The 72,089-nt window shown below is 40.6% G+C and overlaps 1 long non-coding RNA gene across 9 annotated transcripts; it reads left to right on the top strand.

Annotated features, from left to right (window-relative positions):
- Positions 1-33,919: 33,919 nt before the first annotated feature.
- On the top strand, positions 33,920-60,204 carry LOC120100783 (uncharacterized). Of its 9 annotated transcripts, XR_010064197.1 has the most exons (6): positions 33,920-34,268; positions 50,969-51,008; positions 52,073-52,189; positions 52,296-56,016; positions 56,862-56,896; positions 60,021-60,204. It is a non-coding gene; the product is annotated as an uncharacterized LOC120100783 (long non-coding RNA). The 9 variants fall into 9 exon arrangements; XR_010064193.1 differs by having other exon boundaries at positions 56,862-60,204; XR_010064194.1 differs by having other exon boundaries at positions 52,296-56,896.
- The last annotated feature ends 11,885 nt before the right edge of the window (positions 60,205-72,089 follow it).

Genomic DNA, 72,089 nt, shown 5'->3' with positions numbered 1-72,089 from the left:
ATCATAGAGAACAGACAGAAAGAAAAAGAAAAGAAGGAAAAAGAAGAAAACCAGAATCCTGCCACCCTCTACATGATAAAAAGCAAAAATAATGTACTATTGATTGTCTGTCCTTTGTGGGTGGGAGTAGATAAACAACCTCCTAAGGACACTCAAATGTTTTCCAGGTGGTTTTTACTCTGTTGGAACCTATTATTTTGAAAGGACATAGAAATTTACAGACTGCAAATATCTAACTGATAAGAAGCCATCCTTGAATTATCTCTAAGTATTCTGAGTCACTAAATAGCTAAAAGCATGTCTGTTTAGGTGTCATTTTCAATCAACAGTAGCTGTTGATTGAGTTGTCATTTACCCCTAATGCCAAAAAGGTCTGGAATTTGTATCAAACGTCTCGAAACTTCAGCAGTAGAACGAGAGACTAAAGAAAACAGTCAGGATTGGCTCCACGATGGTTTGCCTTTTCATGTCACAAGGCTATACGGTAATAATGATTTATGGACTGATGATTCAAGAGTCAAAATTAACTTTCCTTTTGGCTCATTGGGTAAATTTGAGTATTCCTTTGACAAAACTTTTATTCTTGTCACTGTTGCTAAGATGCTACTTTGTATATTGCATTTGTAAGTAAATGCATAAGTATCTTTCAATATTAACCATTACCCATTTTTACTATGAGAGCTCCTTCCAAAAGTAGTACTATTGTGGTTACAAGTTATTGGATGAGGGTAAGCCACATAACTATACTGTCAGTCTCCCAGTCTAAACTATAAAATAGGTCAAACGGAACGATCTTTAAGGCTTAGCTTAATAGTATTTAGGAACCCATCTGTCAGTGAGCCCTATGTATCCAAACTTGAAAGATGGTGATGTGCTTGCTATGGTTCAAATCCACTGAGGTGTGCGTGCTTTAACACAAAAGGGCCTATATGCAGTTACACCCAGTGACTTCTCTTCCACAACCGTTTGTCTTCCTTGGTTCCAATTGTAAGTCCTGAGTGTAACACTATGTAGTTCTTGGGGACTTGTTGGGCGTGCTGATACCAGGATTAGTCCCAGAATCAGGAAGACAGAAACTCTCGGTGGGAGTAAGACCTGGTTCTGAGTTATAACAAACCCTCATGGTTTATGTAGTAGTGTGCTCACTCACTCATAATTCCAGCACCTGGAAGCTTGAGGCAGGAGGATGGTAATTACAAGGTAGACATGCTAATGTATTGAGACCTTGCCTAAAACCAAAAATGAAAACAAAACAAAACAAAAAAAAAAAACCCAAAAACTAAACAGAAAACGGAATGCCCAAGAGGTGAAAGTGACAAATTTAACTCCTGAAGTCGATACAGATTCAGTTGTGTGCCCTGACCTTAGCAGGATGTATTATTACATACACGATGCACAGTTTATCAAGGAGGTTGGGAGATACCATGAGGCCAGATTAGCTCTATTGAAACTTGCAATTTCTCAGCTATTCACTTGGAGTTAAAAGCTTTCAGGAAGTCTTCAGAGTACCCCTCCATTTTATCCCACGTAAATGAAACCTTTTCCCTCATCCAGCCTTTCGTTAGCTGTTTTCCCCATACTCTCTGTTCTTGTTTCTCTCATCTCCCTGTTTGGTTTCAGACCCCAGGACAAGGGACTGGGGTGCATATTTTACACACTAAAGCAGACCTGGCCTGCATACTCTTTCCTGAACCCTGGACTTTCCAGTCCACAGGCTGGGCTGCCCTTCCCCCAGAGGTGCCTCCCTCTATAATTTAGACACTTTGGTCTGTCTTCTTCTTCTCTTTTCTCTGAACGTGCACACCCCTTTTTCTCTTTCTCTGCCTCCAACCTCGCTCTCCCCGCCCCCACTGTCCCTCATGCTTTCCTCATGGTGACTTCCCTGGGGCCAATTGGGGCTGCTCATTCAAGAGCAGCTTCCCAATAAATTTGCGTTTAATATAGTCTAATCTGGTTTAAATTGACTCATTTATTGGTGGCAGAGAAATAACCTATCAGATGGTACCAAATCCAGGAGCAGTTGATGGCCCCATCTTTTCTGGCCACATGGGGACCATTTTCGTCACTCTATCCCTCTCCAGAGGATACATCATTTCTTCAGACTCCGTGAATGCCCATCCCCAGCTACTTACTATTGAGGGCCCAGGACCCTCCCAGCTCTCTCTGCCTAGGCAATTAGCCCTTTCTGAACAAAGACAAGGTCTTTGTCTTAGGGGAAACTCTGATACAGAGACATCTTATCTGAGGTTATCACCCCACATAAACTATTCCATCTCATACTATGAACTAGGATGCCAATTCAGTAGTGTTAAGATCTCTGGAGAATGCTGGGAAGATGGGTGCCACAGGACCTAAGACAAAAACTTATTCAAATTGGTCTGAATTCCCTGTGTCCCGTCTTGTGGAAGCTGTGCTCTCTTGCTCATCCTTCACTGCATGAGCATAAGGCTTCAGGTACCACTTAGCCCCACCCTCTCCACCTCACACCCCATTCCTTTCCTGTGTGGTCTCAGCACCAGCAAAATCAGGACCAGTTGCAGCACTGACTGCAACACTAAAGTCGTGTTGAGAACTGAAGCACTTACTTATTTACACTTTATTCAGCCTCCTGTTCTATTTTTTGCTAGATGTACAGTTTAGAACATATAACTAGAAACAGGCAGATTGTCTAACCCAGATATGCTTAGTAGGTACTGGCCTCAAACCTGACTGAATATGACACTTAAAATCATAAACTTAAGATGCTTAAAATGACAGAGATTCCCAAATCCCAGAAGTGACAACCCCAAGGTCTCCAAGAAGATACAGACATGACAAGAAAGGACTCAACCTGGATTGTGGTATGGTAGCCAATGAGAAAGACAGCCATTGCCTTGCCTAACTGTGGACTAATAGGGACATCAGACATGCCTCATGTTGCTTAAGTCAAAGCAATGTCACTCTCCCATGTTCCTCCTCCACAGGAAGGCCTCTCCAATTTTCCCGGCCTGGCAGTCCAAAATTGATCCTGCTGTAGGACCTGTGTCCCTAACAAAGCCTGCGACATAACAGGAACCTAGTGGAGTGACTGGGTGGTAATGGGTGAGTCTATCATTTTAATTGACACATAGGGCATTTAGATACATCCTTCTCAGGTCTCTGGGGTTTCAATTCAGTGATCAACCATCTCTGTCTCATGGTAAATAGTGAAATAGGGAAAGTTTATGTCAGGTCTGAGAATACAAAAGCTTCTAAGATACAGTTTGAAGGCCTAGGAAGGTGTTTTGAGGTGTGTACATGAAATTATGGTGCATCTGTCTTTTTTTGTAAACCTAAAAAGATTGTACACTTCAGAGAATCCAGTCAGATCTGCTTCCCACAGTCAAATGGACTCAAGATAAATATTGTTGATTAATCGTTTGTTCCCCCAAACACACCTGCCCATTCTTGAGGGTGGGATCTATTTTCCTTTCTTTGGTCCTGGGACCCCCAACTCCTTCTCCAACTACCAAGACCATGGGCCCAAGAGTTTCCCACAAAAATATTTTTCTCCCTACACTCTATCTTCTATCCCCAAACATCCAAGGGGTTCTCTCAGAATCTGAATCTAAGAAAACTCCAAAAGAGTTACTCACAGGCCCAGTCTCATATACCAGTTCAACAGCTACACATTCCTACCCCAAGATGTTCCCCAACCTGGACAGCAGTGAAACAACCAGCTCTTCCCAGACTTAGGACATTCCTGCTTTTTTGCTCACATTTCAAAACTGCACCTCAATGTCAGCAGGAAGTAGTCAATGAATGAGTCACTACCCTCATTCATTTATATTGAACAACAGGCTGATTTCTGACTCCGGAATAAAGGGGACTGAGGTGCATATTTTCCATATCAAAGCAGACCTGGCCTCCAGGTTCTTCCAGCATCTCTCAGTTCCTACCTGACATACTCTGCCCTGAACCCTGAACTTTCCAGCCCAGGGACTGAGCTGCCTTTCCTCCAGAGGCTCTTCTCTATAGAATCCAGACATTTTGCTGTCTCTTCTCCTCCTCCTCCCCCTTCCCTTCCCCTTCTCCCTCTTCCTTCTTCTCTTCTCTTTCTGCATGCACACTCCTTTCTCTTTCCCTCCTTATCCTTCCTTTCTGCATGGTGACTTCCCTGGCCTTGGCCCTTGGGGCCAGTGAACTGGTTCACCCAAGAGCAGCTTCTCAATAAACCTGCCTTTAATCTAATCTCATCGGGTTTAAATTGACTCATTCAGTGGTGGTACAGTAATAACTTATCACTCCCCACCTCATTTTTTCTATTACCTGGAATGAAGCCTATAGGTGTCACTCAGGCCAAACCTTCTGAGCCTTAGTGATAGTTACCAACTCCAAACGTTTTCCCTAACATCCCCCCAAGGGCATGGCCCCCGGAATGCTCTTCACACTCAGGACTGCACCAGCCTTTGCCCACTGCACTTATACAACTTGCTTACTTGGAAAAGGCTTTTCAAACTCCATGTTCTCATTGTCTCTTCCAACTCACAACTGAAACAGAGTTTTCAGGAGCAAGGCTATGCCTTCCCCCAAGTTTGTGGGGAACTCCCAGGCTACCAGATAAAGTGTGCTAACCCCGAGCCAGAGCAAAGATTGACCAACTCATTTCACAAAAACACACCAAGTAAATATTTCAGGCTGATGTTCTTGTTCACAACTATCCTGCAGTTTCCACTTCAGCTTTGCTATTAACTTCAAAAGCACCCAATAGATCACGGACAAAATATATACACATGTATGCAAATGAGTGTGGCTGTGTCCAATAAAGCTTTACTCATAATGGATGATGGTGGCCATAGTTCACTGACCTATAAGGCAGGTAATTATTTAGCTTGGGAAAAGTGAACAGTGTCCAAAAGGTTACCCTGTACTTGGTGTGTGCTTGTGAAATAAACTACTCAATAAAAGAACCCACTAAAGTGTTCTTGTTGCATCACGCTTTAAAAGAGAAGGTCACACTGTATGGTATTACAGGAGGCTCTTGAATAAAGTCACATGGACAGATGGAAATTCTTTTTAAATTATTTTCTAAAATTAATTAATTAATTAACTCACTTTTTGTCCCAATATTAGTTCCGCCTATCCTCCTACTACTCACTCACACATTCACACAGATCCTCTCCTCATTTCTTCTTCCCCTTATCCTTTGAGAAGGGGGAGCCTACTAACCTGGGTCTTCAAGCTCGCAACCCCCCAAATCAAGTTACTGCTGGACAAAGTGCATCTTCGCCTACTGAGGCCAGATGAAGAGGCCCAGCTAGGGGAACAGGATAGTGGAAATTCTTGGTGGTCTGAGTAAATGGATAATGGAAACATGGGACTGCACTCTGAATTCAAATAGAGCCTGCACATTTTTTGGTTTTTCTGTCTACAAATTATACTTAATTGGCTCCAGAACAAAGGGTTGGGAGAAGAATAATTTGTGAATGTTTGAAAACTTGCTGAATAAATGCTGTTTCTGCAAGAGGAGAAGAACCAGGAGACAGCCACACTGATGTTGCACTGAGTCCCAAGCTGAAACTTAGGTTACACACCTCTTAGAAAGTGGCACCTTGCTTCCTAAATGAAATGTCTCTTTGCTTTCACAGTTTTCTGGGCTGGGTGGGTGAGGATCAAATAACATGTAAAGTCCCTGAAGTGCTAAAGACCTTCAGAATTTCCAAGGAAATATAAACTTTCTGAAGGTCCCATGGGATCTCCCCTTGAAAATGCCAAGATTTTGCTTATGCCTCTAATAAGCACAGTTATGGTGAGGACGGGTGGTTCTAAGAGAGACAGAAGCATGCTAATAGGCTAGGGACAATATAAACTTTGCCAAAAAGAATTGAAATGGATGGTATATGGTTGGGGGAGGAGGGTGCTGAGATTAGCCTAGTCATTTCCCTCGATTCTGTGACTTAAGCCTTCAAATATTCAACTCTGCATAAACCTATTGGCCAGATTACCAATCAATTGCTTTTTCTTTAAGACCTGTGCTCATATTTTTCCAAGGTTTTTCTTAATCGTTCTATTAAGTTGTAATATTTCCATGTGACTACTAATTTAAAAATAATCATTTTAAAAAGGACAAAAATGCTTTCTGTTTGTTTTTTCCTTCTGAAATCAAATTAGGAAATAAGTGTTTTGAACAGTGACCTGAATGATTGTAATTATATTTTCAGCCAGAGAAACTATGTCCAGAGTCTTGTGTTGTTCTGAATACAGTGACCCTGAGTTCTTGGACCTATGGAAAAATATTAAACAGATGTCTTACTTTATGCATATAATTTTCTTGAAAGTTAAGAAGAATGTATGTCCATGGTAGCAAGGGTTCATGCTTAAGATAAACATCTTCCATGACTTTTTAGTTAGCAGGAGAGAAATCTCAAGTGCAGCAGACAGAATCTGCAGTTGAAGAAAGACATTTCTGTTTATTTGGAGGTGAAGAACTCACACATAGGAGACACACAGAAAAAAAGACCTTCTGCAAAGTAGATGAGTTGGTGTGTGACATGGAAAGCCAGAAACACTAGTTTTTTTTCTCAAGAGCTAAAAGGGGATTAAACCCTCTGAAGTGTTTTCCTCCCTAACTTAGGGTTGGTGAGTTTTCAGGTATCAAGGATGGTTAATTGGCCCACAACTGCCGAGTGGCATGTTCTGAACAGGCCTTGAACTTGCTGGGTCACTCCATCAATGGAACCTGCTGTTGGAAGACAAAAGCAAAGTCTGCAAAACCCTTGATTTAAGATGCCAACTTTTGTCTCAAGTTAGGAGGATAAGGGTGAAGCTGACTATCCTGGAAATTCACCGCCTTTATTCCCTAGCCGAGAACAGTCTCATTTTTTCCCTACCAGGGAGTCTGTCTAATTCTTAGTCCCTTTACTGACTTCCCTGTGGACACCACAAAGTCCAATAACTAAGGCAAGCTTGTTTCTTCTGGTTACTCATTCTAGATTGATCAATGAGGGATTGATGAACTGGTCAAACAAGAAACACAGCTACAGTGGCATGGTGACTTGAACAGACAATCAATGAATTTAGTTTCTAAAGTATTTTTAAATTGATTTATTAATTTAGGAAAACATCTCAGTATCACCATCAATTGTTAAGGTAAATGTCAATAGGTTCAGTAAGAGGGCAGACCTGGAAAGTCGTATAGCATTCATCTGAAAGTGTGGAAATGTTGTTAACTGGCTTGTAATTTGCAGAAGAGGAAAGTTTACCTAAGATGATCAATGCATTGTTTTAACTCAGGAATTCTAGAGTGTCTTAGATAGTACACAATTAGTCTTAAGAATCAGTGTCCAATCATTTGTAGACAGAAAGATAAGTCACCATTGTTTTTAAAAAGCTTGTCACACTACCTGTCATATTTGAGGGCACAGGGCAGAATGAATGGCTGAGTTTTAAAATAGTAGTGGCTAGTTTCTGGGTTATTTTTCTAGACATTTGAAGGACTTACATGAAATATTTTAATTTGTCAAAGACACATGGCATAGTCAGAGAACATCAGAACTAGAAAGAACACGTACACTTTCATAGACCAAAAGGAGATATATAAAGAATTCTTTCAGAATTGGAGAAATAATTCTGTGGGGAAAAAGCAGTTTCTGAGCAAGTAGAATCTGTGCTTGAATCCCCAGAACCATATAAAAGTCAAATGTCACTCAAGTACTGATAACCCCATAATTCCCATTAGGACTTGGGAAGTGGAGACAAAAAAATTCCAGGAAGGTAAAGGGCAAGCTAGTCTGGCCTATGTAAAGGAACACTAAGGAGATCCTATGTCAAGGAAGGTAGAAGGTGAGAACTGACATCAGAAGTTGAAACCTGCCATGGCCTGCTTGTGCTTACATTAGCATGCAGTGGGTTGTCCTGATGCTGCCTGTTTCCTAATGGTAATTTGTGCTCCCCAAACTGTTTGCCCCAGAGAAGAGAAAGTTCACATGTAGACACTAGCTAAATGATCCTGCCCCCCAGTTAATTGTGTTTGGTAAAGATGCTAAAACCTAATAGCTGGGTAGAAGGTACATAGGTACGTAGGCTTCCCAGGCTTGGGCTTGGGGTCAGAGAAGAAGAGGAAGAAGTAGAATGTGAGGAGAGGAGAAAGGAGAGCTTCCGTACGTTAAGGGTCAAGAGAATGTAGGTAGCCCTGAGGGCTGCCCAATTCAGTTAAGAGCAGCCCTACTATTTTGCAGTTCACACTGACATGAAAATGAGGCACTGCAGAGATGCCGCGTGCACTCAGTGTGTGACTTGACTTCTTGGACTATAATGAAGCAACTATTAATTTAGATCTGGAGATGGACACCTATGTAAAATGCTACTGCCCACCAGCCTTGTTCAAGGTTCAGTGAGAGACACTGTGTCAGAGGAATAAGGAAGAAATTGATATAGCAGGACACTGATGTTCATTTCTAGTCTGTGTATGTGTGTAGATAAACACTTACAATTCATGTTTGTATACATTGAATACATATATTATATATGCAAGACATAAACACAAGCCTTATTTATTACATTTTAAGTTGCGAAGCATACCTGAATAAACAGTGGAAAACAACTTTTCCTGCTCTATGGAAGCACAATTTTTAATCAGAGACTGTTGTATACATGTGAAGATTTCATTCTATTCATTATTTGAGGTGTGAAAAAAAGGACAATTTTTTATTTTTTGTTAGCTTCCACCATCTGTCAATATTAACATGGATGCTGCCTTTGAGCAGTGCTTACCCAGGTCTAGTTTCTGCTGGGTATATTAATGGTGTGCGAATACAATTCTCCTTTAATCTTTTCAGGAGAGAATTTTATCAATTTCTTAATTGACTTACAATATGCTCCAAAATGACGAGTAATAAACACATGCAAATTAATGTCTTTTATAACAAACAGAAGTTCCATTGTTCAGGAAAAAAATTGGCTTAAACTTTGGCAATTTATTTTGTTCTATCTTGCTTTTATTACTACTATTTTTTGCATTGAATCTTGTTATTTTGGCCATAGGTAAAAACATTATCTTCAAATCCCCACTAAGAAGTAATTTTGTCTTGCTGAATGCATTAGTCAGGGTTCTCGGGAGTCACAGAACTTATGGAATGTCTCTCTATATTCAGAGAATTTATTGTGATGATTTACAGTCTATAGTCCAACTAACCCAACAATGGGCAGCTGTGAATGGGAAGTCCAAGGATCTAGTAGTTGCTCAGTCCCATGAGGCTGGTTGTTTCAGCTGGGCTTCTGTATAAGTAGGTTTCAACAGATGTGCTGGCAAGTAAGTGCAAGCAAAAGAGTGAATCTTCCTTCTTCCAATGTCCTTAGATGGGCATCCAGCAGAAAGTGTGGCCCACATTAAAGGTATGAACTACCACACCTGCATCTAGGACTTGCTTTGTCCCAGGCTGACCTTGAACTCAAAGATCATCTTGCCTCAGTCTCCTGGGATTAAAGACATGTACTACTTTGCCTGTGTGTAAGCTTTTCATGGCCACTATGCCTCAAGATCTCCATGCCAAGATCCAGGTTAAAAACTTGTGTCTTCCAGACTCAAGTTCTGGATAACAGGTGAGCTCTCCAATTCAGGGTTGTAGTTCATTCTAGATATAATCAACCAGGAAAAGTCATTACAGTGAGCTTATAGATTTTCCTTTCAATTATGTTGTATGCTTGTGTATGCAAGCAGGGATGTGGCTACCTGTAGTGTTAGATCTTCTGGAACATTACAGGTAGTTGTGAGCCACCAGATAAGAGTGCTGAAAACTGAGTTTGGATTTAATGGAAGCAAAGTACATGCTATTAATCATTTAATTACCTCTCCAGCCTTGAGCTAATAGCTCTGATTTTACTTTTTCAATCATTTGGTTTTTATTTTATTCTATCAGAAAATCTTTAATTTTCATCTCCAAAGTTTTGGGCAGCTATGTTAGTGTTGAATGGCTATCTTTTGATACTGCTGTCAGACTGGAACCCTTTAAGGATGAGTTATTGTTCAGGACTGACCACATGAGTTTAATGGGCACACTGTTACACCTGAACATCAGCCTGGGCTCTCTCAATTTCTTAGTGACACTGTTGTCAGTTAGGACAATTACAGAAAATACAGATATCAAAAACTGTACATTAAAGATCAGAGAAAGACCAGGTATTCTCTTCAGACATTCTCTTGAGAAAATACAGATATCAAAAACTGAACATTAAAGATCAGAGAAAGACCAGGTATTCTCTTCAGACATTCTCTTGAGAAAGTCTTTCACTGTACCAGGAGCTAGGCTGGTAAAGAGTAAGTCTCAGAGATATTTCTGTCCCTCCACCCCTACACAGCACCAGAGATTCAGTGAATCTGGAAACATGCCTGGAACTCACAACTGATGTAGACAGAGTGTTTTATGATGATGCCAATATCATTGGAATATGCAGTGTGATTTGGTTGTGGATTAGTAGCTGCCCTGAGCTATGCCTATTTCTCATCTTGTGTTATCAGGTCATAATCTAACTCTCTTGAGAGCAAAGTGGTGTTTCACTAGCATTAGCCTCTCTGCCACTGCCTCAGCTCATATTGTATGTTCATAGGCTTAGCTATAACACTCAGCATTCTTCTACCTGCCGTGCAACCTATAATCTGCTCCCACTTGTAATGGGCTCAGTGGCTATATGAGCTACATGTCCACATCAATTGGTAACCAAGGAAATGCCCGATAGTCTTGATAATCTGATAAGGGCATTTTCTCAATTGAGATCCTCTCTTTCCAGATGTCCCAGATTGTGTCAAGTTGACCAAACCCCTATCCAGCACAAAAATAAAACATAGTAACAAAATTTCAAGATATTTGGAGTTTAGACAAATGAGCATTTCCATAAATTTGGTGAAAGAGAAACCAGAGAATAGCAGGGACTAGAGAGATTGACCCCACTGTAGCTCTGTGAGGGGGATGTGGAATCAACCGTGTGAAGAAAAAAGTTGGGTGGAGATCAAGGTGCTATAGGTTCCTGAGACTCCTCAGAAAGTTGTTATCTATTGTGCACAGTATTAGATCGAAGATGGCTCCTGGAACACTGGTGAGACAGCAAAAAGGAACTAACTAAGGTCATGGAGGTGGTTGCTGTTTTGGTAAATATTAAAACAACAGCAGCAGCAACAACAACAACAACACCCTGAAACCTTTTATCCCACACTATCTGTGGGACTGCATGGCACTTGGTTCCCTTTTAACTCTAGTGCCAGCATCTGTAGGGCTGCATGGCAGTGAGGGCTATCCTTATCTCAGCGGCTCCACGCTTCCCCCAAGTACTCTCTGACTCAGGTGGTCTGCAGGCTGTTCCAGTGTGGCACCTTGCCTCGCTGGTTTCTAGTTTTAGTTCTGGCACCTGTGGGGCTAAATTGAACTAGTCATAATTTATCTCTGATTAGTATCTCTCCAGGCAGCTCTCTACTAGCCTTGAACTCTGGCTCCAGCTACTCAATAAAATCAAGACTCAACAAACTGTAACCCAACAATCAGATTTATATGTTAAGTTTTCAATCCGCAATACATCTACACAATAAACTCACAACCAATTGATAAGGATATAAATAAACCATCTAGATAAGATAAATTTGCCTACAGAAATCCACCCATTAAGAAATATCCATAACTACCTTGGTAATTCGAGACCACCTGGATCTGAGTCATCCTTCTTTACCTTGAATCTCCTCCTCCTTCCCCTTCTCTTCTGCCTTACAAAAACTTTGTCCCCACCCTGTTTTTTTACTGTCCAATCAGGGCCTTGACCTAACTTCTGCCAGCCCTCACCTGCATATAGAAATCAACCTACAGATTGCTTCCCCACCTTCACGAATGTCCTAACAGGTGAGGACTATGCTAGACGATGCTGAACTGACTGTTAAGCCAGCCCCAGGATCCTCTTTCCTTTACTTCCCACGCAGTGGAATTGGCTACCACACTAAGGTTGAACTCTGATCCTTAGGCTGACATGGCAAGCACTTTACTGAGTTCCAACCTCCTGTTCTGAATTACCTCATCTGGCAGGGATTTCATTGGGCGAACAGCTTAAGCACTGGGCAAGAAACTCAAATCTGCACCGATGTTAGTCTTCTGCGTCTAATTTCCTGGAATTCATCATGTGACTCCATTGTCTCTTATTCCCATTTTTGATCCTGTACCCATAGAACTGGGAATTTCTGGGGAGACAAAGCATCCAAAGGTAGAGGAGCCCAGTATACAATAGTGCCCTGTCTCTAGTGGTTTCATTTCTTGCTTTGCTCTGAACATCATCATCAACTTCTTTCTGAATCTTGACTAATGGAATAGGATACTCAGACCAGTCAACATCTCCTGGTTCAGCTATTCTCCTTAGAATGAGAAGCCAGTGACAATGTGTTTAGGTGTGACAAAATAAATCAACTTGAATTAACTCTTTGTCTTCAGGAATTAGAAGAAAGTCAACCCCTAAATTCTTCTGATAGGAGGGCATAGAAAGGTGGAGGGGGTGGGTAGATGGTAGAAGGCACACTCCAGCACCCTGAGTTGCCAAGGAAACTAAGAAAGCCTTCAGATGACGCAGAAAATAAAAGGTACTTACATTTTGGCAGCCTGTTGCTTAGTGTTATAATAGATAATTCTCAAAGCACCTTGCTCACAGGATTATTTGAACATAGCACAGAACTGCTTGTACCTGAACTTTTTGTGTGTAAACTTCCTCAAACTCATATTCATCCAGTGGGAAGACGATAGAGCTATGGAGCTGTTATCCTGGGCCCTGCCTAGACTGTGGATGTATCCGTGTCTGAAAGAACCAAAGCCTCCTGTGCTGAGAACTGGTCATCTAATATGCCAGGTTTTTAGCAACTAGTAACGGTTTATATTCATTAAAATTAAACAATATAGTAAAATTAAATTTGTTAGCAATACAAACTTCTTGTCAAATGCCTGGCAGAAACCCTTCAGGTGCTCATAGAGGCCATGTTGAGCAGTGCAGATGAGTGAAAAACTCTACTGCAAAGCACCGTGGAGAGGAGATGGCTGTCACTGGGTTCAAGATCAAATACAAATTTCACATCCTGAAAGATACTCTTAAACATAAGATCTGGAACGAGGGTGGAATGAAATGTAGTCTCACAAGGGATCTTGGGTATGAGAAAAATAAAAATCTACTGAGGATTACGAGTTTGAATGGTTGAGTCTGTAAGATGTAAGGCTTTCCTTTCAGTTGTTGAGATTAGCAGTCCAAATAAACTCCACACTCTGCTAAATCTCTCTGGGAATCTGTCTCCTTAGTCAGAAGTGGCTAGGGTTGACCTTTGGGCCAACCAGGGTATGTCCTCATTAATGCAGGGGAGACTTGCTCCATAAGGTTGATCTAGTGAGGAGTTGGGTTTTCATATTTGTGTTAGAAATGTTAAATCCCTCTAGAAGTCCACGGAATGTGACTGCATCCAAACAAGACAGAGAGAGCCAGGTGCTTATTTCATTCAAAGAATCTGAACACAGAAGCCAACTGCTGATGCTCGGAGTCTGGCTGAGTGAGCCAAACCCCCCAACTGAGGGGAATAAAGAATCCCACAGCAGCAGGGATCGGCCAAGATTCTCACAGTGATGGTGTATGCAAAAGGCAGTGGAAGAAATACAAGCCAGCCAGTCACATTTTTTTTTTCTTAGAGAAAACAGCTCTCTTTGTGTTCAGAGTCTCCTTTCTCCCAGGGCCTCTGATATGATAATATCTGAATGAGGCAGGATGCGGGTAGAGCCCCACAGAATCAAAGCCAGCCTTCCCCACAGATAATGTGGTCCTTTTCTTCCTGGGCCAAGCTTTTCTTACAGTCTCATTCTGATTTCTTTCCCAGGAGGCTCCTCAGTTCCTGAAGCAGTCTTCTGGCAGTCCCACCATCCCAGGCAGCCAGATACATCTGAATACCAGTAGCAAGCAATACAGCTGGATTCTTGCTAGAACAGGAGTCATTGCAGCTTACCATGTGTCAGGATCTTTCAGGGCTTTGCTTAGTAGATTCCTCAAAATAAAGCAACAAGAGAGTACCTGCTGCCTCTACTAGACCAAGAATTGAACTGGGATTCTGAGAAATTAAACGTTGATTAAAGTCTGGGAAGACATCTTAGCTGATAAAGTGCTTGGCTCTTGAGCACAGGGTTCTGAATTTCACCCCCAAAACCCATATAAAAAGCTAGGTATGGTGATGCATACTTATAATCCTAATGTTGACGAAGCAGAGATTGGTACATACTTGATTCATTGACCAGCCAGCCTAGCCAAGTTGGATAGCTGTGGGCCGGTAATAGGACTGTGTCTACAAAACAAAGGGGACTGTTCTTGTAGAAAGACATCACATGTAACTTCTGATATCTCACAAATGTGCACATGTAGTCACTCATTTTCACATAAACATGAACATACCTGTTAAACTCACAGGCATAAACACAAACATATTTGCTTCAATTCTTGAGGCATAGTTGAGCTTGAAGGAACCCAGTCCAGATAGCCATAATGTTGGTTCTGACATTACTGTGACTATACTGGGTTCCTGATGCAGTTTAATAGTCTCTGAAAAATCAAGATCTGTTTCCTTCTGTTGCAGTATTTTGTGCTTGAAAGAATCATGAGTGGTAAGGAATGAGAGAAAGGAGAGTATAGCTTGTTGAGGCTGACTCTCAAGAAACCTTTCTACCTTTTGGTCTTAGTAACAAACCACTCTTGGCACATTGCTTAGAATTACAAATTTAGGGATCAGAGAAACCAAGCTCAGTTCCCATTACACACATTAAAAAGCTCACAATGACCTGCAAATCATTTCATGGGATCTGAAACCTCTTTTGTCTTCTGTGGGCACTTGTGCACATATCTCAGTACATATACAAAATTTAAAAATTTAGAGAGTTATACACTAATAGAAATGAGCAGAGATAATTCACATGGGAACTAACTTTATGTTTTGCCCTTGGGTGTGTATTTTTTGACAAGATGGGATATATAGAATTTCCTGGGGCTGACTTAAATTTATACAGATAAAGTCCACAATGATCAATGAAGTCCAAGATCTTGCTAGGGTGGGGTCATATAAAAATCTAGTAAAATTCAAGAGATGAGAGCCAAATATGAATACAATGTCTACTTGAAATAGCTTTAATAAAACCACTTATTTCACATAAAATTTGACATAGTACTAAATAAAAACCAGGACTGGTTGAGAATGGAAGGAATTTTACTTTTTTCCTTTTAGATTTTAAAATATATACATTGGTTGTATGTATAGGTGCCTGTGTGGGCTAGAAGAGAGTATCTGAGGCCTCAGATCTAAAGTTACAGGCATTTCTGTGCTGCCTGGCATGAGGGATAGAAAAAAAAAAACTCCAGTCTTCTAGAAAAAAGATCAGCAAGCACTTTTTGCCATCTCCTCGGCATGGAAAGTTCTTTTCAAGCATTTTTTCCTGAAGTTGGGTTATTGTCTATGCCTATCGGAACATTTTTGCCTCCTGTGGCTGTTCTGTATGCTTCTACTGGTGGAGGTGGGGTTATCTAGACAATTGATATCAACCTACAAAACTGCAGCAGAGGAGAAAGTTTGAGCCAAATGATCAGAAGAAATTCATAGGCTTATAAGAGCCTTTGTGGACTGTATTTTTTGGACACCCAAAATTTCAAGCATTGTTCAATGGGGACTGGCAACTCCATGAACTTACAATATCTCAAAACAAGATGCAAAATAAGTTAACAACTCAAAGTTTCTGATTTTCTTCAGGTATTCTTTTCTCACTCTGCATATTTTAGTTAGATCAGCAGTATAGTGATCAGTCCATGTATTCTATTCTCATTGCTATTTGCTGCCTTTCGGAAATAATTCTTCTAGATTCCTACTACCTAACTGCTTTTGAGTTTATTGACGTCATAGTTTGGACTTGGGAACAATGCTTAAGTGCCTCAGGCTATACATTGACCTAGCTTCGCAGACCCCATTTCATGATTATTCAAGTCAATTTTATAAAACAGAATGAAGAAAGCTACAAAAGATTATGAAGAGAAATAAAGAAACAAAAGTCATTCTAAGTCTGCCATGAAAGAAAGGGTTAAATTTAAAGGCATTAGCAGCAGTGTTTGATTAGAAAGGAAGCTAATAAGACTTGTTTTTTATGAGATTTATTAGAGTAAAAAGAACAGAATGTTCTTATGGGTTTATGATGGGAATAGAGTATTATATAAAAGCAGTACCATATATGGAGGATAAACATAATGGGAAGGAGCAGCCACTTTTAAAACCTGGAAAGAAACTTCACCATGAATGAGAATAAGAGAAAATAAGAGAGAGGAAAGAGGTAGTAAGAGAGGAAGGGTACACCACTTAATAAAACTACCCTACCCTAAAGAAAGAGATGGCTATAAAAGTACGAGAAGCTTACAGAACACCAAATAGATTGGACCAGAAAAGAAAATCCTCCTGACACATAATATTCAAAACACTAGATGTACAGAACAAAAAGAGAATCTTAAAAACTGAAAGGGGAAAAAATCAAGTAACATACAAAGGCAGACCTATCAGAAGTATGCCTGACTTCTCAACAGAAACTCTAAAATCCAAAAGGTCCCAGACAGATGTCTTCCAGACCCTAAGAGACCACACATGTCAGCCCAGATTACTATACCTAGCAAACCTTTTAATCACCACATAGAAAACACAAAATATTCCATGACAAAACCAAATTTAAACAATATATTTACTCTAATCTAGCCCTAGAGAGGATAGAAGACAGAACCTTCCAACACTAGGAAGGAACTACACCTGAGAAAATACAAGAAATTAATCATTTCACAGTAAAACCAAAGGAAGATAATCACCTACATACAGTACTACCACCAACATCAAAATAACAGGAACTAGCAAGCATTAGTCATTAATATCTCTCAGTATTGAAGGACTCAGTTAACAAATAAAAAGACACAGGTTAAACAGACTGAACACATGAACAGGAGCTATCATTCTGCTGCATTCAAGAAACACAACTCAGCCACAGAGATAGATATTCCCTCAGTGTTAAAGGGTTCAAAAGGGGTTTTTAAACAAACAGACCAAAAGACAAGTGAAGGTAGCTGTTCTAATGCATAATAAAATAGACTTTCAACCAAAAGTAATCAAAAGAGATGGGGAAGGACACTTCATACTAATAAAAAAAAAATCCACCAAGAGAGCATGTCAATTCTGAACATCATGCCCCAAATGCAAGGACACCCACATTTGTAAAAGAAATATTACTGAAGCTCAAGTCACACATCAAATCCCATCCAATAGCATTGGGGAACTTCAAAACCCCATTGTTACCAATGGGCAGGCCATTGAAACAGTAACTAAACAGATTAACAATGCTGACAGATACTATGAACCAAATGAATCTAACAGACATCTATAGAAACTTTCATCCCAAACAAAAATCTATACCTTCAACATCTCACAGATCCTTCTCCAAAATTGACCATCTAATTAGGTACAAGTCAAGGATCAACAGATACAAGATTGAAATCATCCCATGATTCAGATCACCCTCGATTAAGGCTGGACTTAAACAACAAAAGAAACAACAGAAAGCCCCAATATTCATGGAAACTTAACAACTCTCTACTCAATGATCACTTGGTCAGGGAAGAAAGAAAGAAATTAAAACTTTCTAGAATTCAATGAAAAGGAAGGCACAACATACCCAAACTTATGGGACTCAATGAAAGCAGTGCTAAGAGGAAACTTCACTACGTTAAGTGTCCTCATAAAAAAACTGGAAAGTTACTCAGCTATCAAAAACAACGGCTTTATGAAATTCGTAGGCAAATGGTTGGAACTGGAAAATATCATCCTGAGTGAGCTAACCCAATCACAGAAAGACATACATGGTATGCACTCACTGATAAGTGGCTATTAGCCCAAATGCTTGAATTACCCTAGATGCCTAGAACAAATGAAACTCAAGACGGATGATCAAAATGTGAATGCTTCACTCCTTCTCTAAAAGGGGAACAAGAATACCCTTGGCAGGGATTAGAGAGGCAAAGATTAAAACAGAGACTGAAGGAACACCCATTCAGAGCCTGCCCCACATGTGGCCCATACATATACAGCCACCCAATTAAACAAGATGGATGAAGCAAAGAAGTGCAGACTGACAGGAGCCGGATGTAGATCGCTCCTGAGAGACACAGCCAGAATACAGCAAATACAGAGGCGAATGCCAGCAGCAAACCACTGAACTGAGAATAGGACCCCCGTTGAAGGAATCAGAGAAAGAACTGGAAGAGCTTGAAGGGGTTTGAGACCCCATATGAACAACAATGCCAAGCAACCAGAGCTTCCAGGGACTAAGCCACTACCTAAAGACTATACATGGACTGACCCTGGACTCTGACCTCATAGATAGCAATGAATATCCTAGTAAGAGCACCAGTGGAAGGGGAAGCCCTGGGTCCTGCTAAGACTGAACCCCCAGTGAACTAGACTGTTGGGGGGAGGGCGGCAATGGGGGGAGGGTTGGGAGGGGAACACCCATAAGGAAGGGGAGGGGGGAGGGGGATGTTTGCCCGGAAACCAAAGAATTATTATTAAGTATTAAATAAATTAAAAAAAAAGAAACTGGAAAGATATCATACAAGCCAGTTAGCAGCACACCAAAAGCTCTAGAACAAAAGAGCATGAAACACATACAAGAGGAGTAGATGGCAGGAAAGAGTTAAACTTAGGGCTGAAATCAGTTAATTAGAAACACTACAAAGAATCAACAACAGCAAGAGATAGTTCTTTGAGAAAATCAACAAGATAGATAAACCCTTAGTCAAACTAACTAAAACGCACAGGGACAGTATCCATATTAACAAAATAAGAAATGAAAATGAAGACATGGTAACAGAAAAGGAGGAAATTTAGAAAACCCTTAGGTCTTACTTCAACAGCCTGTACTTCACAAAATTGGAAAATCTGAATGAAATGGATGATTTTCCAGGCACACACCACTTACTGAAGTTAAGTCAAGATATAAACAGTGCTATAATCCTTAGAGTCTACAAAGGCCAGGGTTTGGGGGTGGGGAGTCCAGGGTGTAGGCTTAGATTCTTCAAAATCTACTTTACTAAGGGTTCTTTTTTTTTTTTTTTTTTTTTTGTATTAACTTGAGTATTTCTTATATACATTTCGAGTTTTATTCCCTTTCCCGGTTTCCGGGCAAACATCCCCCTCCCCCCTCCCCTTCGTTATGGGTGTTCCCCTCCCCATCCTCCCCCCATTGCCGCCCTCCCCCCAACAATCTAGTTCACTGGGGGTTAAGGGTTCTTAAACACTTCAACCTCTCTTCTAGCCCACCACCCACTAGAGGAGAAGAAAAGTTATTAGTACACCCGGGAAATTATTGTCAGGATATCAGCAGTTTAGTCTACCAGCAAACCACCTACCTAACAGGAATCATCAACCTCAGTCCAGTCCACTCAGCAGGCAACGTACATGAATCAGCATCTGTAGTCCAGGCTACTAGGCAGATACCACACACAAATCATACCTTCAGTCTAGTTCTCCCAGCTGACACTACACACAAATCAGCAGCAGCACCTCGGTCCATAATAATCCTTGAAGCCTCACCAGATCTTGACACAAGCCCATGGAAGGGGCAAGAAGCTGCCAGAATATCATAGGAATTTCTTTAGTGAGTTATTCTCTACAAAGTCATGACAAGCAATGTTCAGCAATATGGTCCAGGGCCAAGCAGTGCCAGAATATTGTCAGTGTAGACTAGCAAGGTAGTGTAAGGCAAACCAAATATGAACTTTGTCTACCTGTCTGTGGTCATATTTGTATTCTTTCTAAACATTACGCATCCTTTCATGTGTTTCGCTCCGTGAAACATCCTCTTATTTGTGCCTGCTTAAGCAAAGCATTCTTTCATATGTCTGCTTTAGCAAAACATCCTTTCACTTATTTGCCATAGCAAAACATCATTATGGCCTAACTGAGTCTCTAAAGAAATCAGAAATGTCCACTTCTCCAGGGCCAGATGGTTTTAGTGCAGAATTTACCAGTCTTTCAAAGAAGAGCTAATATTAGTGATCCTTAGATTATTCTACAAAACAGAAACATAGGGAACACTACCAAATTCATTCTATAAGGCCACAGTCACCCTGATACTTAAACTATACAAAGACTCAGCAAAGAAAATTTCTTACCAATGCAAAAATACTCAATAAAATTCTTGCAACACATATCCAAGAACACATCATTTACCATGATCAAGTAGACTTCAGCATACTGATGCAGGGATGATCCAATATATGAAAATTCATTAATGTAATTCTGCATATAAGCAAACTACAAGAAAAAAATGACATGATCTGTGGGGCAGTGCTACCAGACAGAAGATGGGGCAAGGTTTAAGTAGGTTCAGAAACCTTGACCCTGGGAAGTTTCATAATGTAGAAAGGCAGTTGTTAGAACCAACTCTCATCCGGGGTCTCCCTGTTTTGGAACATGGGACACCACACCACACACCACTAGGAGGACTATGGCAATCACATAGGGATAATGCATAAGGTCCTTCCCCATGCAAATAAAGCATCCCTAATATATCAGACTGAGCCAATGGGAAGAGTCTACCCCTAGATCTCACCCAAATAAAAAATATGTATAACGTCTGTGTCCACAAGGAATAAAGTGCACACAATATTTTACCAAGAATCATCCAAGAGAATGAGCTGTAACGCTCCAGGGACAAGTTTTCCTTCCTCAGGCTTTCATTGCTGGACTTTGGCCCCACCCAGCAGGCTGGGTTTGTTTTCATCAATACAGCCACTAGGCTTGCCACTACAGCTATCAGAAGCCATTCTCTGTTTATTGATTAATTGAAGCCACATGCTTCCACTCGGTTAGTGGTTCCTGCTTAGACTTCTAGCTGCCCACCACAACTTATGTCTAGTCACCAAGGTTGTGATGACAGCAGAAGAGGTGCAGCAGCGTGTCCTGCTCTAGCTTCCCCACTGGAGAGCTGTAACATCTTGGCTTTTCTAGTCAGGCTAGAGCCCCAAGGGACCTTTCTTCCTAGCTGGGCAGGGGTCCTCCTCGGATTGCTCTCTGCCTTCCCTGAATGGCCAGCTGGCTGTGTTTTGATACAAAAACCAACAATGATAATCTCAATAGATGCTTAAAAAGCCTTTGACATAATCTAATACCCTCTTATGTTAAAAGTCTCTTGGAGAGATTAGAAATACAAGGCATGTACCTAAACATAATAAAAGCAATATACAACAAGCCAATTTCCAACCAACAACAACTTAAATGGAGAGAGGCTTACTCAGCAAATTCAGGGATAAGAAGAGCCTGCTCATTCTCTCCAAACTTTTTCAATACAGTACTTGAAGTACTAGCTAGGGAAATAAGATACCAAAAGGAAATCATGGGAATACAAACATAGGGAAAGGAACAAGTCAAGTTATCACAAGAAGATGTGATAATATACAACTCCCCCCACCCCTAAGTTGACCAGAGAACTCCTACAGCTGATAAACAACTGCAGCAAAGTATCTGGATACAAAATTAACTCAAAGCACACAGTAGCCCTCCTTTATACAAATGATAATCGGGTTGAGAAAAAAATTAGAGAAAAGTACCCTTCACAATAGCCACAAGTAATATAAAATATCTTGATTTAACTCTAACCAATCAAGTGAAAGTTCAGTATGACAAGAATTTCAAGTCCCTGAAGAAAGAAGTTGAGGAAGATACTACACTTGATCTTAGTCAAAAGGCTGAGAAGCAGTGAAATTGAAGAAGATACCAATAGATGGAAAGATTTCCATGCTCATGGATTCCTAGGATTAACATAGTGAAAATGGCCATCTTACTAAAATCAATCTACAGATTCAATGCAATTCCCATCAAAATTTGAACACAATTTTTATAGACCTTGAAAAAGCAGTTCTTGACTTCATATGGAAAAATAAAAACCCAGGATAGCTAAAGCAATCCTGAACAGTAAAAGAACTGCTGGAGGAATTATGACCCTGGTCTCAAGCTATACTGAAAAGCAGAAGTGATAAAATCTGCATGGGATTGGTATAGAAACAAACAGTTTAATCAAGGGAATCAAATTAAAGACCCAGAAATAAACCTACACACCTGTGGACACTTGATTTTTTCACAAAGAAAGCAAAACTATATAATGGAAAAAAGAACTTATCTTCTACAATTGGTCTAACTGTATGTCTTCATGTAGAATGCAAATGGATCCAAAATCATCACTCTGTACAAAACTGAAGTCCAAGTGGAGCAAAGACCTCAACATAAAATTGGATACACAAAATCTAGTGGAAGAGAAAGTGAGAAATAGACTTGAATGCACTGATATGAGAGACATTTTTTTTTTCTGAACAGAACACCCATGGCTCAGTCTCTAACACCAACAATTGATAAAGGCGACCTCCTGAAACTGAAAAGCTTCCGTAAGGCCAAGGACACTGTTAATAGGACAACACAGCATCCTCCTTATTGGGAAAGGAACTTCACCAACCCTATATCCGACAGAGGGCTATTCCCACACTGAAAAAATGTACAAAATTTATGAAGAACTCAGGAACTTAGCCTCCAATGGCCCAAATAACGTAACCAAAAAATGAAGCTAAACAGAGAATTCTTAACAGAGGAATCTCAAATGGATGAGAAGCACTTAAAGAAATTTACCAAGTCCTTAGCCACCAGGGAAGTGCAAATCAAAACAACTTACACCAATCAGAATGGCTCAGATCAAAAACTCAGTGACAGCATATGCTGTCAAGGATATGGAGATAGAGGAACAATCCTCCATTGCTTATGGGAGTGCGAACTAGTAAAATCACTCTGGAAATCAATCTTGTAGTTTCTCAGAAAGTTGCAAATAATTGAAGATCCAGCTATACCATTTCTGGGCATATACTTGAAAGATGCTCTACCATAACACAAGGACACATGCTTCACTATAAGCATAGCAGCTTTATTCCCAATAGCAAGAAACTGGAAACAACATGTATGTCTGTCAAACTAAGAACAGATCCAGAAAATGTGGTTCATTTACACAATGGAATACTATTCAGCTATTAAAAATCGACACCACGAACTTTGCAGTCAAATGAATGGAACTTGAGAATATCGTCCCAAGAGACATAACCCAGACCCCAAAGCATATGGTATGTACACACTTATAAGTAGATATTATCCATATAGAACAGAATACCCTCATTACACTCCATAGACCCAAAGAAGCTAAATAAGAAGGAAGACCCAAGGGCGGATGCTTGAATCTTACTTGGAAGGGGAAGTAAAATAGTCAGAGGAGGCAGAAGGAGGAATGGAACTGTGTGGGAGATGGGAAGGGGATAGGAATGGGGGTGTTGTCAAGATTGGGTGTAGGGAGAGACAAGAGAGAGGGCCAGGAAAATTAAAGGAAATACACTGCTGCTGGGTGTGGAGGTTGGGGGAATCTCTGGGAAGTACCAAAAAGCTGGGATGGGGAAGGCTTCCAGGAGTCAATGCAAGTGACTTCAGCTGAGATGCATAGCAGTGGGAATATGGAACCTGAAGAGACCACCTCCTGCAGGCACTTAGGACCCCCAGTGAAGGGATAAGACACCAAACCACCCACAAAATATTTGTACTGAAATTTGTCCTATCTAAAAGAAAGATAGGGACAGTGGTGGAACAGAGACTGAGGAAATGGCCAAGCAGTAACTGCTCCAACTTGAGACACATCCCATCAGAAAGTACCAATCCCTGACACAATGATACTATGTTATGCTTGCAGACAGGAGTCTGCATAAATGTCCTCTGACAGCCTCCATCAAGCAGCTGACTGAAGTACATGCAGATAGCCACAGCCAAACACTGGACAGAGTTTGGGATTTTTTAATGGAAGAGTTGGGAGAAGGATTGAAGAGCCTGAAGGGAAAGGAACTGCATAGGATAACAAAGAGAGTCAACTAATACGGACCCTTACAGACTCAGAGACTGAGTGACCTACCAAAGACCATATATGCATAAGTTGGACTAAGGCCCAGGGCACATATGTAGCAGATGTGTAGTTCAGTCTCCATGTGTGTCCCCCCAACAACTGCAGTGCGGGCTAGCCCTAAAGCTGCTGCCTGTCTCTGAAATCCATTTCCCAACAGGCCTACCTTATCTAGCCTCATTGAGAGAGAATGTGCCTCTCCCTGCAGAGACTTAGTGGGCCAGGGTAGCAGGGGTACCCAGAAGCTACCCATCCTCTCAGAGGACAATGGGAGGGAGAAGTGGGGGAGGGATTTTGTGAGAGGCAGAGTGGCAGGGGGCAGCAGTTGAGTCTTGATTTTGACAACTTGATGGGAGTTGATACTATAACACAGGGGTCCTTTGCAGGGACTGTGAGCAGAGTTCGAGGCAAAGATTCAGCAGGGAAAGAGGGCAGCCTGGCCTGAGGCTAGCAATAGGGGTGGAGAGACCCCTGGGGACAGAGAATAGCTGGGGGTAATGTGGTGAGGTGCCCGAGAACCAGCCATCAAAGAGATGAATATACCCCGCTAATGCCATATGGCTCGACGATGTCTGCTAGCGAGGGTTTGTGGGTATTTTTAATATTTACTGCAACATGCTTTGGTTCTCTTGTGGTTTTGAACGGGAACAGTTTCTCTGTGTGTATTACTGATGCCCTAGCTTAGGGTCTGAATAGGAAGTCTTTTGGATTTAGAGACAGATTAATAATGGCATCTGGGGGATTATGGAAGGATCGTGAAGGGATTGTATTTTAAAGAAGTAAATATATTTTAGTTGTTTTCTGTTTCTGTGGCCCATGGTAGCAAAAATAAAGTAGAACTCACTGCCTCTCTTGAACCTGAATTACATAAATGATGTGATCATGATTTTGAAGGGTTAGAGTGAGCAATCACTAATAGATTTCTCATAAGCAAATAAGGTTGTTTTAGTTCAGTGGACTAAGACATTTGGATGTGTCTTTTGCCCAAATATATTACTGACAGGGCAGATAGTAAGGATATCAATTTACTTTACTTCTTCACAGGTTTTCTTGAACTATTTAAGTGAAAATGAAGGCCAGCTAATGAGCTTAAGTATTTAAAGCCGAGTTCTGTTGGGGTGATGTTGAGTTAGCAAGAACAAAGAGCATTTGCAAAACTGGCTCTGGTGTATTTTAGGAAGTATTTTTAAAATATGAAGTAGGATAGGCAACGGAGCTTTACAGAGCAACTGGAGAAATAGCTGAATTTAGACTATGTCAAAGTCAATTAAGGAAGAACCACGGAAGCACATGCCCCTGATGTGTTCTCACGGAAAAAAATATAACCGTGGAAATCCGCAGCCTTGAATTGTTAGCCTGGCTCCATGGTAATTATGAGCTGCTGAAACTTGAAGTAATGAAAGTTTTCTGAGTTCTAGTTTGCTTTATTGTAAATTGAAGATAATTCCAGAGACCTCATAGGTACTTTACAGTTAATAGAGAACATGGGTGAAAAATTTTTTCAATTTACTTTTTTAATTTTTAAAGATATGTTCTTTAAACATTTAATTGATTTTTTTGTGAATTTCATACCATGCACTCCAATCCCGCTCCTCTCCCCATCCCTTCATATCTCTCCTTCACCCTTGCAACCTCCCCAAATAAAACACACACACAAACCACCACTATCACCACCACCACAGCAATGAAAACATAGAACACATCTCATGGAAGCTGTAGTTTATCACAGCATGTCTCACAGTGTTTTCCTTTGTCCACACATCTTGACTAGCAAATATTCATTGCAATGAATCATTGGTCTGGTTAGAGGTCTCTGGCTTCTGTGACACCATTAATATTGGATCCTCATGGGGACTCCTCCAGGATTGTTATTGCCCTGTGTCATGGAGATCCTGTAGCTTTGAAACAGCAAGGCTGGCCCTTACAGGAATCTCAAATGTTCACAAATGATAGAGATTTGGGGGTGGGAAAATTCAGAGTCCCGGATCTGGGCTTAGGTGGTGGCTGATTATCAGCTCTCCCTTATCTGCATCAGCAAGGAGAATTCTCCAGCATGGCTTTTGCTAGGACACATAAGGTGCTCTCAGAAGGAGGCAGGGTCATCAACTCCCTTGCTCTCATGCCCTTAGGGCCAACTTACCAGCACCCATGGTGAGAGGTGGTGGTGGTGGTAGTGCTGGTGTGTGTGTGTGTGTGTGTGTGTGTGTGTGTGTGTGTTTGTTTGTTTGTTCGTTTGTACATATTTATGTGTGTTCAGGCACATGACTATGCACATGTGTGCTCTGTATACAGAGACCAGAGGAGAGTGTTGCCATCCATCTACTTGATTTTATTTTCAGACAGGGCCATTCACTGGTCTGTCGTTGGCCACACCAGGCTGCCAGGCTCTTTGGTCACTGAGTCCCAGGACCTGCCTGTCTTCACCTCTCCAGTACTCAGGGATTGAATTCAGGTCCTCATGTGGTGCCTTGACCAAGCTTTCTCCCCAAGCTCAGCAGGCTTTCTAGGTTAGTAGCTGACAGGGTACAGCAAGGCTGTCTGGGAGAAATGTAATGTGAGTCACCAAGTTGAATTCATGTATAACCTAGACGTTTTAATTTGTATGCAAGTATAATTAAAGACTTTCTAGTGGCCTTGTGAAAGTAAAGGGGATAGTGAAGTTAATTTTAATAAGGTATTTAATTCAGTATTTCTAAAGTGCCTTTCTCTTCTTTTCCCGCTCACTTCCTCCAAGTTTTCTGATCAGGAAAAAGGATCCAGAGAGCCGAGGTAGACTGTCCAACATGCACTGTGTATCTTCAGTCTTTGCTCTCACTTGGTCATCCCACTCTCATCACTGTTCTCTAGAGAGGACACCAGAGTTCAAACATGTGATGTCACAGGACACACTGGGAGGAAGAGAGATTGCTCCAAGAGTGAAATGCCTGATGAGACTGTTCTGCAGTGTAATCTCACTGACCTAGTAAAATCATGCCTTCTGAATCTTCTGCAAAAGGAAAACCAAACTTTTGGCTTGCTGTTGAAAGTTCTCACAAAAATCTTTTACTGTTTCAACCTCCTACTGGTGTCTGACTCTTGCAGGGCACAGCACACAGAATAAAAAGAAAAAAAAAACTTGCCAAATAAATATAAGCATTCAATAAATAGAAGACACAGATTAAGACTGGTGAGGATATTGGAGAGAATTTAGTGAGGTAATTCTGGTATAATACTTGCTCACTTTTCTTTCTCTTTCCACTTACTTTCCCAGAAGAGAGCAGCAACTCTCCATGCCTCCCACAGCTCCTGATCTTGCAGAGCCAAGAACCTTCTGCAATGCAGTGACCCTTGTTTTTTAAACACTATTTTTATTCCTCTGCTTAAAATAAATGAAATCTATGGGACTGTGGGGATGGCTCAGTATGTAAAGTGCTTGTTTTGGTAGGACTTGATTTCAATTTGCAGTATCCAAGTGAAAAATTGAGGCATAATAGTCCTTTTTATGGGGGGGCAGAGGTGGGCACCTCCGTGGATCTTGCTAGCCACCTAGTCTAGAGGAGTTGCTTAGCCCCAGGTAGAGTGAGAGACTCAAAAAATAAGGTGGAGAATTATACAAGAATATTTTTGACACCAACCTCTAGTTGCTACCTGCATGTGAACACAAGGCTGAACATCTTTCCAGTGCTGACCCGGGACAATCCTCAGTTACCTGTCCCAACTCACTGCTGGGCTCCAGGCTGCTAGAGGTTCAACAGTGAACAGGGTTCATGTTTATGAGTATGTTTGTAGAAGTAAGGAGGGTTCTGCCAGGGCTGTGGAGAGACAGCTCTATTGTGAAATATGATGAAATTAGGACACCGTGTAATGTAGTCTAGTGCAGCGATATTGCTCTAAGAAGTGAGGTGGAAGAAAATATGTCCAGGATAAGAGAGAACAGGATTTATGCACCAATACACACACACACACACACACACACACACACACACAAACACACACACACACAAACACACACACACACGGGTAATGGGAGGCAGAGAGAAGGAGAGATGCATGCATGGATAGGTACACAGATAAACACAAACAGGAAAGAGAATTGGAGTTAAATCTATAGCTAAGCTGTGGCTTGTGGATTGAAGGAATTTGGTACCTTAAGGTATGACATCTAATTTGGAAATATGGGGGAGAATTTTTCTGCTACTGAAGGAACTGTGTGTTTCCCGAGAGTGCCATTATAAAGAGACAGAAATGCAATTATTTTGGATTGTTTTTGTGCTCTGGTATTTTTAGATCTTCCTATAAACACCTCCCTGGAGGAGTGCACTGCACGTGGCGTGCCAGGGTACATCAGCCTGTTCACAGCAAAGGCAATGACAACTTGACGAGATGTCTGGGCTTGTAGATGTCAGAAAGAGCCCAGGTGCTGAGGCAAGATATTCATGTATTTTGAGTCTTTAGTGGGACAGTTTCTTACTCCATCCCTCTCCCCTGAGGCTGAACATCTTCCCAGTGCTGACCCTGGACAGCCATCGACACAGTCACTTGTTGTGTTACAGTATCTCACTCCTGGGCTCCAGACTACTAGAGCTTCAACAGTGAACTGGGTTCCTGTTTGCAAATGTTTGTAGAAGTAAGGATGGTTCTGCCAGGGCTGTGGAGAGACAGCTCTATTGTGAAATATGACGGAATCAGGACCATGTAACTTAGTCTAGTGCCGTAATGTTGCTCTAAGAAGCGAGGTAGAAGAAAATATCTCCAGGATAAGAGAGAACAGGATAAAATACCTTGATTTTTTTTTAAAAGGTGTGGATTTTTCTTTCCCAGACAGATTGTTAAATAGGCCCCTTTTGCTCAGTGGGGCTGATAATGAAACATCAGGGCATTAAGGTTATTTCAGTTTCCTGTGTCTCCCAGGGTCACATAAGTCTTCTGATATGCATGTTAATCCATTTCAGCCTTCCTACCAGCAGCTGCCTAAGTAGGGCAATCGGTTTAGTTTGTGCCCTCCCCCCACTTCACAGTTTAGTTAGGAGGCAAAAGCTACTAATTACCAGAATGTGCATTGAAGATCAATCCAGACTTTTCTATTTCACAGACGCAGCACCCAAATTGATGATTAATAAATAATTAATCCAGTGGCTGATTCCTCAGAAATGGAAAGCACAAAAAGAAAGCAAAAAAGGTGTCATCTCCTCCTCTCTCATTTTTCTTATGTGGCTTGCCCTGGCATGCCCACACATGCACTCGTGGAGTGCATTGCACTACATGGAGGATTTGCATCACAGACTCAAAATAAGGACTGCCTCACACCCAGCTAGCTCTCTTATGTTCTCCTTTTTAGCATCATAGCTGCCTCATCTGCAAATAATTCTGAAAGCCATCCTGCAGATGTGAATAAATCTCAGAAAATAGAAAAGTGCACAGTGTGAGTGTAGAATGAATCCAGTGTGTCTCCACCTCAGGAACTTGTAAGGAGCCTGTTCTGGTTGCTGTAATTTCAACCTGGACTATTCTCTACATAACAGTTACAACGGGGTGGTAGCATTTAAACTACTGGACTGGTATCCGAATTCTGCCATTTACTAGACATTTGACCAGAAGCAAATTACTTGACCCTTTCAGGTCTCTGTTTCAGCTTATCTAACATGGAACAGTTTTACCTTTATCAAAGTATTCTTCTATGTTATTGTTGATCAATTTATTCATTTGTTTATCTGGAAATAGGGTCTTTCTATGTACCCCAGGTTAGCCTCAATCTCCCATACAGTGGGATTACAAATCTATACCACCATGCTCAGATTCATGAGGTTCTTATAAAAACTAGATGAGGTAGTCCATGCTTAAGAATCACTCTGGTAACAGTTAAACTAAAATTCTAGACATGTTTCAGTGAACGCTAACCACTTTTTGTCTACTATTTCATGCAAGTGTTAGATGTTAATCCTCATGGTCAGTACCAAAGGGAGAAAGACTCACTAGCAAACAAACCTCTCTCTAGCCACGCTTGTCTTTGAGCAAAACTGTAAAGGAGCACTCTATTCTCTTCTCTTTTGATAAAAGCAAAGCGCGTTCACTGTAAGTGGCTATTAGAGAGCCAGTCTCTGTAGAGCCCATTCCATGTAATAGGTACTCAAAACTCATTCACGCTATAATGGCTTAATATTTTCTGTAGTAAGGAGTGGTGGTAGCGGCCCTAATAAAACATCACATCGGCTTTGGAACCTCTGAATTTTGAAGCAGATGTTTTCTTAACATCCCGTAAATACTCCAATCATCTCAAAGTGCCAGGCTTTCACCTTTGTGCAGATTTTAGAAATGTGCCCATTGAGTAATGGTCCTGTCTAATCTGCCTGACATTTATTGGTACTCAAAGAGAAGCAAGGTTAGAAGATGTAGTGGAGCACATTCTAAATAAATCAGAGAGAGAAAGCACGCCGAATCACAAGGGGAAATTACAGTGTCCAAATCATTTATACACTGGTGATTACCGTCTCACCTGGGTCCCTTGGATGCCACACAAGAGCCTGTGAAGCTCGAGGAGCCATTCATCAACCCCATGCCCAAGCCCTCACAGCTCCACAGTGAAAGCCACTACTGAGCTGGAGACTAGAAGTGATATGGGACAAGATTCTGGGACCATTTCTGCTCTGAATTAATTGAAGGAGCTCTGGGAAATTACATCTATAGCTGTCTTAGTTCCTTAATAGAAAAAAATATCTCTCTCTCTCTCTCTCTCTCTCTCTCACACTCACACACACACACACACACACACACACACACACACACAGAGAGAGAGAGAGAGAGAGAGAGAGAGAGAGAGAGAGAGAGAGAGAGAGAAGAGTGAGAGAGCAGGTCCGTGCAGCTGCCTGGAGTCCAGAAGAAGGTGTCACACCCCCTGATGCTACTTCACATAGATAATAGGAAAGCCAAGTCTTCTGGATGAGCAGCATGTGCTCTTAACTGGTAATCCATCTCTACAACACCCTCTCACTTACACCCACACACAGTTACAAGGACACCTGTTTAAAATGTCCTTATAAAGTAGATTGATGTTTGGGGAAGGCAGCCCAGAGTAGACTAGACTTTTACTCATATTCTGTGCAAGCTCTCAATAGATTTAGAGATATGTTGAGTTCTTGGGACTTTGTGTAGGGACTTTTGGTAAATCAACTCTAATTATATTTGGGTGTTGGGAAATTCTCCTTATGCCAAAATGTTAAATTTCTGCAACAATATAAAAATTGTTATGCAAATAATTTATGCAACAGCTAATTACAGAAGCTTGGTGTCAGGTTTCATGAATTTGTGTTCCTGATTATCTTCATGCAGTGCATTGGTTATACTATTAGTTATTTTATATTATTTACTTACGATGTTAAGTTGATATATGACAAGACATACTGTGATGTGTTCATTACAGACATATATGATGTATCTAATTTTTCTGAACTGAAACACTCTATTCTGTAGGGAAGGAGAAGTAAACTGGTAGAATTCACTAGGCTGAGGAAGCTCAGCAAGTTTCAAGATTGACAGAGCAGAGAGCCTCCCCAGGGATGCAAAGGCAACAGGAGACATCTGCTGGAGAAGAGGACTCATCTGCTGGAGTACTTGCACGTTGGGCAAAGAAGGAACATGAGACCACAGCTTCTGTGAGTCATCTCCATAGCTGATGTGGGTTCTTTTGTGATATGGTTGCCAGAGAATCACCCCATGGTCCTGTAACGAGCCCTGTAAAACTCACTGACTCACTAAGGTAAACTTCAGAAGACTTGCTTCTTTGTTTTGTTATCCATTCCCTATCTAGGAGGAATAGACATATGCTCATGCATCAAAAAGCATTCGGCAACAATTTTTTAATATACTTGTATATCATAAACTATCATATACATATTATATTTTTTAAACTATTTTTGGCAGTGCTGGAGTGCCCCATACATGTCAGGCACACATGGTACCGACGAACTACCTCTTCATCCTGAACTAACGTTTTTGAAAAACAAATATGAAATCTGAACACAGTTCCTCCTATGTTTTGCCTACTGCCTTCATTGCCATTATAACAAATGGACATGCTGTGAGGCTCATTTGAGGACACAAGTTCCTTGGAACATCTGCTTCCCATTAAGATGGAGAATGTTCCCTTGAGACTGAGGCTGTCATCCTAACAGCAAAAATAAATAGCATATCTACAAAAACATTTTTTTAATCCACCAAGGGTCTAAGGGATTCAAAGAAACCTAGATGAGTCAAAATCCAAGAAAGACAGAGTGGGGAATGCCCCACATGCTCCTTCCTTCCCAGAGGAGGAGTAAATCTGACACTGATTGAGACAAGCCAGACAAAAGTTCTATTGCTGAGCATGGGCTGGGAGCAGAAAGAGTTCTAAGCAGCACACGGTCAGATGCTGGACCAGGGAACATGGAAGATCAGGGCCTCCCATGTTCTCACAGCTCAAGACTGGACTGAGGGAGTGTCTCCAACTCTAGCCTGATTAGATGATCCTACCTGCTACACAGTTAGGGAGAGACTCAACTGAGTTTACTGTGAACCAATGCCAGAAATGGTGAGGAAGACTGAAGTCTGTTCTGGTGGCCATGGTGGATATAGGACTTTTAGCCTTCTATTATGTCTTACATATCAAAGAAGTAATAATTACATAATAAAAATAAGAACTATAAAGAAATAATATAGTCTTACTTGACATTAACTAAGTGCAGGAATACTTCTAGGTTGTGTGGAAAATGAGGAAACATAAAAATTGACCAGGAGAAAGAGGAACAGATACAGATCAGCCCACAGCTTGAATGGTATAATTCTCTAAGCAAATAGACACAATGAAGGACATTAAAACAACACCATGGTGGAACCATACCCATCTATCAATGGCAAACATGTACAAGAAGCATGAATCAAAGGAGTGAGCTAGCAGAGAAATAAAATCATAAAACAAAAAAGCAAACAAATTGAGCTGGAGAGATGGCTCAGCAGTTAAGAGCATTTGGGGCTCTTCAGAGGGAGGGATGTTTGGGTCCCAGCACCCGTATCAGATAGCTCACAACTGCCTGTAACTCCAGCTCAACTCTAGTAGATTGAATACTCTCTTCAGGCTTCCGCAAGTACCAGCACACACACACACACACACACACACACACACACACACACACACACACACACACACACACACACACACAGAGAGAGAGAGAGAGAGAGAGAGAGAGAGAGAGAGAGAGAGAGAGAGAAACATCTTAAAAAACGTTTTTAAAGTCCTTGTCCGGTAGTTTTATCACATAATTTTGGAGTCAAGTTTGATTGTGGACTCCTTCCTCAACTTAACAGACTGTATTCCTCTTCTTTATGTCCAGAATAATATTTAAAAATTTGGTACATTTATGGTATTGTCTGCTTATGCTTATAATTAGGAATGGAGCCCTGGATGTGCAGTAGCATGTTTATGGAGGGTGAAGGATAACCTTGCATGTAGGTCCACACCTTTGAGATGAGGGCCTCTGATGATTGCTTTGGTGTTTACCAGGGTAGCTGGTCTTCCAACTTCATGGAATTCAATTGACTCCATCTCCCATCCTCCGATAGCAGTGCTGAGAACACATATGTGTGCTACCATAGTATCTGGACTTTCTCAGTTCTGGATATTCAAACTCAGGTCCTTAGGTTTATATGGAAAGTATTTTACCCCTGAGCCAATTTCCCAGAACCCAGGATAACTTTTGATTCAGCACCATATATTGTGGTGTTTATGTTGTCTGGAACTAAATGGTAAAACGATTGCTTTAAGATTTATTTTTTTTAATTCAACGTGTATACATTGGTATTTTTATAATAGACATTCTTATGATTTACTTCAAATCATAATGATGATACTTGAAAATAATTTGGTCATCTTGGATTTGGTTTAAAACCATGCTTTATTTGAGGGGGCAAAGGAAACATTTAATCTAGAGTTAAGTTAACTGAGGAGAGACACTTCTTAGTACTTTAAACTAGGGATGAGTAAGCAATTTTTTTTTTTTAATTCTCAGCAGAGCCAAACTGCAAGCATTTTTAGCACAGTGGATCATGTGATCTCAGCCTTAAGACTCAGTTCTATCGCTGGGACACAAAAGTAGTCACATAAAAATAAATGGGTGCAGCTGTATTCCATCCAACTTTGTAAAAGTTGTTGGCAGGCTCAGTCTGGCTAGTAGCCATGGTCTGTGTGCCCATGCTCTAAGGTAGAAACTGTGAGCTTGGAGAGGTTTTTCCCTGGCTGTGGAGAATAGTCACTATCACTGGTTCTGGGTGAGTCCTGAGCTCTGTTCCTTCAAATTCTCTCGTTTACTTTTTCATTTATACACTCACTAGTACCTAACTGAATAGTTAGGGAGGATCCTCGCAAATCCTGAAGATCTGTGTGTCTGTCCCTGTCTTTGTCTCTATGCCACCCGTCTTTCTATCTCTTTGTTTCTCTGTCTCTACCTCTACTCTCTGTCTGTCTCTGTCTTTGTCTCTGTCTCTGTCTGTCTCTGCCAATGTCTCTCTATTCTTTGAACAGGAGAAATATTAGCCTTTCTGCACTCCTACCTTGAATGGGTTACTTTTTTGTTACTGTGACAAAATGCTTGAGAACAGCAACCTAATGAGGGAAAGGTTTATTTGGCTCACAGTTTGAAGAAATCCAGCTATCACGCCAGAAGTTTGAGGGGGCTATTCTCACTCTATCCACAACCAGAAAGCAGAAAGAAATGGGTGCTGGTCTGCATCTTGTTTTGTCTGCTTTTCAGTCCGGCACCCAGCCAAGGGAATGACGTTGGTTCCCTCAATAGCAGGCCTAAAGGTGTGTCTCTTAGATGATTCCAAATTCTTCCAAGTTAATGATGAAGATTAATCATCGCAAACCTCCACTTTCTGTGCTTAGATGTCTGACTGGAATGCTGAGTCCCTTTCTCTGTACCGCAGTCTAGAATATTCTCCAGGAAATTAATTGGGCACTCCAGGCCTCAACTCTTCCATCCCCATGTCTCAGGAGTCAGCATCTTTTTCTGAGAGCTTCTTGCTCAGTTTCGTCATTATTTTAGGCAAAAATAGGAATCCAGGTCTTATTATCACTGGAATACATATTATTAATGTAATAGATTGGATCCGTACAAAGATATTATCTTGATTTCTTCTCTTTTTGCTCTGATAAAGTGCCCCAAGAAAATAACTTAAAGGAGAAGAGTTTTTCCTGGGTCACAGTTCACGATGCTATGACATATAATGAGGTAGGGCATTATAGCCACTGTCTCGCTACCTGCACAATTAGAAAGTGGCGAGGGATGAATGTATGCTGGTGCTCAGCTTTCTTTCCTTATTTTATACTCCAGGATTCTTTGTGCAAGCAATTGTTTTTGGCAACAATTAAAATGGGTTTTCCCACATCTCCAGAAGTATAAAGTATCAAGACAATCCCTAACAGGTACACTCAGAGGTCCGTTTCCAAGGTGACATTAAATTGTGTCAAGTTGCCAACTAATACCATTACAGTTGACAGTACTTTTCACATATGTTCTCTTAAAAAAACTTTCTCCATATGCAGAATTAATTTGTATTGGTACACAGCAGGTGAATTTAAATGCCTGCAAAACAACCTGTGTTAGAAGGTTCTGGGTAAATAAAGCCTATTGGAAAAAATTTGGGAAATACTGGGTCTGATCAAGGTTAGCATGGTGCAGTCTCAGAAAGTAGTGGTAACATTATAAGCTAAATGTAGCCACCAACGATATAACAGGTCTGGCTGAAACTATTTAAAAGCTCAGTTTTTCACTATAATTTGTATCCTCTGTCTTTAGGCCTAGAATTCTGAGCTCTTGAGTACAAAAGTATTGCCCTCCCCTTCCTCCTTTTTTCAATGTAGACATCTAACACAAAGAATGGAGCTAGTTTGAAAGATCCCCAAAGTTAATTTAATACATGTCCAGGTGATTCTATATTCATATACTGACTTTAATAATTGGGGTAACATCTTATACCAGAGACACCCCAGTTCAGAACTCTTCACTCAGAAATTATTTACAGATGGCTTTCAACACAAAAAGGGTTCTATAAGTATACAGAAAAAAATATATATATATCAAGAGTCAAAAAGCTTACTCTCTAGTTTTGAAAACAAACTCATATAAAAAACAAGAAAAAACTTATGTTATATGTAATTAACACCATACTAATTAAATGTGAGATTAAAAACTGTAAGCAAAAAATTAGTTTAGGCTTGAGTCATTAAGGTAAGTTTTCTCTGAAGAACTACTATTTATTTTGGTCAAATAAAATATTTCAAATATAAGAAAAGTCTTGTTAGCTTGGTTCAGGTCCCCTCCCAAGCATTATTTTAAAATGAATTATGGGCAAACATGAGCACCTAGTTTTTACAGAACAATTGTTCAAGATTCCTTTCATGTTTTCACTTATATATATGAGCATGTCTCTATGTGAATAAAGGCATATGAGTACAGGGGTGGGTAGAAGCTAGAAGCCCTCATCTGATTCCCTGGAGCTGATTGACCTGTATGGTTGTGTACTTCCAAAGAGAAGTGCTAGGAGCTGACCTCCAGACATATTTTCCTGTCTTTTCAATGCTTGAAAATTCTCCTATCCAGAGTGTTTCTTTGTCCCAAAGACAGCATCTGAAACCATTATTACTAACATCATTGTATTTTACTAGAGCAAGAGAAGCAGGAGGGTTTCGTGTAAACTAATTTTTTGAGTGCTTAGGTTTTTTGAAGCTAAAGAGAGATTGCCATGAACAAATCTTTATGTTTTCAACATGGGTGTTCATTAAGGAGAAATACTTAGCTGTGTGCTCCTGAACATTTTACACTAGAGAAGGCCTTCTGAAATCTTCCCCACTTGAAATGACTTACAAAACCTCATTTTTTTTCTCAAATCTGTGCCTATATACAGATAGAATTGGTATGGATTAAACATTTATTAGTAATAAATTATGATAGGTTTATTTTAAAACAATTTTTCTAAGCCTATAATTTTTCCACTTTTAAGAGAATGAAGTAAATTTGCATATCAGGGGAGACATGTGTTTACTTTTATGTAAAGAATGAGATGTTGATTGAATTTCTGATACTGCAGGACAAGAACATCTTCAATGTTTTTCAGAGTTGATGTACCTTTGGATTTTATAGTCAAAATGTTGCATGTTTTAGGAGCATTTTAAGCATTGTTTAGAATCAAGCCAAAATTCACAGAAAGACCTTTCTCTTGTTTGTTTGTTTGTTTTTCCTTTTGTGAATCGCTAGTCAGAAACTCAAACAGCAGTTTTTAAAGCCAAAAAATCTAATACAATTAAATATAGCAATATGATTATGTGAGGCCAACAGTGAGAAAATATTAATGGTCTTGTTTTCTGTGATTGCAGATACAATTGGTTTCAAATAAATAGTATACAACAGCCACTAATCTGGGGCAGGGGATTAGGGCAACATTCACTGTTGTATGCTGTATTGGCATGCATCCTGTGAAGTGAGTGCCTTGTGTGTCCAGAACCAAGGCCGCAGTGAAGGCACTGGACACTGCCTGGGAGACATTGCCAGAAACACCTGGAAGTTAGAAAACAGTTGCTTTTGAACTAATTTTTGGCGGTAGTGTAGTTACAGACCGTTCACATGTCTCAAATTCTTTGAGATCACTCTTCATTGAATTATGTGACTCTCTATGGGGTTGTGACTCACAGTTGAAGAAACTAGGTCTAGCTGGGCTTGGTGATAGACATCTTTAATCCCAGCACTTGGGTGGCAGAGGTAGGCAAGTCTCTTCGGGTTTGAAGACAGCCTCATCTACAGTGAGTTCCAGGACAACTAGAGCTACAGAGTGAGACCCTGTCTCAAATATATATAATGAAAAAAGAAACTAGGCCTGTGGCAGAACAGGTTAAAAACCCAAGTGTTTAAAAATAAAGTTATACAGAAAATCATGTCTTATCACAGAAGAGTAAGCGCCCTTTCTTACCTGGACTTCGGCACGTAGTAACATAGTATAAGCCAAGCCTTGCAAAGCCCATCTCCCTTCCTTTTGCTTAGTTTCTGGGAATGGCATCCAGGGCCTTCTCCCTTCCCACCTCTTCATCCCTCAAGTTCCAACTTGCAAAACTAGTGGGTGAAGCAGGGGAAAATCTGCCCTACAAATCCTTCTGAGAGCTGTGGAAGACAAAGAGATCCTGGAGAATCTTGGACCTCAGGAAGCCTCAGTGCCTCTGGTGCTTGCAGCCTCCACTTCATCTTTCCAGCCCTGCTTTATGAAATGGGCTATCTGCTAGCTTGTTTCAGTAGAGGCAGCAGGTGGTAGGACCTCCTGGGAGACAGAGATGACAGGTCCTAGCAAGCTCCATTAAAAATGTCATTTTGGGGACCCTTATAAATTTCAGTGGCTTTAAGGGCTATGTATTTATTTCACCATTTATTATTTTCTTTGAAAACTGACAGGCTTGGAGTAGAGGAATTTCAGACAAAATTAGAATCCATATCAGAAATGTGGGCTAAGGCATCCTTACTCTCCAATTTTTGCTTCTTTCACTGACGGTTCTTTGGTTTGGTTTTGACACTATAGCTCAGCCTGGCCTGAAAGTCACTATATAGCCCAGGTTGACCTTGAACTCCCTAAGAAGCTTCCCTTAACTTCATTGTGATTTTAACTTCTTCAGCCCCTCAAATGCTGGCATTACACATATGAGCCACCTGCTCAGCTCATTACCCTAGATAAATCCTGCTGATTGTTCCATGGTTCCAGCCTTCTCTTGCTACAAACTGGGAAGCCTGGTGAAAATAGAAATACTAGCAAAGGATGCCTTGTCCACAGGGAAACAGTGCCTGCACCTAGCGCTATCTGTCTCTAAAAATGGTTTGGGACACTTGTCCCTAAGTTGCCTTTGGACAGAAACAGACACAGACTTGGGGCGTATTTTAAGCTGACCTCTAAAGCCATCTATTTTAAACAGGTTGAAATCTTGCAAAAGCCATGTCCTTGCTCCAAGAATTCAGTTAGTTCTGAATGGTCTCCAGTTGGCTGCATGGCCTACTCTTTTAATGGTGTTGAAGATACCAATAATAGATTCTTCTCTTCATGCAAACTGACTCATTTTGTCAGGTGCCAGACTGAAGTTTCACTTCCAGAAGAGTCAGCAAATGAATCTGGCTATCTGGCAGCTGAGTTTGGTGGCAACTTCTGTCCTTCTCTCTTTTATATCCTGGCTGGAAAACTTGAGTACTGAGAATACCCCTTCAATCTTGGGCATGTCCATTTTATTTGTCCTCATAAAAGCTATAGACATGGACCATGAGAGTGGTTTTTAATACTGGTCTTTTCTATCCTACAACTACCAGAAGAGAGGTGTGTTAGTTTCCTTTTACAGATGAGGAATCTGCAATTCCAAGAACTCCAACTAGAAAAAGGAAGATTCCAGAAACTGTCTTTATTTCATTGCATTGTATGAGACATACATAATCAGAGCCCTACTGGAAACGTTACAATGAGTATACAAGATAGCGATTCTTCCTCCCATCCATTTACCCTGGCATGACTCTAGTCTCCAGACTCTTCTCCGAAGGGCTCTGTTCAGCACTCATTGCTTATCTCACCCTTTTTTTTTTCTTTTCCATTTTACCTGAAGTGACAGAATGTAACACTGAGAAACGAGTGGACAAGACACAAGTAATACCTGTCATTAAGCCCCAGTAATTTCCAATCTACAAACTCTGGTAGATGAAAGCCATGTGGTCCTGTCCCAATGAGTCACATGACATAAACTCTGAATGCAAAGCTTTCCTTTAAGCAGAACTTTCAGGAACCCAAGGAACTGCTGAAGGAAAGGAGAAATAGTGGAAGACCTAGATTCTAATTAACTTCCTGTCTAATTAACTGTGCCAACATTCCTCTGTAGATGCGATGGAGACTCAGAAATCAAACGACCGTGCTGAGGATGTCAGCGATCCAGGTCCAGCAAGCTCCTAGGATCATCCTCATACCTGAGATATTTTAAAGAAAAATAAAGTTATCACAGGAATATGACTTGGCATTTGGGAAAGGACATTCTGGCTTTTGTACATGTCAGTTGGGTGTTTTTGCTCTCCACAACAACAAATAGTGTTTTGAAAGACCAGTCCAACATTTCTCATTATCTGCAGGACCCTTTTCTATGGCGTTGTTATGGTTTACCACTGGGTGTGTGAAAAGGACCCCATCAGTACTGTGAATGGTTTTCTTGGTTGTTTTCAATTATCACTAGTAGCTGTCCCTTTCCCAAAACAGAGCTTCAGTCTAACTCTAGTTTCTTCCTGGTCTTCCTTATGGATTCTGCACATCATTTTTTTAATCAACCAAAAGTAGCATATTTTTAATGTACTTTTATTATTGGATATTTTATTTATTTACATTTCAAATGTTATTCCCTCTCCTGGTTTCCCCTTCACAGGCCCTGTAACCAATCCCCCTCCCTCTCCTTCTATGAGGGTGCTCCCCCACACACCCATGCACTTCTGCCCCGCAGCCCTAGCATCCCTCAAGAGTAAAGCATTGAGCCTTCACAGGACCAAGGGACTCCATTCTGGTCGATGATAGAAAAGGCCATTCTATGTTACATGTGCATCTGGAGCCATGGGTATAATTCTGGTTGGTGGTGTAGCCCCTGGGAGCTCTGGAAGGTCTGGTCGTTGATATTGTTTTTCTTTCGATGGGGTTGCAAACATCTTCAACTCCTTCAGTCCTTCCCCTAACTCCTCCATTGGGGTCCCTGTGCTCAGTTCATTTGTTGACAGCAAGCATACACATCTGTATTGGTCAGGGTCTGACAGAGCCTCTCAGAAGACATCCATATCAGGCTCCTGTCAGCAAGCACTTCTTGGCATCAGCAATAGTGTCTAGGTTTGGTGTCTGCATATGGAACGGATCTGCAGGTGGGGCAGTCTCTGGATAGCCTTTCCTTCAGTCACTGCTCCATTCTTTGTCCCTGTATTTTCTTTAGACAGGAAAAATTCTGAGTTAAAATTTTGGAGATGGGTGAGTGACCCCATTCTTCAAGCGGGACCATGCCTAATCTCTGGATATGGTCTCTACAGGTTTTCCCTTCCCTCCTTTGTTGGGTATTTCAGCTAATGTCAATCCTGTTAGTTCCGGGGAGCCTCTTGCTTTCCTGGCTTCTGGGACCTTCTGGTGGCTATCCCCAGTTCCCCATCCCCCATTGCCACATACCTCTATTCAATTTCCTGACCCTCTATACTTCTCTGCCATCTCATTTGATACCTGATCCTGCCCCCTTTCTCCTGCCCCTTCTCTCTTCCTCCCAAGTCCTTCTCATCCTCTACCTTCCACCTCCCATGATTATTTTGTTCCCTCTTCTAAGTAGAACTGGAGCATTCACATTTTGGTCTTCTTTCTTTTTAAGCTTCATATGGTCTGTGAATTGAATCATGGGTATTTCAAGCTTTTTGCCTAACATCTCATCAGTTCGTACATATCATTTGTGTTCTTTTGTGACTGCATCCCCTCACTCAGGATGATATTTTCTAGTTCCATCCATTTGCCTGCAAATTTCATAAAGTCATTGTTTTTAATGGCTCAATAGTACTCCATTGTATAAATATACCACATTTTCTTTATCAATTCCTCTGTTGAGAGACATCTGGGTAGTTTCCAGCTTCTGGATATTATAAATAATGCTGCTATGAACATAGTGGAGCATGGGTCCTTGTTATATATTAGAGCATCTTTTGGGTATATGCTTAAGAGTAGTATGGCTGGGTCCTCAGGTAGTGTTATGTCCAATTTTCTGAAGAACTGTCAGACTGATTTCCAGACGGTTGTACCAGCTTGCAATCCCACCAGCAAAGGAGGAGTGTTCCTCTTTCTTCACATCGTTGCTAGCATCTGCTGTCATCTGAGTTTTTGATTTTAACCATTCTGACTGGTGTGAGGTGGAATTTCAGGTCTGTTTTGATTTGCATTTCTTTGATGAGTAAGGATGTTGAACACTTCTTTAAGTGCTTCTCTGCCTTTTGATATTCCTCAGTTGAGACTTCTCTGCTTATATCTGTACCCCATTTTAATAGGGTTATTTGGCTCTCTGGAGTCTAAGCTTTTGTGTTATTTGTATATTTTGGATATTAGCTCTGTATAGGATGTAGGGTTGGTAAAGATCCTTTTCCAATCCCTGGATTGCCATTTTGTCCTATTGCCAATGTCCTTTGCCTTACAGAAGCTTTTCCATTTTATGAGGTCCCATTTGTCAATTATAGATCTTAGATCATACGTTGTTGGTGCTCGTCTCAGAAATTTTCCCCAGTGCCCATGTGTTCAAGGTTCTTCCCCACTTTCTCTTCTCTTAGTTTTCATGTATCTGGTTTTATGTGGAGGTTCTTGATCTGCTAGGATTTGAGCTTTGTACAAGGGCATAAGAACAGATCTATTTGCATTCTTCTACATGCTGACAATGATGATATTTTTAGTCTTTCACTATTTTCCTCCACAATAGTAAAACTCTGTTCCAGAGAGTCTACATTTTGAGATGGCGAAGCCCTACCCTTGAAGTTCTCATGTTCTCTGGTGTGTTTCTTTACTCTCCTCTTAACTGACACCCCATGTTTTAAATTCTAGGACACAGAGCTGGTTTAGTCTATACTTCATTATTCCACCCATGTCTCCTCCCATTCCTTTTCCTGTCATGGTTTTACATCCCACAAAATACCATTGCCCAGAGAAACTATGAAAGAAAGAGTATGTTTTGATTTCTGGTTCCAAAAAGATAAAAGTCCATCAAGGACTATGCCTCTGGAGAGGCATAGGAGCACATGGCAGGCATGGTGATAAGAGCAGGAAGCTGAGATCCTGCCTTCTCTATTGCAAATACAAAGCAGCGGGCAAACCGGAAGTAGCGTGAGGCTTGTATTCTCAAAGCTTGTTCCTGTTGACATCTTCTTGAAATAAGATACCTCTGAAACCTCCCAAAACTGTGCCACAAATGGGGAACAAGTGTTTGAATACTGGAGCTTCTGGAAGACATTTCTTCTTCAACTGACCATAGTGTAAATACATTAATATGTATATATTTATGTATCCGTGTTTATGTCTGTTTATATGTATGTGCATATGTATTTGCATACATGTGTTTATATATTGTGCATAATCATATGAATGTTTGTATGTATATATGTCTGTGTATATACATTTTTGTATAGCTCTGTGTTTGTTATATGTGTATATATTTGCATATAGGTGTATTTATATTTGCCTCTGTGTGTATGTTTGGTGCAAAATGGTGAAAACCAGGATGCCTGCCTGAGGTATAGGTGATGAGTCACAAGTATACAGAGACATTACAAGGATGGTAGACATTTGAAGGAAGAGTGAAGTTCAGTATGGTCAGACCTGAGTGAATGTTTTTAATACAGGGTGTTATGGTTTGTGTGTAAAATCTCTCCATCAGTCTCATATCTTTGAAGTCTTGACCTCTTGACAGTTGTGCTATTTGGGAAGGTGGTGAAATCATTAGGACATAGTCTTGCTGTAAGAAGAGGGTCACTGGGTGGGATTCTTGAAGCATTATAGTTGGGCTCCTTCCATTTACTCTCTGTTCTTGACTATGAATGTAATGTGACAAACTCACCTCCTGCTCTTGCCACCATGCCTTTCCTATCTGATGCCCTGTTCTCTGCCATGGTGGCATATATCCCTTTAGAACTATGAAACAAACAAACAAGCAAACAAAACCTTGCTTTTATTACAGGAACATAATAGTAACTAAGATAGGAACTGTGCTTTAGAGCTGTGTCCCAAGATACTAAATGTTCCACCCAGAAAATGGTAGTTGTGATATGTAGTCATCAGGGTATATGGACACAAGTCTGACACCATTTCTATAGGACTAGGTAAAGGACAGGCCTATGTTGTGAGACTTGGTAAAACAGGATAAGAAGAAATTCATTCGGTGTCATTACCATAGCTGCATGAACCATTGCAATATCTGTTTTGCAGGAACATAAAAATACATAGGGCTCAACTTCTAGAACCATGGGCCCAACTAGAAATTTATAGGTAAGAAATAGGGTGAGGATCAGAGAATAGAAGATTACTAAAAAAAAAAAAAACAGCACCAAGGGGAGGAAAACTGGGGCTGAACCTACTTAAAAGCAATCTTGGTGAAGGCAGTCCCAGCAATCAGATGCTATTTCAGGCATCAATCTGATCAGATATCAAGGATACTCAGATAATAATCTGGTATTTGATCTGATATAAAAGGTGGGTTTGATATGTCCTTGTTAACCTATTTTAAAAGCACTTTTGCTAAAACTGAATTTCATGAGGACATACTACAAACAAGTATAGAGGACAATTTAAAAACACAATGAGGGTTGGAGCTCAGTTGCTAGAATAGTGGACTAGCATGCAAAAAGCCCTGGGGATCTAACACTTCATAAACTAGTCATATAGATGCATATCTGTGGCCCCAGACCTGAGATATGGAGGCAGAAGGATTAGAAATTCAATGTCACTCTGGACTACATAGTAATGTGTTTGAAGCTAGTCTAGGGTACATGAGACCCTGCCTCAAAACAATAAACCAAACAGTGCAACCCCTAGCTGAAGTATTTAAGAGAAGAATCTCTTTGTCATCTTTGTGGAAGGTACCAGCCTTCCAGTGTGAAACAGTGTAGAAAGGCTGGTTGACCTGGGATATTGGTGTCTTGGTAGTAGTCACTGGAAACCACTGGAGTCTCAGAGTGTGAGATGATAGAATTTAAATAAGATTGCCTAAGGTAATACAAAGGCTGTGTCTCTGGCTGTGAAAGTGTGGACAGGTTGATGTACAGAGAAGAAGGCATTTCGATGATCCTCCAAAGTGAGAAACAATAAATTATTCTGACTTAACCAGAGATGTACCTTATGGAACAAGGTTAGCAATTGGATACAGATGTCCAGGGAGAGAAAGAATCAGGAAGGGGGTAGGCTTCAGGGAAGGGCTTAGAGTTCAATCTTGAGTCTGAATGTTGGGGCTGTGTAGCCTATGGGGACAACTTTGGCTTCTAGTACCTAGGAAGAGCTGCAGCTGCCAATGAGTGTAAGGGACACCGTCTGAAAGAATATTTTATTTATTTGATTCCTTTAATTGGTTAGGGTCTGAAGTATATCTGCTGGCCTCAAACTTCCTATGTCACCTTGAACTTCTGATCTTCCTGCCTTTATCTCCTGAGTTCTGAGTTACTGACTTTGGCCACCACACTGTGTGCTGAGGATGGGATCTAGGGATTTGTGCATGCTAATCAAGTAGTGTACCAACTAACCCTCACCCCCAGCCCTTAAGACTATCCTCTATCTTTAAAACAATTCTTCCTTTAATAAGCTTACACAACCCTTAAACTGCCCTTGGCCATTCCTTACACTTCTTTTCTTTCCTGTTTCTTTTTAATTTTTTCTTTCTTTCTTTTTTTTTTTAAAGAGAGTTAACAGTTAATTGTCATCATGTGGGTGTAGGTCAACTCTTAAATTGAGATTGGCCTGTTCAATTAGTGCAGAGTCTGAGCTTTTAAATAAAAAATTAGGTAATGGATGCACCAAGAACAAACTAAAAAAGATGCAAGCTTTTCTTACTGATTTCAGTTTTATCCCCTAGTGTCTCCCAGGGAAAGAAGGTCATGAGGCCACATGATCCAGCACTCTGGGGCTAGAATTGGGCTGTGCTGTTCATGGATCCAGATCATTCCCCTAAGTAAACTGAATCACACTGCAAGCCGATCTGGTCTCATCACTGAAAGCTGCACAAAAGTTTCGTGTACCTTTTTAAAACGCCTGAGGTGCCACATAGCCTTTCAAAGTGCTAACAGCCTGCTTCCTACAGCCATCTGTGTTGGCAGGCCCCTAGCAGGGCAGACCCAGCTGGAGCAGGGCAGACAGGGGTGGGGTGGGGTGGGGGATGGGAGAGTGATGGTGGTGGGGGTGTGGGAGGGTGGAGAACGTGGGGGGTGGATAGTGAGGGATGGGGGGCGGGGTAAGGGTGAGGGGGGTGGGGGAGAGGGGAGGGGTGGTGGGGGTGGGGCCGTGTGGGGACTGGTGTAGGCAAATTCTGTCCACGTGGGAGCCAAACCCGGTCCAAAGAAATTCCCATCACATGTTTTCTTTCCTTCGCCTGTGCTGATAAATTTCTTTCTGAAAGCAGCCAGAGGTTTTAATGGGTGTTTTCATAGAGAGAGTTCCTGACCCCTCCTGGCTCAACACTAGGGAGCTTTAAGCAGAACGGAAAATGAATACAAACCGGAATATGTTGGGAAGATACAGTAGAGAAGACTTGTGTGGATCCCTGAGCCAGTACAAATGCCTGCTTAATTAGAAAATCAATCTTGGCTGTCCGGGTGACAGATAGGAATCCTCTGTTGGAGATGAGAAAGAGAGTCCAGTCATGGTGAGATAATTTTTCCCCATTACTAAAATGTCGCCTAATGTACATCTCTAAGCAGTTTGGCATGAAGAACTTGTTAAAAACCCACCGCATACCTCCTCTCGTTAATTGAACTTGGTGAATCGGGGGAGGGAGAACAGGGCGAGGGAGAACAGGGCGGCTTGCATTTTGTAAAAATCCTTCCAAACAACTCTCTAAAGATGCCCAAGTTCCGAGAGATGATTTAATAACTGTTATCAAAGGAATGGCAGTGTTTTGATAAGGAACAGAATGGAAGCTGTCTGCCGTGCTTATAGAACACTAGCTCGAGAGGTTTTGCCTTGCTAGAGAAATGATTGAGGATGCTGAGGCATCTGCTCTCTGTGACAGACTGAAGGGCTAGGATTCTCTCTGGATGGATAAGGAAACAGCTTTGCACAGGGCTGGTGCACTGGCGCTATTTTCTCCTCCCACCCTGCTTCGTCTCCCCCATCCCCCACTTCCTAACCCCCCTCTCCCCCACCATGGCCTTGTGTGAGTGTGATTGCAGGGTGAAAGGACAAACTTGGATGTCCTTCCTCGGGTACCTTCCACGTTTTGCTTGAGATAGGAGCTCTCATTTGTCTAGTACTTTCCCAAGGAGGCCAGACTAGTTAAGTGAGTTGGGTATCCACCTTCCGTGGATGTATTCTGCACCCTTTTTATATGATTTTCTTATGATGGGTTCTGGGAAATCTATGTGCTTTGCCAATTGAGGCTGGGATTTCAGAGTTTAGCCTGAACACAGCTACATGTATACTGTGACTCCAAGAGCCTGGGATCAAAGTTATCTCTCCACTAGGTCTCTATGTGTCCCAGACACCTCTTGGCTTCTCTAAAGGACACTATGATGACTGCTGAGCTGGCTGTTTTCTTTCATATCACAATGCGAGGTTTCTGTGATGGCCTTGGATGTCTTGGAGCTCTTGGTTTGTTTTGAAAACTCCATCCTAGGCACAAAGTTCAGAGCACGGAGTAGCACTTCCCTGTTTCTAGGCTGATTTGCCTCCAGTCTAAAATGTAAAGCCATCTGTTTTAGCAGCAGTTTCACCTCTGTTCTTTTGGTTTTATTTTGTATTTCATGGACCTCTAGAATCCTGCTGCTATATAGCTCTTTCTCTCAGGGTGGTTTCTACTGAGGTTTCTTTCTGAGACAGAATGCCCCTAATGAAATACAGGAAGCTCCTTTGCTTTAAAAAAGAACAAACAAAAGCAGAAGCAGGAAACATGCAGACCTAATGGTTCCTAAAAATCTACCCTCATTGTTTAGGTCTTTAACTGGATTTTTTTTTTCTCTTTCCCCTCAGTATCTCAGTTATTCACTGTGACTACAGACTTTCCCCCAACCTACACTGGCCAATATCCTTAAGCTAAAACAAAACGTTTGCTGGTTTCATTGAAATCTTGCTAGTCAGTCATCACATGGCTATTCACATGTGGAGTCCATCTGTGGTGTTGAATCATTTCCGAAGAGGCATCAGCTGAGATGGAGCTCATACACGAAGTGAAGCCCGTGTTCCTTATCCCTCTTTATTTTAGGAGGCCGACTGTGTACAGACAAGAGTCCCTGGATACTGTCTACCAGGGAATGGTTAGATTATAAAGAGAGTCTTAAGGTGTCCCTGTTTTCATTTTAGGCATTCACTTCAGCTTAAAGCATTTATTATTTGATGATACAGGTTTGAAAATAAGTCCTTAAAGCCAAACCTAAAGAAGACAGCAGCCTTTATTCAACTACACCCATCAAGGGGAAATGGAGATATAGAAAATGTCTGGTTCTCAAAGGATCCGTGTGTTGTATAGGGAACTCTTCTCCAGGACACATCTTCTGTCCGAGGTCTAAAGGTCAGTGAGATGGTTTAAATGGAAAAGACAGAATGACGAAAGGGAAGGGTGACCAACCATGGAGGTTATCCATGAAACACTGTTTAAAATGTAAAATTCCCAGGGGAAGAACATACCTCTGTGTGATCACTCTGCACTGTGGACTTTTGTCATTGCTTGTGTGGATGGAGCCAAGAGTTTGGGGAAAGTATGGTGTTTCCTAAGCCAATATCAAAACGAGATCCCCTTAGGGACACTGAGTTGATGGCTCTTTCTGATGAAAGCAAATCTGAGACTAATCTTGTGTAGGAAATATTTGCGAATATCTTTAAAACTGGCAAAAAATCCTTTTGTTAAATTGGAATTCTCTCCATCTATGACTCTCACTCTTATGTGTGTTCCATTCTGAAAGCAGGTTCACACACACACACACACACACACACACACACACACACACACGTACTTCTAGATAATATTCATCAGTTTTCTGTTTACTCCTTAGTTGTAGCTTAACAAGAGATTTTAGTTGAATTAAGTAATTTCAGGTAACAATTGTAAATTTAAAGATTTAGACAACTTTACTTTTGAGAATTTTGTTTCTTGAAACTATGGTTGATATCACAGTGAAGAATGTAGGTTAATAAAGTGAAAAATAAAATGAAGGCTAAACAGCCCACAGCATCACTCATCTACCAAAAACATAGTTCCCCTTCCCTTTACCACTTCTATTTATAGCCCTTTTGTATCTAACTTAAAAAATCATGAGGAAGCCTCATGAGCAACCATATGCTAAGTACAGTTCTAGATAACATATATTTTTACGTTTATTTCTTCAGTTACTCTGTCCTTAACACCAACACATTTAATACCACAGATGACCCTCCACCACCTTACAGTTATCGAGATATATTAGTGATCTATCCATCCATCTATCTATTTTCCTACCTATCATCTGTCTGTCTATCAAGATATAGATATAAGCAAAAAGATATTATGACATATTCAAGTCATACAGCAACATTAGCAGGGTTTGATTTACCATTACTGGGCTCTAAAGTCCCTTTTTTGTTCATATTATACCATACCATGTTTCTTAATTACCTTTAGGGACTATTTGTCTCTTTTGCCAAAGTGATCATAAGAAATGCAGTCATGCTTATAGGGTCAAATAGATTCATAAACAGCTACAACTGACAGATTTCACTGTGGATAGATGGCAATTTGGGCTAGGGTGAGCTCCATTGCCTTGAAGGTAATTCTGTGTTTCTAGTGTCTTTCTTGTCCATATTTGGGAAGGCCTAGCATGGGGGTGGGAGTGTAGAACTCAATTGGCGGGATGTGAATTTTAATTATTCTTTTGCCCCACTTAAAAAAGTATTTATTTTTATTTGTGTGTAAGTGTGTGTATGGGAACTTGAATGTAAAAGTCTATAGAGGCCCAAAGAGGGCATCAGATCCTCTGGAGCTGGATGGAAGCAATTGTGAGCTGCCTGACATAGGTGCTCGGAACTCTACTTGTGTCCTCTAGAAGACCAAGGCATGATCTTAATTGCTGATCTATCTCTTTAGCCCCAATTCTTAATATTTTGTAGTAATTTACTAAAATAAAATATAAAGTATGTGTCTTAATCTTTTCTCTAAAAAGTATTTCCACAGAGGGGCTGGAATGTAGGTTGAAGAGAAAGGTGCTTTGAATCCCTAACTACTCCCAGGATTCATACTGGGGCTAGCACAACTCAACTTATTTGGGGATCAGATATATAGCTGATCAATGAGTTAGGTTTTAGGCTTGAACTAAACTTATTTTCCCTTCCTATTGCTCCTATGTCTATTTGGCTAAGCACTTTTTCATTTCATATTTTTACTTATTTTGAAGAAATGTGACACATATGTTCCCCTTTATTTATACTTAACTCAACCAAACACTGCTTGGCAGCATGAACTTGTACCCCAGAAGACTGTTAGACCATTGAGGTGCTCTTGATACACTTTAGTTCTATATCTGGGAGGTAAGGTTATGTTTTGACATAGACATAGCTCTCAAAAAGCTTCAGGTCAGTTCAGAGCTCCACTTATTGTGGTTACAAGTGGCTAAGTTCAGAAGAATACTTCTTTATAAGTCACTGCTTGACAGAAGTTCCAGAAAGAGATTGGTGGAGAGAGGCTGCTCAGCTCCCAGAACAGCAGGCTTTAATGTCTGCTACACGGCTATACTGAGCTTCTTGGTAGACAATTCTGTTCAACAAAATCTATGGTGATATGAAAAAACAAGAAGCCCTCGGTGAGCTCTAAAACATGACAAAACTCTCCAGAGTTGACTACAGAAAAATTAATAGCAAAAGAAAAATTGATAGTATTGAAAACATGTCAAGGACTATATGTATGTAAATGTGTGAAATGCTATTGACATATGAAATATATTTGAAATAATTTAAATATTCTATCAGTCAAAGAAATGCAAGAAACATGAGGAAACATGAAGCATACAGTTATATACAAGTATGGGAAATTAAATATGTAAAACATCAAGCCTTGAGAACAGTCAAATGTAAAATGAAATATAATTTTTAGGTAAGCAGCTTAGAAAAAAAAGTATAAGAAATTATAGCAAGGAGATTTGTATAACCTCTTAGGTAATGTATAAACTGGAACAATTTAAATGCAATTAATAATGCTAGTCAACGTTATGCAAAAAGGCCTATACCTTTTAACATAATAATTTCCCTTCTAGGAATGCATCCAAAGTTGTGGAGAGAGCTTTCTGTGCAAAGGTATTTATTATGTTATTCTTTTAAACAGTGAATATAAAAGCAAATTAGGGTATAATTCATGGAATATTGTCTAGTAACATTATTTACCAAGTTTGATGTCATAGGAAGTGATACTGATATAATGAGAAAAAAAGGAAAAAAAACAAAGATTATATTATGATTACAAGTTTTTAAAAAAGCATTTATTTATTTATTCACTTATTTATTTTGATGTATATGAGTACACTGTCACTGTCTTCTGACACACCAGTAGAGGGCATCAGAACCCATTACAGATGGTTGTGAGCCTCCATGTGGTAACTGGGAATTGAACTTAGAACCTCTGGAAGAACAGTCTGTGTTCTTAACTGCTGAGCCATCTCTGCAGCCCCTGTAAAGTTTTAAGAACAATACACAACATGAAAATGCACGAAGAGAAAAATTAAGAGAAATAAGTTGTTATTGTTTTCTGACAAACATATATGGAATTTTGATTTTTTTCTTTATAGGTTTCTTTATTTAAAATATTATATATGGATTATTATAATCATAAAATAATATTTTGTATAGTAATAGAAATCTTTGAATATGGACTAGGCAGAACTAATACAGTCCATACAAAGAGAACTAGGGCCATTGTAGTCCATAAGTAACTAAACTTTCTGGCATATATAATACAGCCATCTTTGAGAATAGAATTTACCATCTTAATGAGCATGAAAGTGCTAACACATACATAAAGTTACTCACTCTGTTTTATAAATTTAGAAATGCTCATAAGTAACATCAGAAAACTTTTCTGGTGGCCAAATGTAATCTGGTTAGGAACTTGTTTTGGTACTTTGGTCCTCAGTTGGAAGTTAAAATGATTTTTTTTGAGCAGTCAGTTATCTTCAACAAAACAGCCTTTCAAAAAAGCATCGACCCTGTGAGGTTAGAGTTGATTGTCTTAACTTACCTGCCTCCTTGGGTGGAAGAAGGTGGACTACATAAGGTGTGGTTGAGACCTTATAGGTCTATTACAAAATAATCTAGATTGAACAGTCAGCCTCATGTGTGAGTTGACATTTTAACTCTGTCTTTAGTGGCAGGTGCAGAGTGGAGCCCGCTAAGAGAAGGATGTGTGCTGCAGGCCGGAGGGAAAGAACAGTGCAGAAGCCAGTCAGAATTGTGGGGTTTGCTGTTTGCCCTCCTGAGTTGTGGTCTGATCTCCTTTTATCTTCCTGCTCCTCGATTGTAGAATAGGAATGTTTATTCTGTGTTGATATATATTGGAAGCAGATAACTTGATTTTTTTTTCTAAAACAGGGCTCCATAGTTATGATATTGCCATGAGTTTCAGAGGAGCTGGAACAAGGAAAGTACAGGATAGCCAAAAGAACTTACTATCTCAAAGTAGAAGGAAGAAGTCAAAGAATAAAGGAACTCCGAAGACAAAGAGTGGACCCAGAGAAGTATGAAGACCTTGATCTTCACAATAATAATTACTACAGAATGATAAATCATTGAATAAATACTACAAACACACGACTATGTCAGATGTGGGAATTAGATGCTAGTTCATAAAGATGGAAGGAATAATTCATTAGATAAATCAGTCATCGGCAGCAATGGTGGTAATAATTAAACTGAGAAATATCTATGGATGAAAATTAAGTGGGTGAAGATCTGAAATGATATTTACATAATGTGAGAGAAGTAGTTCTCATAACATATTTGTGTGTTAAGAAGAAAACAAGCTTAGCATTTGGAAAGGTCTGGCAGGCAGTATCTTAGCCCAATTACAGACTTAACTCCAAGGAAACACAACAAAAAGCAGCTGCCAGGGCTGGGAAGATGCACAAAACCTCCTAGAAAAGGTGGGCGTTCAATCCCATAGCAATGTAAAACCAAGTAGGCTCAATTTGGGGACAGAGTGCAGATAACTGGCCCTATGTTTTCAAAATATCAAGGTCAAGATGGTTGAAAACGACCAGAGAAAGCATTTCAGGATACTATGACATTGTTGGCCAACCTTGCATCTTCTGTGAAGTGGTTGCTGCAGCCTGGATGGAGGCTGAGGGTAAGGGATGATGATGTGTCAATGTTAATTTTCTGGTTTTGATAGGTTTATTATGGCTGTGCTAAATGACATTCCTGTTTGAAGGAAATTCACACTAAACTGTCAGAAGAGCTGTTAAGACAGCACATATATAAATTACTCGGAGATTGTTAGGAATCTATATCACACTTGCAATTTTTCTCTAAGTTTGAATTTTCTAACTGACAATTATTTAAGTACTGGTGGCATAGTTAAGTGGTTACTTCAGAGGACTCGATATTAGATCTATGTTAGATGCCTCATAGCCATTCATAACTTTAGTTTCAGGAGATCTAATGCCCATGGGTACCTGCATATATATATATATATATATATATATATATATATATATATATATATATATATATATATATAAAATCATATACTTACACACACACACACACACGCACTAAATCTTTAAAATGATCTATGTATTTTTTTATCCTCTCATATATTCCTTCCTGACTGCAGTTTCCCTTCTCTCCTCCCCCAATTCCCACTCCCCAGTTCATCCCTCAGCATCCATTTTTTCTACAGAAAATAGCAGTCTTCCTTGGGATATCAACAAAACCTGGCATATCAAATTGCAATAAGACTAGGAACCTCCCTTCATTTTCATTGGGAAGATTTATTGTGGAAAAAATAGATAAGAATTAACCTGCCCACCAAAGTTTTATCATACATGGGGGACAAATCTCCCCTACTCCCAGCAGCTCTCAACAAGTAATGGATGCTGAGAGAGGAAAGGCATGTTCCTCAGTAGTGTATCCACTGTGTGCTATGTCATTATATGCTTATGCCATCGAAAGACATGGATATAGGAAGGGAGGTTTGTTAGAATAAATAGGGTTGAAAGGGAGGGGGAAGAATATGTATGTGACATTGTGACAGAATAGAGATTAAAAGCAAAAAGAACTGGTTCATGCTTTCAAACGGTTAGAAGCTAGACTGAAGGCTTTCTAGTTAAGAGCACACACATTGGTATTGCAAAGTAGCTGGGTTGGCATTCCAAAGCCCACATGATGGCTTACCACTGTCTATAAGTCCAGTTCCAGAAGGGTCCTTGATGCTCTATTCTGATCTCTATGGGCTGTATACTTACAGACACATAAGCAAAATACTCTTAAAATAAATAAAAATATTTTTAAAGGCTACTGTAGAGTAGAAAGGAAAAGACATTGAAGATGAAGTAGCCAGAAGAACACACACACACACACACACACACACACACACACACACACACACACATACACATATGGATGGGGGAGAGAGAGAGAGAGAGAGAGAGAGAGAGAGAGAGAGAGGTGGCTTATGTCACATACATACATACATACATACATACATACATACATGGCAGGGTTGGGGATTTAGCTCAGTGGTAGAGCGCTTGCCTAGGAAGCGCAAGGCCCTGGGTTCGGTCCCCAGCTCCGGAAAAAAAAAAAACATACATACATGGGTGGTTCTGGAATGAAATGTCTATGTATCATGTTGGTTCCTCTGTGAGCAAAGAGGTTTCAGAGTGGTAGTGAGCATCTTACATACTGTAGTCCCCCTCCTTCTTGCAAGGAAATATAGTAACAGGGTGAACTCTAAGCTATGCAGAGCAAATGGCCAGGTGACTATAGTTGTTAGTTAGTTACTATTATTAACTATTGGTAATTTTAGTGAAACAGCTACATCTAAATTGTGGCTTTGATAGTTATTTGACCTTGAGAAAAATTTTATTTGTTTTCCTGAGACCCTGGTTTTCCATTTAAACCATAAACAAACAAACAAACAAACAAACTGACTTAGTAGGCACAACTAATGTGACGGTTGTGAGAATTAACTGAGGTGATGGAAATGCTTGGCAGTGGGTGTGTATGCTTCAATGGTGGGGCTTCTCAGCTGGGGTCATAACGCCATCTACTCACAAGGCTGAGGCAGAATGACTAATGCTGAAGGCCAGCCTGGGCTGTGCAGCACACATGTAGATAGAGTCTAGTCAATCTAGTGAGACTCTACCTCAAAACAAAAGTTTAAAAGATGGTTGAGGGGGCTGGAGAGATGGCTCAGCGGTTAAGAGCACCCGACTGCTCTTCCAGAGGTTATGAGTTCAATTCCCAGCAACCACATGGTGGCTCACAACCATCTGTAAAGAGTTCCAATGCCCTCTTCTGGTGTGTCTGAAGACAGCTACAGTGTACTTATATATAATAAATAAATAAATCTTTAAAAAAAAAAAGATGGTTGAGATAGGACTCAATGGCAGAGTACTTACCTCACATGTGAAGCCATTGGTTAAAGTCATTATGTAAAAAATGTTAATTACTACTACAAATATACAAGTCAAAACATAGTAAATGCCCCAGAGAAAATTAAAAGCATAGGGTAACTCTGAGGAAAGGAAAAGAAAAAACTCAAATGGAAGTGGAGGGTACACACCAGGTTGAACAATTTTCTTGAATGGTTATTACTCTCACATAAGGACTGGGAGGCAGATTTATCACAGAGCAGCAGGCTTCACTCTTGTTCCTGACTCCCTGATGCATTTAGACCATTCTGAGGCCCTAGGGCATACTCTGTAAAGCCTTCATATATTTACACCAAATTTAAAACTTCTGTGTATATGGTATTTGATTGGCAGGCAAAAACAGTTTTTCTTACTCAGGCTCACCTGTGTAGAAAGTCAAATTCTTGCTTGGCTTTCAAACTCCAGCCTAGAGTTAGAGATTTAAGAAAATATTATTTGCATCTGGTTAACGAATAGCTGAGTTACTCTCACTACCCACTGGCCAACTTATCCAGCAACGACATCAAATGTCCATTGGTGTTTTGAAACCCAGAGTCTGAGAAGAATCAATACATGTTGCTGCTGACACCTCTTTTGACAGCCCAGAATGACCCCAGGGAATGGCATAATGAAGATGGGTCAAGATAAACTTCACAGGCATGAGACTTCCATATTAGGTAATAATAGATTTTTGTCAAGTTTGATAATTAACATACCCAGCATTTGAAATATTCTGGATATTAAAATAGAAAATGTTTGAAATACAATCAGGGTTCAGTATGGGGAAAATTCTTCGATCAAGAGAAATGCAAAACTATAAGTAGCTAATCTGCTTTGAGTCAGTCTGTGTAGTCAGCTTGCAAATTCTCTCCATAGATAAGAACATAAACCTATCAAGGTACCTCCGTGGGAAGTCAATCAGTGACTAGCTAGTCAATGGGTTGTGCCAGTACAAACATGATCTAAGATTAGTTAACTTGAAAGGTTCTGAATTCTTTTAACCTGTATAGGAAAGAAACTGGTTTAGTGGTTTCCAATAGTGACAAAATAAATCCTACCAAAATACTTTCAATCATGAAGTCTGTAATAGGCTAGAAATATGCAGAATTGAAAAAGAAACTGAATAAATAAAGAAGTAAACTAAAAACAGCTAGATAAATGTAGACGAAATTGTGCAAGATCCTGAGGTTGGCAAATAAAACATTCTTGTATGTTTTCTGATATTTATAGATAATTTATTTCTGAGAAGTAGATAATTCATTGTAATTTTCCTATATGTAAATATTTACTTTCACATCTTGTATTTAATTACCTTCTTCCTTGTTTTAACCAAATATAGAACAAGAAACAAATTAACAAATAAGGATCTCTTTTGCAATATGGCTTAAGGGTATAATCCAATGGTATATGACAAGATCATAGGTGGTAGGCTGGCCCCACTACATCTCCAGGTAGAAAGTTGGGAGAATGTTGAATGCTGGATTTCAAGTGACCTTTTTCTTCCTTTTTGTTTTAAATGTAGAGGGATCCCAGCCTAAAGGATGGTGCTACCCAAAGGTGTGTACTTCTTCCTTAGTTCAAACTTTTTTCAAAACTCCCTCACAGACATTCCCAGAAGTGTGTCTCCTAGGTGATCCCAAACCTAGTCAAGTACAACTCATTTATTAGTTGAACTCTTTATTTTAAAGACTGCCCAAAGAGAACAACAACAAAAATCAGCCTCAGGCCCACAAAATTCGGACCTACTCTGGCGTTGCTAACGTCTTAGTACCTCTTGCCGATAGTTGACTTGGGATTGAACACAAACAGGTAAAATCCCAGGTTTGTGAAAGGAAACATATGGAATAGTCCATGATCAATGACTTTTAGGATAGAGGTAATCTGGGGATATTATATGCTAAAGAAAATATTGGTTGTAACAGGGAGAGAGATACTGTGCTTGAGATAAGGGTAGAATGAAGAAAAGACTGGGCCTTCCAGAGAAAGCAGTGGGAGAGGGAGGCATTAAGAGTGGGTCTTGAGCTTGTGTGTGTGTGTGTGTGTGTGTGTGTGTGTGTAGGGAGTTATTTCTGTGACCTTTTTTTTTTTTTTTTTCCGGAGCTGGGGACCGAACCCAGGGCCTTGTGCTCGCTAGGCAAGTGCTCTACCACTGAGCTAAATCCCCAACCCCTTCTGTGACCTTGATCTTGTTTACATTAAAGGCCAAAGTGTAACCTCAAAGTTGGAGGTTTCAATAACTGGTCACTAATAACTCCTTTCCTAGGTGTAACTGTTGAGACAGTAATGTATCTGCTTCAATTAGAATCAAGACTTCCTATTGCCCTTAGTCTCTGTATGCAGAAGCTCTGTTGCAAATTTGTCTGTAAGTCTGATGGGATTTGGCTAGAAAATGATAGACTCTTACTGTAGTGTCTTGACGTGGTAGTCAGTTAATCCTCTCTACACTCTTTTGATGGATGTGCACATGCTTCTTGCCACCCGCCAAAATGCTCTGGATTTCAGAAAGACAACACACACACACACACACACACACACACACACACACACACACACACACAGTCTTCTATTTTAACATGCCTAAAACAAAGCAATGGCTGGGTACTTTCAAATCTCTGTGTTGCTAACACTTCCCCTCTGATATTCCTGAATTATTACTTACTAAAATCTATATTTCATTTCTGCTACCCCAGACCCAGTCGGCGGAATGGCCTCTGGGATTATTCTTCCCCAATTCTTACATTTTTGTCTGTTTTCTCTCCTATAGCTCTCAGGTTTGATGTTTCTGCTTCTGTGGCTTGGTGATTCTAAAAGCTCCTTGTGGTCTCTTCCCAGGAAATCTAAAATCCTGCCTTTGTTGTTTCCCTGCTTAGCAGTTGGCAGCCAGCAACTTTATTTGTCAATTAGAGCCAACTGGGAGCAGGGACCCTCAGTGTCTTACAGGCAGATGTGAAGATTCCCGTGTGATTTTTGTAGTCAAATTAACACAAATAACTTTAGAACCAACCCACAACACTGTCTGAATAGTTAAAGAAAGCCACAAGAATAATAATGTATGTTAGTGAGGAGATCACTGAATGGGGAACTTGAGCTGTTGTTGAAGAAAAGAAACTAAGATTCAGTTTTTATAGAATTATTCTCCCCAGAAGGGAAGGTAGCAAACAAGAAGACATGCAATAATAAAGTGAGATGTAGCACATAAATAAAAACACCAACACTATAAATAGCATCAAATGCAGAAGAGAAGAATTTCAGGTGTGAAATGTTAGAGTAAATGTGAGTAAATGAAGGGTTATTATGTGAAAACATCTGGTGTTATTTGGTATGTGGTTCCAAGAACATGGGGGCTGCCGATGTGTTTGGGATGCTATAACAACAATAACAATAGCTACACACCCACATAAACTGTAGGACAATCGGTTTCTCTCACATGCTAGTGGTGGAAAAGACTAGGCTCAAGGCCTTGGAAGATTCAGTGTCAAGTTCAGGGACGCCTGCTTCAGAGGGATCTCCTGACTGGGATCTCATATGACAGGAAAGAAAAGGTGGTTTTCTGAGGTCGCTTCAAAGGCCACAATTCTACTCTGGACAGACTTTCACTTTTGATCCAAACATTGCCAAAAAAGTTCAACTTTCTAAAACTATCATTTTCAGGGATAGGATTTTAAAATTTAAAACCTAAAGCAAAACTCTGTGTGGATATTTGTGTGTATACATGTATGTGTTTGTTTGCATGTGTATAGGCCAGAAGCCAACCCCACGTATAGTTTCTTAGGAGTCATCACCTTGTTTTTGGAGACAGGGTCTCTCACTGCCTGGGGTTTGCGAAGTGGGCTAGGATGGCTGGCTAATGAGTTCCAGGTACCTTCTCTTGTCTCTGCCTTCCCAATGCTGAGATTATAAGTGTTCAACCTTTCTGAGATTTTAGACTTTATTTATTTTATTTGATGTGTATGTGTGTGCCTAAGGGTGCACTTGGGTGGTGGTGGTGGGGACAAAAAGGGGCATTGGATCACCTGGAATTGAAGCTACAGGTTAAGTGTGAGCTTCAGTGAATGGAACCATTGTGCTTCACAAAAGGATTGAACACTCTTGACCACTGAGCAATCTTTTCTTGCCTTCATTCTGGACTTTTTACATTGGGTTCTGGGGATCAAACTCAGGTCCTCATGTATTTGTGTAGTGTGCTTGTTAATTTTTGTCAAGTTAATATAAACTTGGATCACCCGGGAAGTGATTCTCAATTGAAGAATTGTCAGATTGGCTTTTCTTCATTTTTGTGTAGCATTTTCTTGATTAATGATTGGTGGATAAGAGCCTACCTAACGGTAGACAGAGTCATCTTTGGGCAGATGGGCTTGGGTTATACAAGAAAACAAACTGAGCAAATCATAAAAAGCATGCCAGTAAGCAGAGGTCTCCCCATGGCCTCTGCTTCAGTTCCTACTTCCTGGTTACTTCCCTGACCTCTCTCCACGGTGGATCATGACCTGAACAGATGAAATAAACCCTTTCCTTCCCTAAGTTGATTTTTGATCAGAAAAACAGAACGGAACAGCAGAGAAACAGTTTGGGACACACAGAGAGCACTTTACAGTACACGGAGTCATCTCTCTAGCCCACAGCAAAGCTTCTTAAAGTATCAAGCCTCTTCACAAGATGATTGCTACGCATTCCTTTTCAGAGTTGACACTTAGACCCGGCCAGGGAGCCTCCTTGAGCTGATGAGATGGATTTGGACTGGCCTCTGCTGTGCCCAGAGGGACATCACTCCAATGTTTGCACAAGGATATCTTTTCTAAACTTTGTTGTTTAAATCATGAAATGTTCCAAACATTGCACACAATAATAAAAGCTTGTCAAAAGTTGTTCTCTCTTTCTCTGTGGTGGTGTTACCACCTTTGAAGTGCTATTGCAAATCAGAAACTCCAAATTTCTGAGGCAGAAATGGATCATCTGCAAATGGAGGGAGAAGTGGCAGTGGAGGGGTAGGAGTGTTGGTCCAGTATGATCCTGCATTCTGGGTCATTGTCCTACAGTTTGAGGAGGTGCAGGCCCTCTAATAGTGAAGTTATATTATTCCCTATAACGTGGAAAACCAATGTAACTTCTAGCAGAGACAATACTGAGAAATCAGAGATAGTCTGCTTTCAAAATACTTGTGACTTAGAGTGAAAATGACATCAATAAAAATAATCACAAGTTTGCATAAATATAGTTTCTTATATGGTATTCTGAAACGAGAGAAGAAGGTATAGCTGTAGACCCAGTTGAACATGGACAAAGAACATAGTCGTATTAGTGTCACAGAGGAAAATCTTGTCAGTCTGTCATTCAGGTGAAGAGTATTTCTGGCTGAGGGACAGTGTATGCTGTGTAAGGAGACTTGGGAATATTTGAGGACGGATTAGCATGGATGCTGAAAGCCTATGCCCTGGTATCTGAAGCAGCCAGGGAACCTCAGAAGACAGATCACAAATACCACCAAGGACTTGACAGGGGTTTGAATATGCTACCAGGAGGTGTGGCCTTGTTGGAGGAAGTGTGTCATCATGTACGTAGGGCTTTAAGGTCTTCTAGTTCTCATGCTCTGCCCAGTAGGGAAGAGACCTTCCTCCTGCCTGCTTGCAGAAGACAGTCTCTTTCTTCTCCTGGCTACTTTTGGATCAAAATTATAGAACTCTTGGCTCCTCCAGTACCAATTCTGTCTGCCCAATGCCATGCTTCCCACCATGATAATGGACTGAACCTTTGAAACTGTAAGCCAGCCCCCATTAAATGTTTGTCTTTATAAGAGTTGCCTTGGTCATGGTATCTCTTCAGAGCAATAAAACCTTAACTGAGGCAGATTTGAAACTTACTGTGATGGCAATGAACAGTTTTTATATTGTGTAAATGTGTGTGTGTGTGTGTGTGTGTGTGTCTGTGAGAGAAAGAGAGAGAGAGAGATAGAGAGAGAGAGAGAGAGAGAGAGAGAGAGAGAGAGAGAGAGAGAAACAGAAAAAGAGCTTTTCCCCATCTTATTGGTGATCTTATTGGTATTTCGCTGTTTAGAAATTTTTAAAGAAAGTAAAGTAACTTCAGCTCTATATTAGACATTGCATTGAGGGGAGGAATAAGAATAAATTTTGGAGTTGTTTAATATTCCATGGTAATGATCAAGGTATTGGTTTCTTTTTTCTTGATGTGATAAAACACCATTATCAAAAGCAACTTGTGGAAGAATTTATCTTGCCTTACAGTCTTGGAGCATATCAGGCATAAAGTTAAGGGAAGCGGTGGCACCAGCTGACTAGAACAGAAAGCTAAGGGATTACATCTTGAACCACACTGCAGAAAGCATGAAAAGTAAACTGGAAGTGGGGAAAGGCTGAGAACACTCAAAGCCTGTCACCAGTGATGTTCTTCCTTCTGAAAGGTTCTACCTACTGAATGTTGTATCACATCCCAATCAGCTTCACCAACTGATGACTAGGTATTTAAATGTGCAAGTCTATAGCAGACATTCCTTATTCAAACTGCTATTTTACCAGATGGTGGAACTCAAGAAACTGTAGTGACCATTATGGAGAGAAGGAATGGTTCTCAGTATGAGTATGTGATTGTCTTTGGTGATGAGCTACCTGGACAGAAAGTGAGGCTGGGGAATGCAACTGAACCAAAAGTGAGGCTGATGAATGGTATGATTGTTATGTTTTTCAAAAAGCCAAGTTTGTTCTATAGAGTGCAGTATGGTGAGGTAGGAGGGGTGCCATGCTGAGGAATCCCTTCTCCCAATGTACCTGCCATATGACAGGTCTCATATAGAATAGAGTTTATTTGGGGACATGGGAAGGGGAGTTGAGAAGGGAGTAGATGCAGAGAAAAGAAAAGGGACAGAGGAAAGAAGTATATATCTATATATCTATATCTATATCATATCATATCTATCTATCTATCTATCTATCTATCTATCTATTTATCTATCTCTATCCCTATCTCTCTCTCTATATATATATATATATACACACACACACACACACACACACACACACACACACACACACACACATACATAGGCTGGCCAGGAACTCATGGTGGGGGAGAGAAAGGGGTCAGAAAGTCAGAGAAAAAAAAGGGACAGATACAGCGAGCAGGGGACCAAACAGGACCTTTTGTAGCAAGCCATGCCTTCCTGGCTCTTGGTTGGACGCCAACATCCTCCATTTTGGATTAATTAAAAATAGAGAAACTAGTAAGAGGTGGTGGTGGTGGTGAAGCAGGAATAGGGTTGTTGTGATCTTTATCTTCTTTCTGCTGATTTTGGGGCGATGTGTCTCTGGGAAACCTAAAAAATTGGGGGATGGGGATGTTGGTTCAATCTTAGGAGAGTTGGCTGTTTTCTTGTTGTCCAGGTTCAGTGGAACCATCTTTTGATAGGAAAGGGCAGGTCCAGAAGTGTGTGTGAGAAGAGATTGGAACATCAATGAATTGCTTCTCTGAAGTTGTCTTGGATGTAGATTTTGAGTAAATGTCTAAACTTGGCAAGACACTGAAACACAGTCATATCTATTAGAGGCATAAAGTAAGTAAGTTTGGGAAATTTCTTTTTTCTTACATGTACATTTGAAACCCTTAAGTCTTGGTGGTTGGGGTGAGGGCTTCTAAACCCAGGGAGTAGGAGAGGAGTCCTATCCTCTGGAAGAGGTAGCAAGAGGGAAGGAGCTTAGACTATTGATTGGCACATGTATTTATCTAGATGGAGTCTGTCTGGTTCATGTATGTCTGCGTGGGTTTTCTAGAGCTTATGAGTTTATAAAAGAGATAAGGTTCTTAACAGCTGAACAGTCTTTAAGGTGAGCTTAGGGAAGATACTTTTTTGTGGAGCAGAAAGAGCAAGAAGGACTTTTTCTGTTTTTTCTTTTATCTAGGAAACTGAATATATATAAATTTTAGCATAATGGGAAACATATTAAGTTAATATTTAAAAGACAATTAAAGGAAACTTCAAAATTTGATGAGCTTGGGAATATGATAGTTGATTATATAGTTTAGCATGAGAAACACCTTAAGTCTATAGTTAAAAGACAACCAAAGGGAACTCCTATTGGTAACTATGATAGCTGATATATAGTTCAGTGTGAAAAAACACTTTAAGTCTATAGTTAGAAGATAACCAAAGGACACTTCAAATTTGAATTTGTGATTATAAAAGTTGGATCATATAGTGGAATGCTTTATTAGAGTTAGGCTAACTTATAAGAACTCTATTGATTAATGTTAGGGTGGTGACATAATGAGGGGAGGGGATATGAAGTATTTACTCACTGGAAACTTAGTGTAGATAAGGAAATGGCAGAAGGTTACATATGTGAGAGGCTATATCTGAAATTCTGTATTATCTATGGTAAAGCCTATGAAAAGACAACCCTGTCTAATAAGAGATCTGACACTCTTGACTCATTAACCAATTGACTAATGAACTAATACATGGTAGAGTACCTGGGGTATGGAGCTAAATATCTGTTTTCTAGTGGTCGTTTTCCTTAGACATCAATATAATCAGAAATCTTAGAAGAATAAATTATAATCTAGTTGTGATATTAATTAAAATGACAGAAGTTGTTTATAGTTCACTATCTAAACCATTTTTCCATATCCTTTGGTCTCAATCACAGTCCGGCAGAGACAGTCTGGCCATCGGGCTCAGAAGATGAGAGACTTTTTCTTGTACAGGAGGAACTTGGGAAAAATAACTTACCTTGTCTTAGACAATATGAGACATTTAATTCCCTGGGTGCCATCTGTTTTTCCACAGTTTAGTTTAAGCCCTGACAGGGTGCAAAGCAGTGGAATGGTCTTTACCGTGGTTATCATACCTTAATTGAGGTAGTCTCTTTTCATTGTGCTTATATCTTCTTGAAGACCTTGGAGAGTCACTGTTAGGATTTGGGAGTCTCTGTCATAATAAGCTTAAACATTTAACTTTATACTTAGCAAATTTCTGACAAGATTAAGAGCTAGTATCTATTAGCAGATCTGTGTTAGACAATCTGTGTTTGCTTATTTGTTCTGGAATATATCTAGCTAATAAAGAAGTTATAACTTAATAATAGTAACAAAACAAAGCTGTACATATCTTTAAGGCAGTGAACTTGAATGTTTTTACTCTTGTAAATCTTTAAATTGATATTAAAATTATGAACATGGCAGGATAGAAATCACATGAAAACTTTGTCTTAATTGGGAGTTGTCTTTGGAGACCTTAACTCAGGCTGTTCTATAAAGTAACATGGCAGTGAAATGGGAACTGCCCAAAATAAAGAAGGTGGAGTCACAAGACAGCCTTTAACCAAGATGACCCTGAAGCTACAGCCAGCCATGTAACTATCCTTACCTAAGATGGTGCTGAAGCATTGTTTTGTATCAGCAGAGATAAACAGACACATTTTTTTCTGGGAGACCGGTTTCTTCCTATCACGGCAAGCAGCCTTTGTCACTGTGTACCGAGCAGTGGGGTCCGAGCTGTGTACAGGGCAGCTTAGCTGTCCCATGCTGTGCTTAGGAATCCCTTCCCTGCCACACCTGGCTAAGAGCTGGTGTGGATCAGAATTGAAGGAAATCAAAGATTAGAGATAAACATTTCCCAGGAAGTAAAAATGTAAGAGTGCCTGCTGGAGGAAATAGCTGGCAGCTGCAGAAGCGGGTGGGAGTCACAGTGCATGGAAGCACAGGGGTATGGAGACAGAGAGGGTTAGGTCTGAAACAAGGTCTAGAGAGGGCTGTTAAACGTCAAAGCGGTGGAGAGCCAGGAGCTGAGAACAAAGAAATAAAGCAGCTGGGAGTGAAGGCAGGGAAAAGCTTACAAAGAAATCTTTCCATTTCTCAGATTGCTGGGGAGAGTTTTAAAAGTTTTTGTTGTTGTTGCTTTTTTGTTTGTTTGTTTGTTTTGTTTTGTTTTTGAAGCTTTGCTAAGCGGCCATTTTGAGTTATTATCTAGAGGGTATTGGGGCCAAATTTAGCCTGTACATTTGTAAACTTTTGAGACCAGGAGGCATCCCAGTAGATAAGTAGTGGTGTGGACATTCCCTTTGAGTGAGGATAGAAGCATCCCAGTGGGGAGCCTGAGGTACAGAGGAAGGCGAGACACCCATTAGGTGAGAGTAGAGGCTATTAATATTATCACTTTCAGAGTCCCAAGGATAAATTAATAGCTAATAACAAGCAATGAGGATAGATTTACCAGGTCATCATGTGGTAATCTAGAGGATGAGCTGTGGGACCAGTACGAACTGAACTGTGAGGCCAGAGCCTGAGGGAGAACCGTTTACCCTAGCCTAGGATTTACCAGCAGTACGAGAGCAAAACCTCCAAAACTGTTTTGAGGTTTGAGAGAGCTCATTCAAGAGTTGAGGTCCTAAAATAAAACTGTGGATATAGGAAGCTTACCAGTTCGCTGGTGTTTGGATGGAGAGTTCTGTCAACCCAGTGGCTGGAAAGTCCATGTGGTGGTGGTAAATATGAACCTGTGAGTTTCTAAATGCAAGCCTTGGCACCAAACATTGTGTTTCTTAAAAAAGCCAAGTTTGTGTTTTATAGAGTGTGGTATGGTGAGGTGGGAGGGGTCCCTGAGGGGGCCCATGCTGAGGCATCCCTTTTCCTGCGGTACTCACCATACAAGGGGTTTGGTATAGAAGAGTTTATTTTGGGACATGGGAAAGGGAGTTGAAAAGGGAGTAGAGGCAAAGAGAGGGGGCAGTGAAGGACAGAGAGGGAAGGGGAGAGGAGAGAAGAGGATAGGAGAGGAGAAAAGAGGAGAGAGAGAGAGAGAGGAGAGAAGAGTCGAGGAACACACATGGAGAGGGGGGACGGGGAAGAGAAGAGAAGGGGAAAGGGAAAGAAGGGGTCAGGGGTCAGAGAGTCATAGAGAGAAAAGGGGCAGAGAAAGCAAGGAGGGGCCAAACAGTCCCTTTTATAGCAAGCCAGGCCTACCTGGCTGTTGCCAGGTAACTGTTGGGTGGAGTCTGGAAGGAATGCTAATCGTGATATCAAGGATGCCATCCAGTATCGAAGCAGTTGATTCCTACTCCATTCATGGAGGTCTGAGCATAAGATGGGGCTAATTTGAGACAATGCAGTGGGGGAAATATGGACATCTTCTTGCCTTGTCTGTCTGGGTTAGAGAAGATGACCATTTAATGGATTCAAATTCAGCTGAATGGACTTGAACTCAATGTTCTCCTGAACAGCTAAGTGTGTCTCATGAGCAGTAAAGTGCTGGGTGCCATCTAGACACATATTAAAGGTCTCCAGGGAGCTACACAGTCAGTCGTCTTTTATACTAGATTAGTGTTCAGATAACTAAAGCTCTCAGTGAATATGAGAAGGGGCTACAGGGAAAGATGAAACATCCCTGACTAGAGAGGCGATTCTCCTCAAGACCTGGACTAGACTGCCTGGTAAAGAATTGGACTCCCTTTCCTTTACAATTGACGGAAGAATCTCTAGGGTGATCTTGAGGTTAATGGGAAGCTTGTGCTGCAAATATGGGGTGGCCTCATGACATTCTTGCTCAGGTCTATGAATACCACATTCTGGGCACGAGTGTATAAATTTGTTTGTTTCCCTGGCTTCCTCTCAGATTCCTGGGCACCGCCTATAAGATCTTGTGTTGATGTCTTCATCTCTACAGATAATAATTGACTCTCTAATTATCACATCTGCATTTGAGAAGAGCTAATTAGAAAGATTTTGATGGCTTGGGAATTTCCTGTCAAAAGTAGCACAGAGCCCATAGCCTGGGTATCTGGGGATAATGGATCTAGTCACACACTCATCTCTCCATCTCTAGTAATGACATGTCTCCTGACTCTTCCCAGTGGCCCCCACATAACTCATTTCCCTGACTACATCAACCACCACTCTCTCACACACACTCAGCATTTCCATGCAACTGTCACTGTCTAGATACAAAACCTGTGAGGGAAAGCGTGTGCTTTACCTAATTCTGGGCTTTCATAATACTATTTCACCCTGACACACATCATTCCACTGCCAAATTTTGTCTCTCACTTAACACTTGCAGGGCATTAACATGCTTAGTTCTGGACTTGAGCTTCCTGCCTAAGAGCTTGGCATGGGGGCTAAGCAGGGGTGCTGGTGGGGCTATTTCCAACATAATAAAAGAGATTCACTTCAAAGACCCTGGAACATCTTAACTTGCTATCCTCACAAACGCTGAGAATAGCTTTCTCCATTCCCACTGTTCTCTTAGAGTTAAATTGCAGATTCAGTCAGAAGGAGAGTGGAAGGCAGAAGGCAGGTTTCCCTTGTATTTCTTGGTCTTAAAACAGAAGCTGCTGGCAGTTTCTCACCACTTACTGTGTGTCCAGGTATCAGCCTAGAAACTGGAGCAGAGGAGCAGAGGAGGTGACAGGAATAAGATCTGAATAAACGACTCTCATGGTTGTTGCATGTGAGTTTGAAGAAGAGGTCAGCTATAAAGTGGCACTATGTAGAAGATATAGTTTCTGAAAAAAATTGTTCTTTTTTTTAAATGCCAGTTTGGAGCTCAGATTGTAGCTCAGTTAATAGAGGGCCTGCCTAGCATTGCACAGGTCCCTGGGTTCCCTTCCCAGCACTAATGTTGCTGAAGTCAGAAAGAGGGGTAAGCAGACACTGTAATGTGCTTCCTGCTGCATTCTCTGGAGATGGCTGCCTGGACTATTGTATTGAAAAAGATTATGAAACTTATTATGGGTTCATGGGAAATTAATTTGCATTCTGTATCCATTCTCCATAATGAACCCTTTTCTAGAGAGTTCCTTGAAGGGCTTGAGACAGACAATTCATGCTCCTCCATTTCTACTTCACAGTCCACTTTGGACATCAGGTCAGATTTTTTTGTAAATGCACTTCTCAACATACAGAAGCACTGCTTGCTTGGATGACAACAATAAGTGGAATGAATGGACCAATGTGAGAAAGGGTTCAAACCAGAGTGGTTAGCAGGTGAGAGGTAGAAAAAACTTTAAGTCTAGCAACCCTTGATGCACCACATCTTGTGTATTTCCAACATAATAAACAACATTCACTTCAAAGACCCTGGAAACCCGTAACCTGCTATTCTCACAAATGCTGAAAAGCTGTCAGTCATACCTGAGTGGCAACACATTTTTCAAGTAGGAATTCCAGTAAGAATGAGACACGCTCTGAGAAACAGGCTGGGTCAGACTTCCAAGAAGCCAGTAGTCTTTAGCACTGTTCTGGCTTTCAACTGTGGACAATATTTTCATGAAGCTAACTGATAAAACATTTGTTGATCTCTCTCCTGGCAGGAGTACAGAAATATGAGTTGTTATGAATGGTCTCTCAGAGCTGGGCTTATCAAAGATTTCACTCTGAGATCTGCAGAGAATTCTCACACATTACTGTTGTTTTTCTTTCGCTTCTACAGAATTTATCAATGTCTTGGGTCATTATTTGTCTGATCACAACAGCATGAGTTCATGAATATGCATCAGCTAAAATCCTGCAATTTTATGTGTTAATTTGTTCATATCTTTAGGTATTTATGGCAATTAAATAAGACCTTGATAAATTTAGAGGAAATGGAAAAGGCTTAAATACTATAAGTGCTTGTGCGGTTGTGATGGCAGATTCTGAGATAAATTATGTTTTATGTAACTTAATTTGTTGATTGGTTTATCACATTACACATTTCCCCATTTGATTATAGTTCTTCTTCAGCAATAAGTGGCCTCCTCTTTGTTTCTTTGGTGGGCTTTCTGCTGTTCATTTTAGCTTTGGAACGAAACTAATTGTTATCTTAGCTAATGTGAGGTTGTTTGTCCTGATGCTTCATTTTTTATTTTAAAAATATTTATTTTTACTTTGTGTGTGTGTGTGTGTGTGTGTGTGTGTGTGTAGGTATTTGTACATGAGTGCAGTTTCCTACAGAAGTGAGAAGAGAGTGTGTTGTTGCCCTGAAGCTAGAGTTTTGGGCACAGGCGAGCCATCTGACCTGTGCTATGAATGAATTAAGATCTTCTGTAAGATAAGTCAGTGCACGTGCTTAACTATTGCTAAGCCCTACTCTGTATGTGTGTGTGTGAGTGTGTGTGTTGTCCATGTACATGTTCCTGCAATCACATATGTAGTTGTGTATATGTGTGGAGTCCAGATGTTGAAGTCAGCTGCCTTCTTCTTTATTATTTTTTAACCTTGTTTTTTAACTTTTTTTTTTTGAGATGGTGTCTTTTACTGAGTCTGAAATGACTGATTCAATGTCGGGGACCGGACATCCAAACTAAGCAAAGCTAAAGCCCTGCCCTGAGCAGAACTTGTCCCCGGAAGACTGTTGACTCAGTGTCTAAGGAGAATATCTTGCAGTTTAATGATTTACCTTATGTCCTTGGGCACTTCCCAGTACTACCCCGCCCTAAGCTTCAGTTCCTGCTTCAATTAACTAATTAATATGAATTTTCCATTTAACTTGGAAACCTGTATTCTATTTTGAAACTCTCGATGTTGTAGGAAGACACTGGTTAATCTGTCCATGAAAGGAAACTGCTATATGACAACGAAACTGACGGAGGATCTGCTCTGGAGAGGCAGACACATACAGTAGGCAGTTACTGGTGTGTGTGTATATGTGTGTGTGTGTGTGTGTGTGTGTGTGTGTGTGTGTGTGTGTGTGTGTTTTAGAGGGGAGAGGGAGGAAAGAAAGAGAGTTTAAGTGTTGCTTACTTATTCTCATAATCGTTCATTACTTTGCTCCTGGGAAAGGGCTTTGCTATTTTGATTTTCAAGAAGATATTACAGCTGCCCTACATCAGAGACAGATTATCTGTTGCTATGTCATGCAAACTATTAAAAGTGAATGTGCCTGAGAGATGTTATCCTAATCTCAAGGAATATTTGACTCTCTAAAATGGCTGTCTGGATGGTTCTGACCCTCCTCCCCCCTGAGTATGTTGGGAGCATTTAGATGATTGCTATCTCCTTTTCATAAAAACCCACATGACTGATATCACTTTCCACTGTCATTCAGATTCTTGGGATAGGGGAGACAACAACGTTCATGCTTGGAAGAATGAATCACCATCTGCGGGTGGGGGAGGGTTATACATATTTCTTTTCTGTCTCTTTAATAGATATTCAGTTCTCCTTATCACCTTAGTGGTCTACGATCATCACTCTAGCCTTTGCCCAATGTCTTGCACAGAGCCTAAGATACTGTAGAAGCAGAATAAGATCTTTAAATGAGTGGATGGATAAGTGAATTATTTCTCAGTAATACATACCACTATGCCTAATAATTCGTATACATTTTTCTTAAATAATTGAATCTTCAGTGTAGATAATATGCTGATCAATATTCAGTGTGAACTGTTAGTTATATATGGCACCTCCATCTATATGTATATGACTACACATATGACATATATAACAAATATGCCTGTATCAGCACTTAAAAGTTCACATGAACATTCAGGAATTGAACAGTACAATATAAGCATTATGCTGCACTCATGTGCATATACACATATGTATCATTATTGTGACTTTGTGAGCAAGTGCTTGTTTGCAATCTGATTATTTAAATAAGAGAAAACTCATGTGCTATGAAGCCAGGTTGGGACATGAGCTAGATCTATCTGGGCTGCTGTGAGCTCTCCCTGGATGGGCGTGCAGTGGTCCCTGGATGAGTATGCAGTACTCTTTTATGGATTTCTTCTGATTTGGCCATTCTGAATGCATAGCAGCCTCAGGACTCTACAGGACTGACCCTTGCAGGAATCATCTCTCACGACGACTAAATCTTCCAGGCCCTTAGACAGCACCATGCTCCTTCCATTCACGGCGAGGTCACATCATGCTACATGTAGATGCATACTGGTCTAATAGTTGCAATGTATAGGTCTTATAACTTCTACCTTGCCCTAGTCAGTGATTAGAGAATTTATAAGCAACAAACACCTAATAATATTGAATGTTAAGGGTCAGAGTATTGAAACAGTAAACTATGTTTAAGAAGATTCTCCATGAAACTGAGCTTCAGGCCTGGTACTGGGAGAGGCCTTTAAGAATGTGATCCTTTCCAGCTTGGATGTGGTTCAGTTGGTTGAGGGCTTGTTTAGAAAGCACAAAGCTTTGATCTTTGCCGTTACATAAATGGGGCATGCTGGCATACACCTACACAAACAGTACTCAGGAGCCAGAGGCATAATAGTCAGAAATCCAAGTTCATTTTTATCTACACAGTGAATTCTAGGCTACTCTGAGCTACATAAGGCCCCAAAAGAAAGAAAATAAATGAAGAACGCATCCTATGTTCTTTGTTAAACTATACAAAGTCAGATATTTTACATTAATTTTCTTAAAAAACTCCCCGACCCACTTTGAAGCAGCAGGTACCCAGATTTATATGTGCTTTTGTAACAGTAGTCCTAGGGCTTTCAGAAGAGTATAGCAGCCCCTTCTGGTACATGGTGGGGAGGTGCGGGGGTGAGTAGGCTGTGGGTATTGACATTTAGCTTTTGGCAAGGAGGGAGCAACCTTCCTTCATAGCAGTGCAAACTATATGTCTAGGCTCTGGCTTGGGCTTGAAGCAGACAGGCTTATGTGCCTAGAGAGGGGACACAGTGAGAATAGACAACCAGCATGCCCCTTCCATTCATGGCAAGGTCACATTATGCTACATGTAAATGCATACTGGTCTACTAGTTGAAATGTATAGCTCCTACCTGCCCTAGTCAGTGATTAGAGAATT

Source organism: Rattus norvegicus, chromosome 2 (assembly GCF_036323735.1).
Source record: "Rattus norvegicus strain BN/NHsdMcwi chromosome 2, GRCr8, whole genome shotgun sequence".
Lineage (NCBI taxonomy): Eukaryota > Metazoa > Chordata > Mammalia > Rodentia > Muridae > Rattus > Rattus norvegicus.
Note: the sequence above shows the minus strand (reverse complement) of the source record. Positions and strands in the feature narration are given on the sequence as shown.